General features: G+C 39.9%; 1 non-coding gene across 1 annotated transcript; it reads right to left on the bottom strand.

Annotated features, from left to right (window-relative positions):
• Positions 1-50,483: 50,483 nt before the first annotated feature.
• Positions 50,484-50,590, bottom strand: LOC127089700 (small nucleolar RNA R71). The gene has a single exon (XR_007791258.1). It is a non-coding gene; the product is annotated as a small nucleolar RNA R71 (small nucleolar RNA).
• Positions 50,591-72,089: the final 21,499 nt, after the last annotated feature.

Here is a 72,089-nt window from a genome sequence, read left to right as displayed (position 1 = left end):
GTCGTTCATTAGACGATATCTGAAGACTTGGATGTCGTACCGAGTCAGAGTGTGTTATATGCTGCTGGGGATAAGGGATCAGAATGGATCATACGCTAGACCGCATCTGAATACCAGAGTGAGTTGTTCATTGGGCGGATGACTTTGCTGAGGATGAAAAATCAGAATGGATCGTATGCTAGATCGTTTCTGAGTTGCAGAACGAAACCTCCATTAAGCGGGTGATTTCACTGGGGATAGAAGATCAGACCTAATCGTATGCCAGATCGTGTCTGAGTTGAAGACCCAAATGGGTCTTATGCTAGACCGTATTGGAGTCGCAGGATGAGTCGTCCGTTAGGCTGTGTCTGATGATGAAAGGAGGGTAGTCGTACGCTAGACTACACTTCAGAAATATACCGTACACCAGGTAGCATCTGAGCAGATGAAGGTCTAACTGGGTCGTACATTAAACCGTATCTGAGCAGAATGAGCCGTCCATTAGGCTGAATCTGCTTATAAAAGGGGTAGTCGTACACTAGACTACAATTCAGAAATGTACCTGTCACTAGGTAGCATCTGAGCAGATGAAGGTCTAACTGGGTCGTACATTAAACCGTATCTGAGCAGAATGCCGTCCATTAGGCGGAATCTGATTATAACAGAGGGTAGTCATATGCTAGACTACACTTCAGAGCTGTACCATACACCAGGTAGCATCTGAGCAGATGAAGGTCTAACTGGGTCGTACATTAAACCGTATCTGAGCGGTTGAAGGTCTAACTTGGTCGTACATTAGACTGTATTTGAGCAGCATCTGGTCTAACTTGGTCGTACATTAGACTGTATTTGAGCAGCATCTGGTCTAACTTGGTCGTACATTAGACTGTATCTGAGCCGCATCTGGTCTAACCTGGTCGTACATTAGACTGTATCTGAGCGGTTGAAGGTCTAACTTGGTCGTACATTAGACTGTATTTGAGCAGCATCTGGTCTAACTTGGTCGTACATTAGACTGTATCTGAGCGGTTGAAGGTCTAACTTGGTCGTACATTAGACTGTATTTGAGCAGCATCTGGTCTAACTTGGTCATACATTAGACTGTCACTGAATAGAATCTGACTTGAAGGTCTAACTTGGTCGTACATTAGACTGTCACTGAGCAGAATCCGAGGACTTGACGGTCGAACTTGGTCGTACATTAGACTGTCACTGAGCAGAATCTGGTCTAACTTGATCGTACATTAGACTGTATCTGGGCAGAATCTGAGGGCTTGACGGTCTAACTTGGTCGTACATTAGACTGTCACTGAGCAGAATCTGGTCTAACTTGATCGTACATTAGACTGTCACTGGGCAGAATCCGAGGACTTGACGGTCTAACTTGGTCGTACATTAGACTGTATTTGATGACTGGAAGGTCTAACTTGGTCGTACATTAGACTGTATTTGCAGAATCTGACTTGAAGGTCTAACTTGGTCGTACATTAGACTGTATTTGAGTGGCCTCTGAGGACTTGAAGGTCTAACTTGGTCGTACATTAGACAGTATTTGAGTGGCCTCCGAGGACTTGAAGGTCTAACTTGGTCGTACATTAGACTGTATTTGAGTGGTTGAAGGTCAGAATGGATCGTACGCTAGATCGTATCTGAGTTGTTGAAGGTCAGAATGGATCGTACGCTAGATCGTATCTGAGTTGTTGAAGGTCAGAATGGATCGTATGCTAGATCGTATCTGAGTTGAAGGAGTCATATGTTGAGATGAATCAGGATGAACCGTACGCTAGGCTATATCTGATAGTATTTGTGTATGCCGTATTTGCAATGAATATTTGGGATGGGCTCGGAATATACCGTACGCTAGGCAGTATCTGAGGGGTATAGTTGAATCTTGAATGTAATTGATAAAGATGTCCGTCTGAATGGACCTTTGTTTTGACTGCGTCAGGAGGATAATTGACCTGTTAAATAAAGTTAGCTTCATGCCATGTCATGATGCATGAGATGCAAATGTTGTGTGCATGCGTGTGCTGTGAAATGATGTAATGAGTGAATTATGCGTCTGGAATAAATGAGAGCATTGTATACATGTATATGTTATGAAATGATGTAATGTATATGATGCGGAATGAAAATTGTATGTAGGTATGTGATGTGAAATGATGTAATGAATGATGCGGAATGAAAATTGTATGTAGGTATGTGATGTGAAATGACGTAATGAATGCACTATGTGTCTGAAACGTTCTTCCCGGGGACTCCACTGGGGAAATAAATCTCAGTCTTCTGGTCGGAGATATTGGTATCGGTGATCTGTTCTTAGCTGGGGGTGGAAGAGATGACCAATTTGTCTAGTAATGCCAATTGCTTTTGGGGGAATAACTGGCTTTGCTGGGGAATCGAATTAGCAACGGATTCATTGGAAAGCGTGGTTAGACCTTCTCCTTGGTCCCGAAGTCTTGTAGTAATTGCTATTTCTATTTTAAGCATGCATCTTTGTAAACATTGATCATATTCAAATGCATAAATCAATTCAAATTAAATCAATGGACATTTACGCAACCAAAACAGAGGAAGTAAAACAAAAGCATCTTTTTGGAAATAAAATTGGATTGATTTTTGAAAGAGGGCCTATAAACAGGCAATTTGTGTACAAGGAGACAGAAATCCTAGTAAGAGGAAATTGTCAAGAAAACAAAGAGAAAGCTATGCAGAAAAAGTCCTATTGATTTTAATTCCACTACTGTCATCATGTCTTCAAGCATCTCATCTCCTGCTGTCGGATAGAGGTGATTGGCTTGTTCAGTCCCTTGAACTTGGTTGACGCTAACAGCGAACGGGATGTAGTCATACGCTTTAATCCCTAACTTTTGCCTGGACCGCCTTTTCAGGTTTTCAGTCCACCGGGATACCCTTAGTTTTGCCTAGGTACGTCGACCTAGCGGGTCCTTTTTTTATGCGTAGTATTTTTTTTAACTATGTCCGCGTTCACAGGATGTGGGAACTCTTCGCCATCCATTGTAGCAAGCATCATGGCTCCACCAGAGAATACCTTCTTAACTACAAATGGCCCTTCGTATGTGGGAGTCCATTTGCCTTCTGGGATCCCCTTGTGGTATAATGATACGCTTGATCACCAAGTCGCCAAGTTGGTACACCGGTCTCTTGACCTTTTTGTTAACTGCCTGGGTCATGTGCTTCTGATATATCTGCCCATGACAAACAGCCGCAAGTCTCTTCTCATCAATCAAATTTATTTGATCGAGTCGAGTTTGAATCCATTCATCCTCGTCTAAACCTGCATCTTTCATAATTCTTAGAGAGGGAATCTGAACTTCCACTGGTAGATCGGCCTCCATTAAAGAGAAGGGAGTTGCCCCTGTCAAAGTGCGTATTGAGGTGCGATAACCATGGAGAGCAAACAGTAACATCTCATGCCAGTTTTTGTATGTTACTATTATCTTTTGTATGATCTTCTTGATATTGTTAGCAGTCTCCACGGCACCGTTCGTCTTTGGCCGGTACGGAGAAGAGTTATGGTGCTTTATTTTGAACTGCGTGTAGAGTTCAGTTTAGTACCATCATCAGTGATAACTCTCTCAGGAGACAGCAGGTTTCTCAACTAGATATTTGATAGAATCCATCTTAGAAGTCAATAAAGCGGTATGATTCAACATATACCGTCTTAGTCGGCGAGCAGCCTAGGCCAAAGCACAGCAAGCTTTCTCGAGCTGTGAGTATCTTGTTTCACAGTCGGTACCTTTTGCTAAGGCAGTGTATGACATGCTCTTTTCGACCAGACTCGTCATGTTGCCCCAGCACACCCTATTGAATTTTCTAACACGGTCAAATACATGATTAGAGGTCTTCCTTCAACTGGTAGTATCAGAATTGGAGATTCTTGGAGATATTTCTTGATTTTGTCATTCATCATTCCATACCATCTCTTGATTTTTCTTTTTTTAGTAATTTGAAGATGGGTTTGCAAGTAGCAGTCAAGTGTGGGATGAATCGGGCAATGTAATTCGAGTGTCTCAAGAAACCTCTGACTTCTTTCTGGTCTATTTCAGTACTCAGATCTATCGTTTCAATTGATTCCTCATGCGGCTGTATGGTCTTTTCTTCTTGTAGTACCAGTCTGGCAAGTTCTCCAGAGACTTCACAATCTTCCTCGCTTCCATCCTCGGCTTGGTAGATCGGATTTTCAAAGTCATAATGAACAGTAGCAGAACTATTATCAACAGGATCCAGAGTGGATATGGATCGGAAAACTGTTACGTGCGTGTGTGCAAGAAAACATAGCTTGTTTTGAAAAAAATGACAGGAAAGATAAAGAGCGCAATATTTGAATGCAAAAAGTCCATTGATTTATTGAATATGAATATGCTTATGAAATGACAAAACCCTTGAAAAATTAGCTATTATGCCCCGGGTATAGACACAATGCTTTGAAACACAAAAATAGCAATAACCATTACTCCTGACTAAAGGAAATCGGGATAGTGTCTTCAGCCTTCCAATTATTGGGTCCGTCACCAATTGTTGGGAAAATCCAGCTATCCAAGTCATAATCGTTATCAGTATCTTCCACAGCATTGACAGTCTCGTCATGATTAGGCAGAGGGGCAGTGATGCCATTAGGAGTCTCCGGAGGATCAAAGATAGTCGCCTGTATCTTCCCACTTCGAATGCCACTTTCAACATGTTCACCTGTTAATATAAGTTCAGTGAAACCTGTAAGACCCCAATTTTGGACCCTAAGATCCCTCATGGCCCATATCATATCATATCATGGCCTCAAGGATCATTGCATGCCTTTGCTTTCCTCTTAGTGGATAGATTGCCTTGTAGGTTTGTTTCTTGATCACCAAGCATACTTTGCATTTGTATATTCTTGCTTTTCATATGTTTATCTTCCAAAAAGTACAAAAATATTGTCTGTTTAACCTTGTTGATTGCAGATGAAGCAATTAGGTCAAAGTCAGTCATTGATCAGTCAAAGCAATGGATGATGGCCATTCTTGCAGAATTTGGGCACCATGATCAACAATCAAAGGTTCATACAACTTGAGACATCATTTGAAGTCAAGTTCTCAAGGAATTAGGGTTTGGAATTCATCAGAAATGCTCCAGTCATCCAAAACCCTAGAAAAGTCAACAGACAGTCAAACTTGGTCAACTGTTGATTTAATCAGTGATTTGATGGATAGAATTGATTTGAAGGAGTTCATTCATGCTTGTATAAGCCTCATCTATCATGTTCAACCTCATCATGGAAGAAAATCAAGTCAAATCAGAAATTTTCCAGAAATAGCAAGTGGACCTGTAATTTCAACTGCCAAAAATGGAAACTTCTTGATCTTAAACTTACATCATGATACAAGCTTCAAATGAATTTTTGCCCAACATGAAAGTTGAAGATCTTGTCTTCCCATTTTCAAAAAGTCCAAGAACATCAAAATCCCATGTGTGGTTGTCAAGATATGATCAAATCATTTTCATCAATTTTTGAACTTCAACAAGCCATATCTCTCAAACCATAAGGCCAAATTTGGTGGGGTTTTTTCCTACACACCACATTTTTCATCCTCTTTCCAAAAATATAAATTTCATGACCTAAAACCTTACCATTCAAAATGGCATTTTTGGACCTTTTGCATTTAAATTCAAAGTTTGACCAAACTTTGACTTTTTGAGTTTTTGACTTTTTCTTGATTTGGTCAATTGGGAAATGCTTTAAACCATATTTGAAACTTGCCTCAAGCCATAAACCACCATCATTTCACCCTTATGCCATCATTTTTGGACAAAATGCAAAATTGACAAAATTGGCAAGAAGCTTCACATAAGTAAAACCAGTACAGCATTTTCTGTACAACCAAAAACAGCATTTGGTTGGTCCATGACAGCCTGGTTAGAGCCCATTTGTGCAGACAAACACCTCCCATTTTCCACTTTGTGCATAGTTAGCAATTTTGGCAAATGGAGCTCATTAAACTAATCCAGCTTATCATTCCTTAAACCAATTTAAAACAGACAATATAAAGTGCATTTTTCTGACATTTGTGGAACCCTAGGCAGCAGCCACAACCAGAAAACCTCACTCTCTCATTTTTGCTCTTTGGCCAAAACCACATTTCTGCTCACAAAACTCAAAACCTCCAAGGAACCTTTGGTTGATTCATCACTTGGACAATATACTGAGTTCATTTCCACCATCAAACACCAGCTGTACAACCTCCTTCTCCCTCTGTTTTTTCCAAGCACCCTTTAATGGCAAGATGAGATTTGAAGAGCTCCAAGTATTCTCGAGCTAGAAAAGCTTCAGCATCCTTCACTACAAAGCATAAGCATCACCTGTTTGCACCTTATTCTATCAATACACAACTGTTGCTACGATTTCTTCCAAACCAAGTAAGTTATCGACCTCCCTCATATGCCCTGCTATGTTATGTTTCTGAAAGGTCTTGGTATGCTAGTTTCAATGCAATTTGTTTTGAATGAAATGGTTGTGACATGAGGGAGAAATCTGAGTTTTCATTTTTGCATACAAATCTATTTTCCATCGATTTACTCATTTGTTGTAGGTTCAGTAACAACCATGGTTGGAATTTTGTTATTTAAGGTCTGCTAATGCTATTGTTATGCTTAATTTGCTGTTCTGGGCATGTCCATTTTTTTCCAAGTTCATAGTGATGATGAATATTCTGTTGTGATAAACCCTTATACTATTTTCCAGAACTCCAATTCATGTTGGGTGGGTTGCTATTTGTTACATGTTGTTTGAAAATCACTATGCCAGGCCATGATTATTTGTTAATACTGGTTGATGTTTGGCTCATGATGTTGCTTACTGCTGTTCTAACCCTAAAACCTGCCAAGAAATTTCATGAGTATGATGTATGCTGTTGTTCATGATTGGTTTTTGAATGCAACATGAATGCCATGCTGCTTGCTTGATGCTATTTTTTTTTTTTTTTTTTGAATGAGTTCATAATGATGGAAATTGCTATTGACTGCTTGCTAAATCCATGCTGATGTATGTTTGTGCTAAGTCATTTTGATGTTAGTTGATGTCAGTATTGCATGAGCATTGAGGCCGGTTAGGTTCATTTTGTTCATGGTTGATAAATGTTGCTGAATGATTTTGCCATACCATATCTATGCTGTTGTCTGTTTTGTTTGGTTGCTAATGAACACATCATACCATGCTGCTAAAGTCCTGCTGCAGTTTTGATAAATATTGAATGATGCTTAACCATGCTGTTAATATCTTGCTGTCATCGCAACCTTGAACATGCTCAGAAATCCATATTGATTCATATTCTGTTTGTGTTAGTATGCCAGCTGAATACTGTTACCTTACTTTTGAAATGTTGGTCGAATGATGATGATTGATGAACATTTATTTGCCCTGCTGTTGTTTGTGTGGGAAGCATGAGAATACATGATACATGTTGTTGCTGCACATGCCCTGCAGCTGTTGAAACCTTAACCATTTCCCAATGCCATATTGTTTGTGTGGTTTGGTCGAGTCGTTTTGTTTTGATGATTGATGAACATGATGCTATACCAGGCTGTTATGATAAACCCTCATGTTTTTCCAGAACTCCAATTCATGTGGTATGCTGTTATGATGAGTACATGACAATGATGAATATTAGAAAAATCCATATGTCTGTGTTGTATGATATTGTTTGCTTGCCATTAACCATACTGCAAATGGATGATTGAACACGATAGACATGCAACCATGCTGAACCATGCTGATAAACCCTGTTACTTTCTCCCAGAAATCCATCTCATGTATGTTGTTTTGCTGTTTGCTTGATGACTATGTATGATGAAGAATGATGAATGAATGTTGCTGTGTGTTTAAACCTTAAGTTGCCTAGAAAATCTCATGAGTATATTTATGCTGTTGTTGTTTGGTGATGCATGAGGGTGGTGTTCATGATTTGTGTTTATTTGATTGATAATGCTATGATGTTGTATGTTGGTCGAGTATTTGTTTGGATGTTTGAAAATACCATGAGCCATACAGTAGAACCATGCTGCTACAACCAACTATGCTCATAACTTTTCCTGCTTGTGTATGCCTTGTTGTTCATGTCATGATTCACCTGGTTACCACCTTAATGCTGCATGAACATTGGCTGTTGTTTGTTTTGTTGGATAACATGATAATGATGAATGCTGTTATGCTATGCTACATTGCTATTGTTTTGCTTGGTTTGATGATTACATGACAATGATAAACACCCTGCTGCTATTGCTGAACCTTGCAACTGTCCAGAAATTCATGTGATTTAGTGTTTGTAGTGTTGCATAATTGTTGTGATTATATGCTGCTATTCATTTATCGCTTTTGATCAAATGCCAATGCCCTGCTGCTGCCAAACCCTAAGGGTTTCTAAAACCAGAAGGCTGAATTTCGATTGGTTGTTGTTGTTGTTTTGCCTTGCCTGTGTACTGTTACATTGGAAGCTAGCCAATTAGAACATTTCGCTTGGCCCTTCAAAACTCTGCCGTTTTGTTAAGTGATGCGTGTATTTACACCTATGCCATGCGCTGACTTTAGTTTGACCCATTAATTCATGTCTTTTGTTCATGTTGCTTCAATTATTCATCAATCTTCACAAATTAATTTCTCATTCATTTTTATTCCAAAAATCTTGAAATTTTTTCCTCATATTCATGAATGTGTCCTTCATTTTATGGTGAATTTTAATTAATTTTTCATTGGCTGGATTTTAATTGATAAATATTTTCTTGACATGTATGCCAAAATAATACCTTGTGCCATTCTCTTTGTGAAATTGTCATATTGCATCCATTGCCTTTGAAATTTTTGTGGTAAAACTAGACACATTGATCTTCATTTCCATATAAAGTTTGTGGATTTCTCATTTGTGGTTTGATAGATATGAATTTTTGAATTAGGGTGTGACAATTTGTGTCACACCAATGATATGCAAATGTATGATTTTTGTTCACATGCTTCCCCTTATCCAAATCACTTGAAATTTTGCATGAATGATCCCTTGTATGTCTAATTGATGTATGAATTTTCTTGGAATTAATCTTGCTGTTTTCCATTTGATTGAGAATTTTCTTCCATACTTGGTCATTTGTTGACTTTTTGTGCTATGCCTTGCCAAATCCTTTGTGAAATTCTCAAATCTTATCACATGACTTTGAAATTTCATATGTGATAACTAGACACCTTGAGCTTTGCAATGGTGTTAATTTCATTCATTTCTCTTCTGTTTTCAAATTGATATGATTTTTTGAAGTTGACCTATGCTTGTTGACTTTCACCATGCTTACTTGAATTTGGTTTGACTTCATGAATTTCATTGACTGCCTTCCTCTCATCCAAATGCCATGAAATTTTGCATGTATACCATGTTAGATGTTAGGATTGAGTGTGATTTATTTCATGATTTTTGAGATTGTTTGAATTGACTTTTGAATGAAGTCTTTGCTGTTGACTTTTGTATGCTTCTCTTGCCATGCTTTGCATCCTTTTGCATATGAAATGACATTGATGCATGATTTTACTATGAATCCAATTGTGTTTGCTTCTTACATGATTGATTTTGACTTTGATTGAATATTGCTTGCTGCCTTGGCCTTCTTTCTTTCATCTTTGACCCTAGGCTAGTCCTAGTGGTCTTGTAAGCTTACAATTGAGCTGTTTGTTTTCAGGTTGAGCACCAATGCCCCAAAGACCTTTCAATTTTGATTGAGTTGGTTTGTTTATCATGTGCTAACAACTTGTTTTGTAGGTGACTCATATGCTTGAGTCTTTGTGCCTTGCACAATTGATCCCTCTGTGGTTGACTTTTGTTTATCCATTTGCCTTTGATTTTGACTGTTGACTTGTTTACTAATAAGTTTGACTTTTTCAGGTACTTTAGTTGCCTAAGTTCTTTGAACTTGCTTGCTTTGCTTTTTAGCATTTGCTTTGAGGTATAATTACTTCTTCTTCATGTAGTCTGGAGACCCGGTCTGTTATTTGACCGGGCAAACTGTCTGAAGTCCTCCTTAAGAGGCAATGCCTGTGTTTGTTTATATTTGTCCCAAGCAGGAAAAGTCCTTCAAGTAAGGCAATTGGTGGAAGGTAGGGATAAGCAATCTATCCCCCACTATTCAGTGTGTCCTCTCTTTGCTCCCAGTATCTGGTTGAAGCATTGAGATAAATACCCAAGATCTAATCGAGTCAATAATGTGGAGAGAGTTCCTACTTTCTGAACTCCCACACTTTCTTTGATGCTCTCTCTGATTTGAGATAGAAGCAATGAGGCACACCCCTCATCTCCTATTCATCTGCTTCACCTTAGCCTCTCAATGGCAAGGTTAAGAGCGATCTTCACCCATTACAGTGGACTTTTAAAGTCAAACCCTCTTGTGTGAGCCCCCATTGTTTGGCTATAGAGTGTGTTGTTTGCTATTCATTGATTGATTGATTGTCATATGCACTTGCTTGCCTGTATGCTATGCATTTATTATCATCATCATTTGCCATTAATGCATGATCATCTCATTTATCTTTGTGATGCTATCATTGTTGTTTGCCCATTGAGGACAATTGTAAGTCCATCTCTTTTGGCCATTGCTCCTATGACATGGAAGAATAGAGTGTAAGACCTCATTGGTCACTCATATCTTCTGTTTATCTGTGTGTATGTGAGGATACAGTTATAAGTCCCTGTAAGTTGGCATCTGTTGTCCTGTGATCATAATGTGATCTGTTTGATTTGTATGTGAGGTTGCAGTTATAAGTCCCTGTAAGTTGGCATCTGCTTTCCTGTGATCATAGTTTGTTCATCTGTTTGCATGAGAGGTTGCAATTATAAGTCCCTGTAAGTTGGCATTTGCATACCTGTGATCATATTGTTGCTTTTGTTCTTGTATGTGAGGATCCATTGTAAGTCCCTGTAATGTGGCATTGGATTTCCTGTGAGCATATCTGTGGAGTTAGCCTAAGTCCAGATAGATTGGCAGTTGACTTCCATATCCATTTCTTGTTTTTTCTTTGCCTGTGGAGATTAGTGTAAGACCATTGAGTGGCATCTGATATCCCATTTTGTTTTAGGAGATTGGTATAAGACCAGTGATTGGCATCCGATATCCGTCTTTCTCTTTGTTTGTTATTATTAACTGCTATTCCAAAGGACACACTTGAATCATCTCCCATATGATTTCAAGAAGCGAACCTTCTAAGAAGTTTTACTATCCATCCTCATCCATTCATCATCCATTATGTCCTAAACTTTTTCACACTTTATCTTTCAAACTTGACATAAGTGTTGTGCAAACATCTTCATGTTTTTCTAACTAAAAACCTGGACTCAAGTCCTTGACCTTTTTCAAACTTCATTTCATAATACTTATTTGAATTGATCTTAATCATACTTTGACTCCATTTTCACAATCATAATCAGTAACTCCACTCATTCACTTGTTTTGGCTTTGTCCATTAATGTTTTCATACATGAGCTATAGGTTTGATTTATCTTAGTGGTTGATGTTAATCTCACCTTCTGTCTTTAGTGATTGAATTGTAAGTCTTCCTCGCCTATTATAGGGTTAACCCCTCCCTAGCCAGTTGAAGCTGTTCTCACATGGTGGACGTTGTTGTTTGTATAAGGTTGAGTTTTCTCCCGTGGATAACGTAAGACCTAGGGTTTGTGTTTAAAATTGAACCTAACCCACTTTTGGAAATCTTTTAGCCGAACTACGGCGTTCTGATCCTTACCTTTGATGGAAGGTACGTAGGCAACGGGTTCATCCGTTCGAACCCAATAATCCAATAAAAACTTGTATATTTTTTTCTCATCATCCCAATCATGTTTGCACAATCTTTATGTCATAACAAATAACAATATTTTACAACAAGTGTGAAAAGGGCTCCCTAGGAGTACCTAGGACGTAGTGGGTGCCTAACACCTTCCCATTGCGTAATTTACCCCTTACCCAGAATCTCTGATCTTTTTATTAGTTTTCTACGTGTAAAACTTCTTAGGCTTTTGTTCGCTTTTTAGCCAGTCCTTTGGATAAATAAAAGTGCGGTGGCGACTCGAAAATTTTCAACGTATCTCATAGCTTATGATTTAATCGATAGATCATATAGCGACGAATACACCGCTACAGAAAAGTGGCGACTCTGCTGGGGAGATCTCACCAGAATCTCTGGTTGTATTGCCTACTTTTCACCCTTGTTGTGATATATGTTATTATTCTTTATCTGACATATTTTTGTACAATTTGGGATGACTGTATTGATTGTAATGTGTGAATTGCTTGATATACATTTGCTGTGTGCTTTGGTGATCTGTGAGATGAGTTCTATACCCGAACTCGAGTGCTCTCTAGGATAGGAGAATGGCATAGTCTTGTTGACTGGTGTGGAGTAGTCCTTAGCCAGTTGACTTGCGAGCCCATTCACTTGGTGGAGGTCATGTTGAACTAATAATGTCACACAAGTTATTTGTGGTTAGGCATTATTCTTTCAATCATGTTCCGCAGAAGCCAAGGACCTTAGTTTACCAAACCCATCTTGGCCTATTTTTAGGACCGTAGTGCGGAGGTCGTTCAGATGTCAGTTCTGATACGATTGTTACGCGATACTACACTCATAAGAGTTTCTCTTGAGAATATTCTTGGAATACGAGTATTCGTTCCTCCGAAAATATTCGAAAGATGGAACGATGATTATGGGAACCTCTGATAGAACATGTCTGGCAGGTTTAAACCCTAGTACACTCCCTTTGGGTGGTTCTTAACCGAGACTCCATGCTCGTGACTCTCAACAAACCCGTGATTCGTGGTTGAGTCGTTCAAACATTGTTAATATCAATGGATCCCGGATCAGGTGTAAAACCTAAAATCCATCAAAGCGGCTGGTTGATATTAGGAATGTTTGAACCGGTTCATGTACCGTTAATATCAATGGAACTTGGGTGTCGATAAGGTGAAAACCTAAATCCACCAAAATGGATGATTGATATTAGGGATACATAGAGCTTTCCCACGACCTTTGTTTGGTGTGCTTTGCTTGATCCTTGAGTGTGTTTGTTGCATTCATGCATTCACGCATTCATCCGCATTCATGTCATCAAAAGAGAAATTTTCAAGGAACTTAAAGGGTTATTTGCAAAATTTTCAGACATGGAAAGACCGAAAAGGCATACAAAGAAGTACAGCTTTAAGCAGCCTGATGTAAAAGAGTTAAGGAATCTGACATCATATGTATTAGATCCCTTGGGTTTCAAAGCTCGATATGGGAAGCTTCTGCCGTTGCTGACTACTCAAGTGGATGAGGGATTGATGAGCACTCTTGCTCAGTTCTATGATCCGCTCTATCATTGCTTCTTATTTCCGGACTTCCAGTTGTTGCCGACTTTGGAAGAATACTCTCACCTTATTGGGATTCCGATTCTGGATCAAGTGCCGTTCAGTGGCTTAGAGAGTATTCTATCTGCCCGAGAGATTTCCAGCTTGTTGCACATAGATGAAGATCTGATTAGAGCTAATCTGACTACCAAAGGCGGAATTCAGGGTTTTCCTTCCGAGTTCCTCATTGCCCAAGCTACCTTTTATGGGAAGGCCAGGAGTGAGGATGCCTTTGAGGCTCTATTCGTATTGCTTATCTATGGATTGGTGCTGTTTCCCAACTTCGACAAGTTCGTCGACATGAATGCCATTAGGATCTTTTCAGTCCTTAATCCAGTTCCGACCTTGTTGGGTGATGCATATGTCTCCATGCATCTGAGGAATATGAAGAATGGAGGAGTCATTGTCTGCTGTTTACCCCTGCTGTACAAGTGGTTTATTTCGCACTTGCCGCAGACAGTTGCTTTCAAGGAGAACAAGGGATGTCTACGGTGGTCTCAGAGACTCATGTCTCTCACCAATGATGATATCACCTGGTATGATCGCGTGTATGATACCGTCCAGATCATAATTCTTGTGGTGAATTCCCCAATGTGCCTCTTCTTGGTACATGTGGTGGGATTACCTACAACCCTACGCTTGCACGTCGTCAGCTTGGGTTCCCCCTAAAGGATAAACCCCATAACATTCTGTTAGAAGGTGTATTCTTTCAGGAGGGTAAAGATCCCCAAGGCCTGAAAGCCAGATTTGTCCGCGCTTGGCGCAATATTCGCATAAAGAGTAGGAATGAATTGGGTCCAAAGAACTGCATTGCTTTGGAGCCCTATACCTCTTGGGTCAGACAGAGGGCTGCTACCTACCTGATGCCATATGATCATCCGAGACCTACACTGTTGGATGTGGCTGGGCCTTCAACCCTCCCTACCCAACGTGTAGAGGAGTTGAGAGAAGAAGACCTTTCGCGTGCCTGGATCCGCGAGAGAGAGGAATTGCTGCAGCAGCTCAAGGAGAAGGATGATATGATTGAATTTCTCGAGCACCGAGTGATCGACGATCCGAACGACACTTGGACTTCTCTGCTTCCTCAGTCTTCCAAATTCTGGAAAAGGAAGTATGATCAACTTGCAAAGGAGAAAGCTGATATGGAGGCCGCCTATGAGAGAGAGATCAAGAAGTTGTGCACTTCTCGTCTTCCAGCATCCCGAGCTAATAGGGATCCATAGGATGTCATTTACCTTTTCTCTTTGTAATATTTAAAAGAATGCTGTACTTCTTTGTCTTAATATTTTGAATGAAATATTTTCCATGAGCAATCAAAATGTTTAAATATTCAAAATATTGCAAATGTACCCTAAGGGTTCCTTGAAAATCAAAGCATTTGCACAAAGCATTTCATGCATCATTCCTGCATAAACAGGTACCCATTTTTCTGGTCTTCTGGTTCTAACCCTCTGCTCTTCATTTATTTTGAAGACAAGCTGACTCACCGGTATTATACGAGGGTCAACTCTGCAAGGATTATGGAGCAATTGGAACAAGAGAACCAGACTTTGAGGGATGAAGTCGCCAGACTTGGCGCTCTGATGGAGCAGCTTCTTGCTGCCCAGAATCAGCCTGCTCCTCAACAACCAGCAACTCCCGTTCAGCGGACGGTTATATCAGAGATAACTACTTCGTCGGTGCCTGTTAGTGCCCATCAGCCAAATGCCATGCCTCCCGGTTTTCCTTGGGGGATGCCTCCTGGCTTTATGCCCGATCTGCCAGCTCCAACGTTTGCTCAAATGCCGGCATCTAGCCCGGTCCCTATTCCCGTTCCTCCTGTCGTGCATACCATGCCGAGGGTAGACGACACCATTTATCACTCTGAAGCGTCTGAAGGCTCAGATGTTCACGAGAAAATGGATGCAATGAACGATCAATTCCTCGAGCTGAGAAAGGAATTGAAAACTCTCCGAGGCAAAGATCTCTTCGGCAAGTCAGCAGCCGAACTTTGTCTAGTTCCCGGTGTTAAAATACCTGTTAAATTCAAGGTCCCAGACTTTGAAAAATATAAAGGGAACACTTGTCCTTTGGCACACTTAGTCATGTATGCCAGAAAGATGTCCACGCAGACCGACAACGATCAACTCTTGATCCACTACTTCCAAGACAGTTTGTCTGGTGCTGCTCTCCGTTGGTACATGAGCCTAGACAGCGTCAACATCCGCTCTTTCAACGATCTTGGCGAAGCTTTCGTCAAGCAATACAAATACAACGTTGACATGGCGCCTGACAGAGATCAACTCAGGTCTATGTCGCAAAAGGACAAAGAATCGTTCAAGGAGTACGCCCAGAGATGGCGTGAGCTGGCAGCTCAAATCACTCCACCATTAGAAGAGAAAGAGATGACCAAGATCTTTTTGAAGACTCTTGGGTCATTTTATTATGAGAGAATGGTGGCCAGCGCTCCCTCTGATTTCACCGAGATGGTGAACATGGGGATGCGTCTTGAAGAAGGTGTCCGAGAAGGACGGTTAACAAAAGATGATGGTTCTTCCTCTAAACGGTATGGAGCGTTTAAGAGGAAAGAAGGTGAAGCGCATGCTGTGCAGTCTCAGCCCAAGCATCGAAGACCCTCTGTTCAGAGGAAGCCTGCACATCGTGCCGGACATCAGCACCAGGTGGCTAGTGTGGCGCCTGTATTCAAGGATAATGCTCAACAGTATCAGCATCAGCAGCAATATCCACAACCGCAATATCAACAGCAACAGCAACGTCCACAGCAACAGGCTTACCAGCCTCGTGGAAGTACAACCAACCAAGCAAACATGAACCATGATAGGAAGAAGGTCAGCTTCGACCCTATTCCGATGACATATACAGAGCTTTATCCCTCCTTGTTGGAGCGGAAATTGGTTTCTCCCAGGGATCCTCCTGCTATTCCTGCCAATCCGCAATGGTGGTACAAACCAGACCAGCATTGTGTCTACCATTCCGGTGCTCCGGGCCACAATGTGGAGAACTGTTTCCCGCTGAAGAATAAGGTTCAGGACCTTATGAGAAGCGGAATTCTGAGTTTTGAAGACTCCAACCCTAATGTCACCAGGAACCCATTGCCTTCGCATGGGAAGTCTGTGAACATGATTCAGGAGGACCTTGGGAAATACAAGGTTAAGTACGTCAGTCATATCCGGCAGTCATTGGTTGGATTACATAGAATGCTGTGTCAGCACAGTTATTTGGAGCATAACCACGACCAGTGTCGCGTTTGTTCTGTCAACCGTTTGGGTTGTGAGCAGGTTCGCCGAGAACTTCAAATGCTGTTGAACGAAGGTACCATTGAGATTCTCCAGAATCGCAATGTTGATATTGTTGAGCCCGAAGTGAGTGTCATCTCCCCGGTGTTCAAATTACCTGAGCCAGTTGTTATTCGCTATAATAGCAACAAGCCTAAAAGCTTCGCCTTCTCTGATTATCAAACCAGCCGGTCCTGTGCCGTATTCATCCGACAACGCCGTACCTTTCCGGTACAATCCTGTTGTTGTCCAGGATGGGGTTGAAGTACCTCTGCCATCTACTTCCGTAACCACTATCGCTGATGTTAGTGGGTTGACCCGAAGCGGTCGTGTGTTTTCTGCACCTGCCAAAGCTCCTGCTGTTTCTTCTGAATCTGTTGAGCGCCCTGTAGGGAATGCTGTGAATGTTCAGAACCCGGCACTTGCTGTTGCCCAGCCGTCCTCCTCCGTACAAAAGACTCCCATTTCTTCAGGTGGCCCAAGCGGCATTGTTGATGAAGAATCTGATGAGATGCTGAGGCTCATCAGAAAGAGTGAGTACAATATTGTAGACCAGCTTCTACACACGCCCTCCAAGATTTCCATTCTTTCTTTGCTGCTGAGTTCAGAGCCTCATCGGGAGTCTCTTCAGAAAGTCTTGGACCTGGCGTATGTCGATCACGACGTCACCCTGGAACAATTTGATAGCATTGTTGCAAACATTACCGCTTGCAACACCTTGAGCTTTTGTGACGCTGATCTCCCTGAGGAGGGAAGAGACCACAACATGGCCTTACATATCTCTATGAATTGCAAATCTGATGCAATGTCCAATGTACTGGTGGACACTGGATCGTCCCTTAATGTATTGCCAAAATCCACACTCTCTCGTCTGTCATATCAAGGTCCTCCTATGAGGCAGAGTGGGGTTGTTGTTAAAGCTTTTGATGGGTCGCGCAAGACCGTGATTGGGGAAGTTGATCTCCCGATCAAGATTGGACCAAGTGATTTCCAGATCACTTTTCAAGTAATGGATATTCACCCATCATACAGCTGTCTCTTGGGCAGACCATGGATTCACGAGGCTGGCGCCGTGACATCCACCCTACACCAAAAGTTGAAGTTTGTGAAAAACAAGAAATTGGTTGTAGTAGGGGGAGAAAAGGCTCTCCTGGTCAGTAATTTGTCTTCTTTCTCGTACATTGATGCAGAGGATGAAGTTGGAACTCAGTTCCAAGCTTTATCTATTGATAAACCAATCGAGAAGAAGTCTCCTTCATTCACTTCCTACCGTGATGCTAAGCTGGCCATTGAATGTGGTGCAGTCGCTGGATTAGGGAAAGTGCTTGAACTTGAAGATAATCGATCCCGGGCTGGCATTGGCTATGGTTCTGGGGCATGCAATGAGCAAGGTCTGTTCACCAGTGGAGGATTCATCCATGCTGATCAACCTGCAGAAGAGGAAGCTGCTGCTATCATTGAAGAAGAAGATGCAGAAGATCTGAACAATTTTGTTATTCCTGGTGGTGTCTGCCACAATTGGGTCGCTGTGGATGTTCCTACAGTTATCCATAGATCAGAGTAATTGTTCATTTTGTTTAAAACCCTTCTCCCATGCCAAAAGGAGAAGTGATGACATTGTTGGCAAAGCATATATACAATGATATTTTCATTCAATTTTTGCATTGTCAAAACATTTGTTTTTCTTTGTTTTCACTTTTTGCTTTTCTTTATGAAATCAGTGATCACAAAAAACCATAAAAACAAAATAAAAGCTGTAAAAGCAACATTTTTCATCTGCATAATGATTTGCTTGTTTAAATTCTGAATTTTTCTTAACCAAAATCATTATGCAGGTTGATCCTAAAACCCATTGAACATAATGATCCAACGCCATCTCCCAATTTTGAATTCCCTGTATTTGAGGCAGAGGAAGATGACGTTGAAGAGATTCCTGATGAGATCACCCGTCTCCTTGAGCACGAAGAGAAGATCATTCAGCCGCATCTCGAAGACTTGGAAACAGTCAACTTGGGATCTGAAGATTGTGAGCGCCTGGTGAAGATTGGGGCACTTCTTGAAGGGTCTGTTAAGGAAGATTTGATCAGCTTGCTACGAGAATATTCAGATATCTTTGCTTGGTCCTATGAAGACATGCCGGGTTTAGATACAGATATTGTGCAACATTTCCTGCCTTTGAAGCCTGAGTGCGTGCCTGTGAAGCAGAAGCTCAGAAGAACTCATCCAGATATGGCAGTGAAGATCAAAGAGGAAGTTCAGAAGCAAATTGATGCGGGGTTTCTGGTGACTTCGACATATCCTCTATGGGTGGCCAATATTGTGCCTGTTCCTAAGAAGGACGGAAAAGTCCGTATGTGCGTTGATTACAGAGATTTGAATAAAGCTAGCCCAAAAGATGATTTTCCTCTACCACACATTGACATGTTGGTAGACAATACAGCTAAATTCAAAGTCTTTTCCTTTATGGACGGATTTTCCGGATATAATCAAATCAAGATGGCACCAGAGGATATGGAGAAGACAACATTCATCACACCTTGGGGAACATTCTGTTATCGAGTGATGCCCTTCGGTTTGAAGAACGCCGGAGCCACGTATCAACGAGCTATGACTACCTTGTTTCATGATATGATGCACAAGGAGATAGAAGTCTATGTTGATGATATGATTGCTAAGTCCCGAACGGAAGTTGAGCATATTGAGCATTTGTTGAAGCTTTTTCAGCGTTTGAGGAAATTCCAACTTCGTCTGAATCCGAACAAATGTACTTTTGGAGTCCGTTCCGGCAAGTTGTTGGGTTTTGTGGTAAGTGAAAGAGGTATTGAGGTTGATCCTGCAAAGGTCAAAGCAATACAAGAGATGCCCGCACCCAAAACTGAGAAGCAAGTCCGAGGTTTTCTTGGCCGCTTGAACTACATTTCCAGATTTATATCCCACATGACTGCCACATGTGCGCCGATATTCAAGCTCCTCCGGAAAGATCAGTCTCATGATTGGACCGAGGATTGCCAGAAAGCTTTCGACAGTATCAAAGATTATCTGTCTGAACCTCCGATTTTGTCTCCGCCTGTGGAAGGAAGACCTCTGATTATGTACTTGACAGTTCTTGAAGACTCGATGGGTTGTGTACTCGGTCAACAAGATGAATCAGGGAAGAAGGAGTTTGCTATCTACTACCTCAGTAAGAAGTTTACTGATTGTGAGTCTCGGTACTCTATGCTTGAGAAGACGTGCTGTGCTTTAGCTTGGGCAGCTAAGCGTTTGCGCCAGTACATGATAAATCATACAACTTGGTTGATATCCAGAATGGATCCAATTAAGTATATCTTCGAGAAGCCTGCTTTAACTGGGAGGATTGCCCGTTGGCAGATGTTGTTGTCTGAGTATGATATTGAGTATCGAGCTCAGAAAGCTATCAAAGGTAGTATCTTGGCTGACCATCTAGCGCACCAGCCATTGAAGATCATCAGTCTGTTCAGTATGACTTCCCTGACGAGGAAATTCTGTATTTGAAGATGAAAGATTGCGATGAGCCTACACTTGATGAAGGTCCAGAACCTGGTTCCAGATGGACGATGGTGTTTGATGGCGCTGTTAATCAATATGGAAATGGAATTGGGGCAGTAATTGTTAATCCCCAGGGATCGCACATTCCATTTACAGCAAGGCTAACTTTCAAATGCACGAATAATATGGCGGAGTATGAAGCCTGTATTATGGGACTTGAAGAATGCATTGACTTAAGAATCAAGTATCTTGATGTCTATGGTGATTCAGCTTTGGTTGTCAATCAGATCAAAGGTGAATGGGAGACGAATCAACCAGGTCTCATCCCATACAGAGATTATGCAAGGAGAATTTCAACTTTCTTCACAGAAGTTGAATTTTATCATATTCCTCGAGAGGATAATCGGATGGCAGATGCCCTTGCAACGCTTGCTTCCATGATTGTTGTCAGATGGTGGAATGATGTTCCCAATATTACTGTGATGCGCTTGGACAGACCCGCTCACATATTTGCAATTGAAGAAGTGAAAGATGACAAGCCTTGGTATTTTGATATCAAGAATTTCCTCCAGAACCAGGTCTACCCGCCTGGGGCATCTGTGAAAGATAGGAAAACTTTGAGAAGGTTGTCAGGCAGTTTCTACCTCAGTGGTGAAGTGCTGTACAAGAGAAATTTTGATATGGTTTTGCTCAGATGCGTGGATAGACACGAAGCAAACCTATTGATGACTGAGGTCCATGAGGGTTCATTTGGTACTCATTCCAATGGACATGCCATGGCTAAGAAATGTTGAGAGCAGGCTACTATTGGCTGACAATGGAGTCTGACTGTTGCAAGTATGTGAAGAAATGTCACAAGTGTCAAATTTATGCGGATAAGATTCATATTCCTCCGACACTCCTGAATGTGATTTCATCACCATGGCCTTTCTCTATGTGGGGAATCGACATGATCGGTATGATTGAGCCGAAAGCGTCCAATGGACATCGGTTTATTCTCGTAGCAATTGATTACTTCACCAAATGGGTTGAAGCCGCTTCGTACGCGAATGTAACCAGACAGGTGGTTGTGAAGTTTATCAAGAACCAGTTGATTTGCCGTTATGGTGTGCCAGAGAGGATCATTACTGATAATGGATCCAATCTGAATAACAAGATGATGGATGAGTTGTGCGCTGAATTCAAGATTGCACACCATAATTCCTCTCCTTACAGACCTAAGATGAATGGGGCTGTTGAAGCTGCTAACAAGAATATCAAGAGAATTATCCAGAAGATGACTGTCACGTACAAAGATTGGCATGAGATGCTGCCATTTGCTTTGCATGGATATCGTACGTCTGTACGCACTTCAACAGGGGCAACCCCTTTCTCTCTTGTTTATGGCATGGAAGCCGTTCTCCCAGTAGAGGTGGAGATCCCATCAATGCGAGTCTTGATGGAAGCCAAGTTGACTGATGCTGAATGGATTCAGAGTCGTTATGACCAGTTGAATTTGATTGAAGAGAAAGATTAACTGCCATGTGCCATGGTCAGTTGTATCAGCAAAGAATGAAGAAAGCATTCGACAAGAAGGTCAAGCCTCGTGTGTTCCGAGAAGGTGACCTTGTGCTCAAGAAAGTTTTGTCTTTCGCGCCCGATTCCAGGGGCAAGTGGACTCCAAACTACGAGGGTCCATATGTTGTTAAGAGAGCCTTTTCAGGCGGAGCTTTGATGCTTACAACAATGGATGGGGAGGATTTCACTCGTCCTGTGAATTCAGATGCAGTTAAGAGATACTTTGCCTAAAAAAAAAAAAAAAAAAAATATAAAAAAAAAAAAAAAAAAGAAAAAAGAAAAAAACAGAATAGCTCGCTAAGTTGAAAACCCGAAAGGGCGGCTTAGGCAAAAATGAGCGTCTCGGTGGAGAACCCGCAAGGGTAATCCAGGCAAAAATTAGAGACTTGAAAAAAGATATATTTGCATCCCGCTAGATTGAGTACCTCACTCTGGGGCAATCTAGGCAAAAATTAGGGATTTGGCAAGTAACTGCATCCTGACAAGACTTTCTGGTTCATCAGTCGTCATTTCGTCAGAAGATTCTCGATTCGTCGTCAACTGAAGCTTCGGATACATCGAGATTCAAATTGGTAGAGAAAGGATCATTATGTTCAATGTAGCCCTCTTCCAATATATATCACTGATTTCAAATTTGTACAGATCTATGGAGTCTTGCCATTTGCAGACTACCATTCTATCAAATCAATTTGAGCTTTTTATCCAATTATTTGCACTCTTATTTGTTTCAATTCAACAAATGTTTTGCATGTTTTAAATTGATAAAATGTCATTGTTTTAAACAAATCAATTTTTTCAAAATTTTTGTTTTAACAAAGTGAACATTCACAAGATTGAAAGGATACTCAAGAATATCTCAGTGCTCTCCCGAGGGTGGCATGATTCCCAACAGGTAAGACATTCGTTCATATTCCTGGTTTGGTGGTATCTTCTTTCTTCAGATCTTTGTTGGGGTTGTTCCTCAGACAGAGTTGTTGTTGGGGTTGCTCCCCAGTACAGTTGCAAGTGATTTGTTGTTGAAGACTTCGCTCTCTCCAGCAGCAGTTTTTCCCTAGCATGGGTATTTTCTTGTTGAAGTTTCGGCGGTTGATGGTTTGTCACCTTGGTGCCCCGTTACTTTCTCCAGTGGGTCGTATGCCCCAGACTTTATTTGTCTCCTCAGCACAGTCATGAGTATAACTGATTGATTGATACTCCCCTCGGAGTCGCGAGTAGAACTGTTATTAATATCCTCACCAGGGTTGCAAGTGGAGTTGTTACCGCTTTTCCCCATGCAGTGTGCCAGCAGGATCTGTCTGTTTCCTCAGCATGATCGTTTTCTTTTTGAAGACTCGGTAAGTCAGTGGTTTGATACCCGATACTTTACCCTTTCCCCGGCGAAGTCGTCTGTGGAATTATTGCTATCTCTCCATCAGAGTTATTCTCTCCAGCAGAGCAGGATTTATTTTCCTACTCAGTGGTTGATTGGGTTGACATCCCAGTATATATTTCAACCATCTTTTCCTCAGCATAGTCTGCAAAATGCTTGTTGTGGCAGTTTCGTCCGTCGAATACTCCTTCAATCTCCCGATATGGTCGGATGATGGCGCTAGCCTCCAGTGAACGGATTTATTTCCTGACTGTTTGTGATCCCCAGTAGAGTGGCTTATGTTGCAGAATCTACTTGTTGTGATCAGTTTGCTGCGTATTCTCCCCAAGTGGAGTGGTTTGTTGCAGAATGTATTTGTTTGATCTGTCCTCCCTCAGTGGTTCATCCCCAGGAGAGTAGCCGACAGTTTTCCCCAATAGAGTTGCTTATGCAGCTAGTTTCTATTTGGATGATTTCATTCTCCCTCAGTGGGTTATTCCCCAGCGGAGTTATATGGATTTGCTTCTACAGCAGTTCGTGCTTGTGCAATGCACCCCTTTGTTTCTCAGTTGACACTGGGATCCCCTGCAGATATACTTTGGGATTTCTCTTGTTCCTCTACAGATTCGTCTTGGTGGCTGTTATGCCCGTTGTGACTTTCTGTACCCTGATCAGGTTGTATCTCTGATTCTCTGCTTCTTCAGCAGTACTTGCAGATCCTTGCTTTACAGCATGTAGATCTCCGCAGATTGGCTCTCCAGTTGGTTTTTCCCCTGGAAGTATAATACCGGACGTTTGGTCCCTGGACCTGTTTGTGTTAGAATTGTCTGTTTTGTCAGCATTCATCAAACATAAATCACGCATATTCATGCATATTCATAAACATTCAGATATTCATGTTGCATTTTTTTGCCATATATCTTTTGTTTGTCGTGTCTCCTGCTATGGTGATATAGATCTCTTTATAGATCTCCCCAAAGCAGATGTCGGGTGTTTAATATCTCTCCATATAGAGTCAACCCCATAAGCAGAAAAAGTGTGTCTTTCCTTCTGCAGTTCCCCACTGAGATATATCCTCGTGGATGACGGTTTCTTCCGTTTCCTCCCAACACATATATTGGGATGGATTTTCCTATTTGAGTTATATCCTCATTAGGACGTGTCTTGATTCAGTCTGTCTTTTCGGATCATTCCCGAATTGGCTATTTGTCAAATATCTTGTACTTCCCAGTGGGTTGTTCCCCAGCGGAATGTGCTTTGGGCCTCTACCCTCATAACCGGTAGTTGTAAGTCCTATCTTTTCCTGGCTTTCTTAACAGAATTTGTGGTTATACACCTTTTATTCTCCAGCCAGAGTTTTTGGCTTTCTACCCGTACCCGGTAGTTGTAAATCCTATTTTCCTGCTCTTCAGCAGTTTGTGGTTTGTTATAAACCCTATTTTGGTTTCCCGTGCGGATTTGTGATTTGTTCTATCCCCACGCGGAGTTTTTGGTCTTCTACCCCGTATTCGGTAGATGTAAACCCTAATTTTGTGGTTATCTTCATCTATATTTGATGATGATTTTCCTTTGCTTGTATAAGTTGCTCAGATCAGCACTTATATCCTCAGCAAGTCTTTTGTGGATAATTGCCGTATGCTAGCAATTTTATCCCCAGTGGGTCTTTTCACCGTATGCTAGTGATTTGTTCCCGGATCATTGTTTGTTTATCAGTGTATCCCCAGCTAGTCTTCTTTGGATAATTGCCGGATGCTTGCAATTTATCCTCAGCAGTTCGCCTTTCATTTACCCTTTTGTTGGTAATGTCTGTTGCTTCTTTGATTGGTTATCATTATATACCTAATTTGGTATCTCGATGCCTTTCTGTTCGGTTGATTTATCCTTTATTAACCCAGTAACCGGTTGTGGATAATCTTCCATGCGAGTATATTATTCACGGTCTGCCGGTAATGAATAGTATATCTCCTGCACTCTTCAGTCGAAACCTTTTGTGTTTCCCCAGTCGAATAAGATTCGTTTTTCCCTTTGTGGAGTCGAATATTTTCTTGTTGTTGGATAATTGCCGGATGCTTGCAATTTATCCTTTGAGTTGTCTTTCGTTTACCCGTATGCTTGGTATCGATTGTCTCTCTTTTTGGTTAGTCACCTATTATATACCCAGTAACCGGTATCTCTGGTGTCTTTTCCTTTCGAGTGTATTATTCACGGTCTGCCGGTAATGAATAATATATCTCATGCGCTCTTTAGTTGGAATCCTTTGTTGATTTTCCCCAACTGAGCAAGATTCGTATTCTTTGTAGAATCGAATAGCCATCCTTTAACCAGTTTGTGTTTTGGATGATGAGTGTTTTGGAAGTGAAATCCAATTCACGTTTTCGGTAGATCACCTATTATATACCCAGTAACCGGTATCTCTGGTGTTTCTTACCATGCGAGTTTATTATCTACGTTCTGACGGTAATAGATATATATCTCATGCGAGTATCTTATCCACGGTCTGCCGGTAATGGATATTATATCTCATGCACTCTTTGGGTTTGTGTCCCCAGTTGAGTAAGATTCGTTTTCCCGTTGTGGATTCGAATGCCCATCCTGTAAGTCGTTTTGCTTTTTCAAGCCCTCCTTTCGGATGATGAGTGTTTTGGAAGTGAAAACCAATTCACGTCTTCGGATTTTATCCTATAAACAACCCAGTAACCGGTTCAGGATAATTTTCCTTTCGAGTATATTATTCACGGTCTGCCGGTAATGAATAATATGTCTCATCTGAGTATTCTATCCACGTTCTGACGGTAATGGATATTATATCTCGTGCGCTCTTGAGTCAATCTTTTGATTGTTTTCCCCTCAGAGTAAGATTCATTTTCCTTGTGGAATTGAATGTCCATCCTATAAACAAGTTTGCTTTTCTCGCTCTCTTCAGGATGATGAGTGTTTTGGAAGTGAAATCCAATTCACGCTTTGGTCGGTCACCTATTATATACCCAGTAACCGGTATCCTCGGTGTTCCCTCCTTTCTGCTCCCTATTATGACCTCGGTCCCCCTGTGGAGTCAGATTTTCCTGAGTTTGTTACCCGTATGCCTGGTAACATCTCATTTCTTTGTTGCTTCCCCAGTGGAGTTTTTCTTTTGCTTCTCCAGGAGTCAGCTTGTGTCTTTCCAATGGATTTATTTTCCATTTAGAATTCTTTTCCCAGTGTGAGTCTTTCACTCCCCAGTGAGTTCTCCTGTCTGTTTTCTGTTCTTCTAATCAGAGTCGTGTTTTGATCACGTTGTGTCAATTTTGTTTTTTCCCCAGTTTGGAGTCGTGTATGGTTCACACATTTCCTTTTCTTTTATTATCCCCATAGAGTCTTGTTGGAGTCTCTGTTCCTGGTGAGTGTACTACTCCGATGGATCGTCTTTTCTTCTGTGCGAATCATATTCCCCACAGAATTTGTGTCTTTTGCATGCATACATCTGCATCATGAGGTCTCTTAGGGACCAAAATTTGTCTCATTACTGTTATTTAAGTCCATTCTACCGCGTCGAGATGAAGATTTCTAAACTTCACTTCTCCGGCTAGAATGACCTTAAATAGGGGCATCTGTAAGACCCCAATTTTGGACCCTAAGATCCCTCATGGCCCATATCATATCATATCATGGCCTCAAGGATCATTGCATGCCTTTGCTTTCCTCTTAGTGGATAGATTGCCTTGTAGGTTTGTTTCTTGATCACCAAGCATACTTTGCATTTGTATATTCTTGCTTTTCATATGTTTATCTTCCAAAAAGTACAAAAATATTGTCAGTTTAACCTTGTTGATTGCAGATGAAGCAATTAGGTCAAAGTCAGTCATTGATCAGTCAAAGCAATGGATGATGGCCATTCTTGCAGAATTTGGGCACCATGATCAACAATCAAAGGTTCATACAACTTGAGACATCATTTGAAGTCAAGTTCTCAAGGAATTAGGGTTTGGAATTCATCAGAAATGCTCCAGTCATCCAAAACCCTAGAAAAGTCAACAGACAGTCAAACTTGGTCAACTGTTGATTTAATCAGTGATTTGATGGATAGAATTGATTTGAAGGAGTTCATTCATGCTTGTATAAGCCTCATCTATCATGTTCAACCTCATCATGGAAGAAAATCAAGTCAAATCAGAAATTTTCCAGAAATAGAAAGTGGACCTGTAATTTCAACTGCCAAAAATGGAAACTTCTTGATCTTAAACTTACATCATGATACAAGCTTCAAATGAATTTTTGCCCAACATGAAAGTTGAAGATCTTGTCTTCCCATTTTCAAAAAGTCCAAGAACATCAAAATCCCATGTGTGGTTGTCAAGATATGATCAAATCATTTTCATCATTTTTGAACTTCAACAAGCCATATCTCTCAAACCATAAGGCCAAATTTGGTGGGGTTTTTTCCTACACACCACATTTTTCATCCTCTTTCCAAAAATATAAATTTCATGACCTAAAACCTTACCATTCAAAATGGCATTTTTGGACCTTTTGCATTTAAATTCAAAGTTTGACCAAACTTTGACTTTTTGAGTTTTTGACTTTTTCTTGATTTGGTCAATTGGGAAATGCTTTAAACCATATTTGAAACTTGCCTCAAGCCATAAACCACCATCATTCACCCTTATGCCATCATTTTTGGACAAAATGCAAAATTGACAAAATTGGCAAGAAGCTTCACATAAGTAAAACCAGTACAGCATTTTCTGTACAACCAAAAACAGCATTTGGTTGGTCCATGACAGCCTGTTAGAGCCCATTTGTGCAGACAAACACTCCATTTTCCACTTTGTGCATAGTTAGCAATTTGCAAATGGAGCTCATTAAACTAATCCAGCTTATCATTCCTTAAACCAATTTAAAACAGACAATATAAAGTGCATTTTTCTGACATTGTGGAACCCTAGGCAGCAGCCACAACCAGAAAACCTCACTCTCTCATTTTTGCTCTTTGGCCAAAACCACATTTCTGCTCACAAAACTCAAAACCTCCAAGGAACCTTTGGTTGATTCATCACTTGGACAATATACTGAGTTCATTTCCACCATCAAACACCAGCTGTACAACCTCCTTCTCCCTCTGTTTTTTCCAAGCACCCTTTAATGGCAAGATGAGATTTGAAGAGCTCCAAGTATTCTCGAGCTAGAAAAGCTTCAGCATCCTTCACTACAAAGCATAAGCATCACCTGTTTGCACCTTATTCTATCAATACACAACTGTTGCTACGATTTCTTCCAAACCAAGTAAGTTATCGACCTCCCTCATATGCCCTGCTATGTTATGTTTCTGAAAGGTCTTGGTATGCTAGTTTCAATGCAATTTGTTTTGAATGAAATGGTTGTGACATGAGGGAGAAATCTGAGTTTTCATTTTTGCATACAAATCTATTTTCCATCGATTTACTCATTTGTTGTAGGTTCAGTAACAACCATGGTTGGAATTTGTTATTTAAGGTCTGCTAATGCTATTGTTATGCTTAATTTGCTGTTCTGGGCATGTCCATTTTTTTCCAAGTTCATAGTGATGATGAATATTCTGTTGTGATAAACCCTTATACTATTTTCCAGAACTCCAATTCATGTTGGGTGGGTTGCTATTTGTTACATGTTGTTTGAAAATCACTATGCCAGGCCATGATTATTTGTTAATACTGGTTGATGTTTGGCTCATGATGTTGCTTACTGCTGTTCTAACCCTAAAACCTGCCAAGAAATTTCATGAGTATGATGTATGCTGTTGTTCATGATTGGTTTTTGAATGCAACATGAATGCCATGCTGCTTGCTTGATGCTTATTTTTTTTTTTTTTTTTGAATGAGTTCATAATGATGGAAATTGCTATTGACTGCTTGCTAAATCCATGCTGATGTATGTTTGTGCTAAGTCATTTTGATGTTAGTTGATGTCAGTATTGCATGAGCATTGAGGCCGGTTAGGTTCATTTTGTTCATGGTTGATAAATGTTGCTGAATGATTTTGCCATACCATATCTATGCTGTTGTCTGTTTTGTTTGGTTGCTAATGAACACATCATACCATGCTGCTAAAGTCCTGCTGCAGTTTTGATAAATATTGAATGATGCTTAACCATGCTGTTAATATCTTGCTGTCATCGCAACCTTGAACATGCTCAGAAATCCATATTGATTCATATTCTGTTTGTGTTAGTATGCCAGCTGAATACTGTTACCTTACTTTTGAAATGTTGGTCGAATGATGATGATTGATGAACATTTATTTGCCCTGCTGTTGTTTGTGTGGGAAGCATGAGAATACATGATACATGTTGTTGCTGCACATGCCCTGCAGCTGTTGAAACCTTAACCATTTCCCAATGCCATATTGTTTGTGTGGTTTGGTCGAGTCGTTTTGTTTTGATGATTGATGAACATGATGCTATACCAGGCTGTTATGATAAACCCTCATGTTTTTCCAGAACTCCAATTCATGTGGTATGCTGTTATGATGAGTACATGACAATGATGAATATTAGAAAAATCCATATGTCTGTGTTGTATGATATTGTTTGCTTGCCATTAACCATACTGCAAATGGATGATTGAACACGATAGACATGCAACCATGCTGAACCATGCTGATAAACCCTGTTACTTTCTCCCAGAAATCCATCTCATGTATGTTGTTTTGCTGTTTGCTTGATGACTATGTATGATGAAGAATGATGAATGAATGTTGCTGTGTGTTTAAACCTTAAGTTGCCTAGAAAATCTCATGAGTATATTTATGCTGTTGTTGTTTGGTGATGCATGAGGGTGGTGTTCATGATTTGTGTTTATTTGATTGATAATGCTATGATGTTGTATGTTGGTCGAGTATTTGTTTGGATGTTTGAAAATACCATGAGCCATACAGTAGAACCATGCTGCTACAACCAACTATGCTCATAACTTTTCCTGCTTGTGTATGCCTTGTTGTTCATGTCATGATTCACCTGGTTACCACCTTAATGCTGCATGAACATTGGCTGTTGTTTGTTTTGTTGGATAACATGATAATGATGAATGCTGTTATGCTATGCTACATTGCTATTGTTTTGCTTGGTTTGATGATTACATGACAATGATAAACACCCTGCTGCTATTGCTGAACCTTGCAACTGTCCAGAAATTCATGTGATTTAGTGTTTGTAGTGTTGCATAATTGTTGTGATTATATGCTGCTATTCATTTATCGCTTTTGATCAAATGCCAATGCCCTGCTGCTGCCAACCCTAAGGGTTTCTAAAACCAGAAGGCTGAATTTCGATTGGTTGTTGTTGTTGTTTTGCCTTGCCTGTGTACTGTTACATTGGAAGCTAGCCAATTAGAACATTTCGCTTGGCCCTTCAAAACTCTGCCGTTTTGTTAAGTGATGCGTGTATTTACACCTATGCCATGCGCTGACTTTAGTTTGACCCATTAATTCATGTCTTTTGTTCATGTTGCTTCAATTATTCATCAATCTTCACAAATTAATTTCTCATTCATTTTTATTCCAAAATCTTGAAATTTTTTCCTCATATTCATGAATGTGTCCTTCATTTTATGGTGAATTTTAATTAATTTTTCATTGGCTGGATTTTAATTGATAAATATTTTCTTGACATGTATGCCAAAATAATACCTTGTGCCATTCTCTTTGTGAAATTGTCATATTGCATCCATTGCCTTTGAAATTTTTGTGGTAAAACTAGACACATTGATCTTCATTTCCATATAAAGTTTGTGGATTTCTCATTTGTGGTTTGATAGATATGAATTTTTGAATTAGGGTGTGACAATTTGTGTCACACCAATGATATGCAAATGTATGATTTTTGTTCACATGCTTCCCCTTATCCAAATCACTTGAAATTTTGCATGAATGATCCCTTGTATGTCTAATTGATGTATGAATTTTCTTGGAATTAATCTTGCTGTTTTCCATTTGATTGAGAATTTTCTTCCATACTTGGTCATTTGTTGACTTTTTGTGCTATGCCTTGCCAAATCCTTTGTGAAATTCTCAAATCTTATCACATGACTTTGAAATTTCATATGTGATAACTAGACACCTTGAGCTTTGCAATGGTGTTAATTTCATTCATTTCTCTTCTGTTTTCAAATTGATATGATTTTTTGAAGTTGACCTATGCTTGTTGACTTTCACCATGCTTACTTGAATTTGGTTTGACTTCATGAATTTCATTGACTGCCTTCCTCTCATCCAAATGCCATGAAATTTTGCATGTATACCATGTTAGATGTTAGGATTGAGTGTGATTTATTTCATGATTTTTGAGATTGTTTGAATTGACTTTTGAATGAAGTCTTTGCTGTTGACTTTTGTATGCTTCTCTTGCCATGCTTTGCATCCTTTTGCATATGAAATGACATTGATGCATGATTTTACTATGAATCCAATTGTGTTTGCTTCTTACATGATTGATTTTGACTTTGATTGAATATTGCTTGCTGCCTTGGCCTTCTTTCTTTCATCTTTGACCCTAGGCTAGTCCTAGTGGTCTTGTAAGCTTACAATTGAGCTGTTTGTTTTCAGGTTGAGCACCAATGCCCCAAAGACCTTTCAATTTTGATTGAGTTGGTTTGTTTATCATGTGCTAACAACTTGTTTTGTAGGTGACTCATATGCTTGAGTCTTTGTGCCTTGCACAATTGATCCCTCTGTGGTTGACTTTTTGTTTATCCATTTGCCTTTGATTTTGACTGTTGACTTGTTTACTAATAAGTTTGACTTTTTCAGGTACTTTAGTTGCCTAAGTTCTTTGAACTTGCTTGCTTTGCTTTTTAGCATTTGCTTTGAGGTATAATTACTTCTTCTTCATGTAGTCTGGAGACCCGGTCTGTTATTTGACCGGGCAAACTGTCTGAAGTCCTCCTTAAGAGGCAATGCCTGTGTTTGTTTATATTTGTCCCAAGCAGGAAAAGTCCTTCAAGTAAGGCAATTGGTGGAAGGTAGGGATAAGCAATCTATCCCCCACTATTCAGTGTGTCCTCTCTTTGCTCCCAGTATCTGGTTGAAGCATTGAGATAAATACCCAAGATCTAATCGAGTCAATAATGTGGAGAGAGTTCCTACTTTCTGAACTCCCACACTTTCTTTGATGCTCTCTCTGATTTGAGATAGAAGCAATGAGGCACACCCCTCATCTCCTATTCATCTGCTTCACCTTAGCCTCTCAATGGCAAGGTTAAGAGCGATCTTCACCCATTACAGTGGACTTTTAAAGTCAAACCCTCTTGTGTGAGCCCCCCATTGTTTGGCTATAGAGTGTGTTGTTTGCTATTCATTGATTGATTGATTGTCATATGCACTTGCTTGCCTGTATGCTATGCATTTATTATCATCATCATTTGCCATTAATGCATGATCATCTCATTTATCTTTGTGATGCTATCATTGTTGTTTGCCCATTGAGGACAATTGTAAGTCCATCTCTTTTGGCCATTGCTCCTATGACATGGAAGAATAGAGTGTAAGACCTCATTGGTCACTCATATCTTCTGTTTATCTGTGTGTATGTGAGGATACAGTTATAAGTCCCTGTAAGTTGGCATCTGTTGTCCTGTGATCATAATGTGATCTGTTTGATTTGTATGTGAGGTTGCAGTTATAAGTCCCTGTAAGTTGGCATCTGCTTTCCTGTGATCATAGTTTGTTCATCTGTTTGCATGAGAGGTTGCAATTATAAGTCCCTGTAAGTTGGCATTTGCATACCTGTGATCATATTGTTGCTTTTGTTCTTGTATGTGAGGATCCATTGTAAGTCCCTGTAATGTGGCATTGGATTTCCTGTGAGCATATCTGTGGAGTTAGCCTAAGTCCAGATAGATTGGCAGTTGACTTCCATATCCCATTTCTTGTTTTCTTTGCCTGTGGAGATTAGTGTAAGACCATTGAGTGGCATCTGATATCCCATTTTGTTTTAGGAGATTGGTATAAGACCAGTGATTGGCATCCGATATCCGTCTTTCTCTTTGTTTGTTATTATTAACTGCTATTCCAAAGGACACACTTGAATCATCTCCCATATGATTTCAAGAAGCGAACCTTCTAAGAAGTTTTACTATCCATCCTCATCCATTCATCATCCATTATGTCCTAAACTTTTTCACACTTTATCTTTCAAACTTGACATAAGTGTTGTGCAAACATCTTCATGTTTTTCTAACTAAAAACCTGGACTCAAGTCCTTGACCTTTTTTCAAACTTCATTTCATAATACTTATTTGAATTGATCTTAATCATACTTTGACTCCATTTTCACAATCATAATCAGTAACTCCACTCATTCACTTGTTTTGGCTTTGTCCATTAATGTTTTCATACATGAGCTATAGGTTTGATTTATCTTAGTGGTTGATGTTAATCTCACCTTCTGTCTTTAGTGATTGAATTGTAAGTCTTCCTCGCCTATTATAGGGTTAACCCCTCCCTAGCCAGTTGAAGCTGTTCTCACATGGTGGACGTTGTTGTCTGTATAAGGTTGAGTTTTCTCCCGTGGATAACGTAAGACCTAGGGTTTGTGTTTAAAATTGAACCTAACCCACTTTTGGAAATCTTTTAGCCGAACTACGGCGTTCTGATCCTTACCTTTGATGGAAGGTACGTAGGCAACGGGTTCATCCGTTCGAACCCAATAATCCAATAAAAACTTGTATATTTTTTTCTCATCATCCCAATCATGTTTGCACAATCTTTATGTCATAACAAATAACAATATTTTACAACAAGTGTGAAAAGGGCTCCCTAGGAGTACCTAGGACGTAGTGGGTGCCTAACACCTTCCCATTGCGTAATTTACCCCTTACCCAGAATCTCTGATCTTTTTATTAGTTTTCTACGTGTAAAACTTCTTAGGCTTTTGTTCGCTTTTTAGCCAGTCCTTTGGATAAATAAAAGTGCGGTGGCGACTCGAAAATTTTCAACGTATCTCATAGCTTATGATTTAATCGATAGATCATATAGCGACGAATACACCGCTACAAAACCCAATGAGGAACTCCTCAATAGATGGCTGTAGAATGGGCCAGTCAGTGTGCTCATGAACATGTCCACTAATTCTCGATCAGTCATAGGGAGTTTGACTCTGCCAGCCAAATCTCTCCACTTTTGAGCATATTCTTTGAAACTTTCTTTAGATCCCATAGTCATATTCTGCAACTGTAGCCGAGTAGGCGCTAGTTCAGAATTATACTGGTACTGTTTATAGAAAGCAGTTGCTAAATCAGTCCATGTGTGGATGTCAGAGCTCTCGAGCTGATAATACCACTCCAATTGTGTGCCAGACAGACTCTCTTGGAAGAAATGGATCCAGAGCTTCTTATTAGTGGTATACGGCTGAATCTTTCTCACGTAAGCTCTCAGATGCATCTGAGGACAAGATGCCCCATCATACTGAGTGAAAGCGGGGACCTTGAATTTGCGAGGAATGATCACATCGGAGACTAGACCCAAACTTTCAAAATCCAGACCGGGCGCCTTCTGACCTTCCATAGCTAGCATGCGTTCTTCCAGCAACTTGTACTTGCCATCTTTTGGAGAGTATTGTTCATTCTCGTAATCTTCATCGTCATCCTCAGGGTTGAAAGGATCAGCATTCTCATCTTCTGAATCTGTCTCTGTTTCCTCTTCTTGATCCTTCGAAATTCTGATTTTGATTCCCGCAGCCTGTCCTTTAAGCCTTCTTCCCGGGTTAATGTAACTCACAGCTTTCTTGTCTTTCTTTTTCTCGAGCAAGAGAGCTTTCAGTTCCTCCTGCCCCCTGGATAAGTTCAAGATCATCTCCTGGAGTTGAGCATTCTGAGCATGGAGATCCTTGACAGTTTGTTCGAGGTCCATTTTTCTGTTTGGAGGAAAACCGTGAGAACACTGATCCCTTTAGAGTACCTGTTATGCTATGTTATGCTATGCAATGCATGAAATGTTTTCAAGGCCTTTTGGAATTTAACTTTGCATAAACTACCGGAAAGGGAAACTTTTTTTTTTTGTTTTTTTTTGTTTTTTTTTTCATACAAAACAGAGCAAAGTTAAATCCCTAAGTCCTTGAAATGGTTAGTACAATGTTGTGATGTTATGATGTTATGATGTTAAGATGTTATGATGTTATGAGGTTAAATAAATAACAAGCACAAGCAAGTCACACAACCATCATTCCTAGGTTTTAAGGCTTGCATGAGTTCCATAGGTAAGTACCCTCCCCACTGAAGTTTGGTTGGTTCAACCTGTCCTAGAATAGTAACCGGGTTCTAGAAGGATCTCAAATCATTGACCTTCCTTTAAGTCCACTTCAGTGCAACACCAAGTGGTTGACCGAAGCTTCCCTAAAGTCCAATCTCAAAGAGTGTAGTATCGAGTCTCAACCAACCCCAGTCGGAACCGAAGTCAGTTATCTCACTACTTTCTAATGGCTAGGATGAGTCAATTAGGGTTCTAAAGGTCTGGTTAATGCTTTGATGACACCACGCGAATGCCAAATTTTTCCTCAAGTAAACATGAGGAACATCAGGACATCCAAAGTGTCACATTAACCGTAGCCATCATTTTAACCATTCCAGTATACGCCGGATAGTCGTGATGATCTATTGCTACTTACCTAAGGTACACTAGATCCGGGTGTAGGATCTTTCACTCAAGCATAAAATACCCTTAAAAGAAGGAACAGTTTAAAACATAAATGATTTTTAAGGTGACCTCTCTTTGTCGTCCCCAGCAGAGTCGCCAGTTATGTCATACGGTGAACTGACTTGGGGTATTTTGCTTTTTATCGCAATGTCGCGGATAGCAAGAGTCGCCACCGACTTTTCTTTTATCCAATAAGGAAGGGTGGAAAAGAACAGGAAAGACCTCAATAGATTTTGGGTTCGGGAGGTACATTATACAAAGGGAAGGTATTAGCACCCTTTGTATCCATGGTTATCCATGGGCTCTTAATTACTGGATCACTTATGTTATTTTTCTTGTCTGAAAAAAGTGCTTGTGAACGGCTTAGAAAATGTTTTGAAAAGAGAGTTTAACTTTGTAATGATTCTCGTATGAATGTATACAAAGTGGTTATCTCGTTTAGTTTTGAAAGTTGTTTGAAAAAAATATAACTCGGTAATGATTCTAGTATGAATGTATACCAAGTGGTGATTTTCCAAAAGAGGTTTTGAAAGGTGTGAGGTGTTGAAAATATTTTAGGTTATGATCCAGTAATTGAGAGTTATACCTTCCTAAGGTCGTTATGAACGTTTCCTATCCTTATGAGGGTAAAACTGTCCTTACTATTGAGAAGTAAGTAATTTTACCCTTTGGATGTTTAAGGGTCATCGTAGGGTCATCGATAGGTCATTGAAGGCAACAGTTGTAAGGATACCTTAGCATTCGAAGGGACGATCATCATTTAACCGTAGGCTACACCGAAGGGTCATCGTGGGACGAAATCATATATTCGAAGGCAACATCCGAGGGACTATGATTTATTTTATGATGATTTAATCGAAGGGTCTTTGCTAAGGGTATCCCCACATTCGCGGGACATGACCGTAATACCGTAATATCGTAAGGCAAAAGAGAGGTCCAAGATCACATATTTAAAGGCCATATTGTAAAGTTAATTAGGTGATTATGATGAATCTCCACATTAAAATCAATACATTAAAAATAATACATTAAAATTAATTATTAAAATTAATTATTAAAATTAACACACTAAAATTAATTAAGCAATTTAGGGTGGATCTTCATAAGGGTATCCCACAAATAAAGTGGAAGACCTAACGGCGGTCTTTTTTCTGGGACATATGAACCTTTGCAAAATTCAACAAACGGGTTAGCATACCAAATCAGGGTGCAATCGAGGATTACACCGCAAGAGAAGACACATCAGCATGAATGTCAGGCAAAACAGTGCATAATTAATATAGAATAGATCAGGTTACGCATAGGACATAACAAATATCAACGGCTGTCCCGTTCGCCGCTGCCTCGCCTAGCGAGGTCCTAGCGAATGCTCGCTACATGCTCGCTTAGCGATGTGCTAGCGAGCGGCTGCGGGTTTTGAGTTTCAGAACAGTACAATCTCAGCATGCGGCAAGTCTTATGGTATTCAATTACAGAAATAATATGGTCAAACATTCAGGATAGGCTGGCATACTTAAATTCACATGCAAAACCTCAAATATGTTTATGAATTCAATTATGATATCACATGCAAGTTAAGAACATAAAGCGATATCGCATGCAAATTAAGAAAATGAAGCGATAATAGTAATGCAAACCTGTTTGCAATCGAATTGCAACCTTGAGTTGGCGAGCCGGATTGAGTTGGACGGAGGTAGCTTTGCGGCCGCCGGCTTTTCCTTCAGGGTTTTCCGTCTATGAGCGCTAGGGTTTGCTTGCTAGGGTTCTCCTTTCGTCCCCTTTTTTTCGTTCCCTTTTTCATTACTGAAGTGCTGGTATTTATAATGCTCTTTTTCATGACCTAATGGGCTCAGAATGAAGCCCGAAATTTTTTGTTGTCTGTCAGCTTCGCTAGGCGAGCTGGTAGCGAACGTTTGCTTCGCTAGGCGAGCGTGTAGCGAACGTTCGCTAGGCGAGCGTGTAGCGAACGTAACGTTCGCTAGGCGAGCGTGTAGCTAACAGGCCAGTTTGGGCCATTTTCTGGATTGGGCCATTCGTGAGCTGGGCCTTCGTTCCTTTGAGATCAGTGTCATAAAAATGAGTCGGAGTGCCCTGAAAAATGTCTTGAAATATTAATGGGCAAATTTTGGGGTATGCCAGTGTGGATCAAAGTCTCTACAGAAGCATGATAGGGAGTCTGCTATATCTTACAACAAGCAGACCTGGCATTGCTTTTGCTGTAGGTGTTTGTGCTAGATATCAAGTTGAACCAAAGGTGAGCCATATAAACCAAGTGAAAAGAATTCTGAAATATGTCAATGGCACTTGTGACTATGGGATGTTATACACTCATGGATCTGAATCTATGATATCTGAATATTGTGATGCTGATTGGGCTGGAAGTGCTGATGATAGGAAAAGCACATCAGAAGGATGCTTTTTCTTAGGGAACAATTTAATATCATGGTTTAGTAAGAAGTCAAATTGTGTCTCTCTGTCTACTGCTCAAGCTGAATACATAGCAGCTGGAAGTAGTTGTTCCCAACTGGTATGGATGAAACAAATGTTGTCTGAATACAATGTCTCACAAGATGTCATGACATTGTACTGTGACAACTTGAGTGCCATAAAAATCTCAAAGAATCCTATTCAGCATAGCCGGACAAAACATATTGATATCCGTCACCATTTTATTAGAGAACTCGTGGAGGATAAGATTGTAACCTTAGAACATGTTGCTACTGAGATGCAGTTAGCTGATATCTTTACAAAGGCCTTGGATGCAAATCAGTTTGAAGTCCTGAGAGGAAAATTAGGGCTTTGCATTTTTGAAGACTTGTAGCAATTAATATGGAGTGGGAAAAGTAAGCAAATCAGTGTCTATGTGGCTAAAATAAAGCGCCCCCATTATGGTAAATCATCACCTAGTTTTGGAAATACCATCTATTATGTCTTCACACGCTACCCCCAAAACCTCACTACCTAATCCAACTCTTCCATCTTCCCGCTCCTTCCTCACACACCTCTGCTAGGGCAACTGCATTTTTTCCATAAAAACTCCAAAATGTCACAACATCAAAATACTTTTGCTTCAAAAACTACTAAGTCTACCCAAAAGGTTAGTGCTCCTTCCATGGACATTCCCGATGATGAGATTCTGGATGTGGCTCCTATATCAATTATTCCTTGTGAGGCCCTTGATTTGAACCATCCCATGGATGCCTCAGCTTCTACATGCCCTAATTAAGGTAACATCTCTAGTATCCCTTCTGGCTCAACTCCTGCCACTAACTCTAAGGAAGATATACACCACACTGATCGTGTAATGAGAAATCTAGTCACTAGAATCCTTAATGAAGGACATTTTGTGAAGGGAGTCTCTACTCCCCTGTCAAAAATGTACCCCTCTCCTGAGGTTGAACAACATAGTGAGAAGAATGACGATTCCTCCAGTTCTGAGAAGGACATGGCTGCTGAAGGGTCGTGCTCTCTAGGGAAAACTGTGTCTGAAAAAGGAAAATTTGTGGCATCTAAAACTGCCAATGCTTCCCACTCTGAGAAGCATGATGATGCAAACGATGTGATTGACCTAGAGGATGTTAGGTATGATGATCAAGAGGATAGCTTACTTCATCATTTAAAGCCAAGTGTGGCTAAACGCATGAAGACTCGAAAAGGAAGATATGTGGCTGAACTTATGTCAGCTAGAAAAGCGAAGAAGACTGCTGGTATTGGGCCTTCTAAATCTTGGAGCAAGGTTGAAGTGAAGAAGAGGAAGGTTAGAGAAGATTCTGAGTCTGAAGAGGATGTTGAGGAAGATGTCCCTGACATCTATCCTGTGAAGAAAACCATTATGAGGAAGTCTCTTGTAAAAGTTGTTGTTGTGCATTTGAATAACATCTCTTTCCATCTTGAAGATGGAGCTGCCAAGTGGAAATTTGTGATTCAAAGAAGGGTGGTTGTGGAAAGGGAGTTAGGAAAGGATGTTGCTGAAGTCAAGGAGGTCATGAACCTGATAAAGGATGTTGGGTTGTTGAAGACTGTGGATGGGTTCTCTCAGTGCTATGAGGGTTTAGTTAAGGAATTCATTGTCAACATTCCTGAGGATATTGCTGATAAGAACGGCAAGGAATTTTGCAAGGTGTTTGTGAGAGGTAAGTGCATCACATTCTCTCCCACTATTATTAACAATTTTCTGGGAAGTAAAGTTGAGGGTGCAGGTGAATTGGAAGCTACAGGCAGGTGAAAGGATGGCCTATTAAAAAGCATCTTCCTGCTGGTAGGTTGACTGTCAAGTATGCTATATTGCATAAAATAGGAGCCGCAAATTGGGTCCCTACCAACCATATTTCCACCATTTCTAATACCCTTGGAAGGTTTACTTTTGCTGTTGGGACCAAAATGAATTTTGACTGTGGTACATTTATGTTTGAACAAATCATCAAGCATGCATCTACTAATGCAATTAAGCTTCCTATTTCCTTTCCCTCTATGATTTGTGGGATTATCCTGAAACAACACCCTGGTATTCTGTGTTCTAATGACTTACCAAGTAGAAGAAAACCTGCTCTGTCTGTGCATTATAAACTGTTTGAAGGCAGTCATGTCGAAGATATTGTCATGACATCTTCCATGAAAAAGCCAGCCTCAAAAGTTGGAACAATTACTGAGCTTAAGGAGACTTGTAAAGAGCTGAGCGAAGGGATAAGGGTAGCAACAACTAGGAGAAAATCGTTGGAAGCCTTAATTGCAAGCTTGGAGCAAGCTGATGGTGAAAATATTGAACATGCTAAGGAAGTTGAAGCCCACACCTCTAGTGAGAGGTCTGCAAACAATGATGAGACAAGTGGCAATTCTGTTGTTGGTGTCGATGAAGCTGCAAGCTCAAGCTCTACTGATTAGCTCCTTTGACCTTGGTCCCTATTGACTTGCTGGTTTTTATTGATGTGATGGATTTTCTTGATTTTGGCAATTCTGTTTTGTTGTTTTGTTGGTTTGTATCTCAGCTTGCTTACAGCTAATTATGTACTTGGTTTTGTAACCCTTTAACTTTTGACATTTTGCTTAATGACTAAATAGACATTTATTTTGTCTTTTTGGTCTCTTTTGGATAAAAAGGGGGAGAAGTAGCTATAGCTAGATGATGTTTGACTGATACAAAGAAGGAGAACTGTCTAGTGAGTAATTGTGTGGCATAGGGGGAGAACTCTTTGAGTTCTGTATGTGTGAAGCAGGTTGATGCTTGGTGTGGACTAGCTGAAGGGGGAGGTGGTGAGTTCTGAGCACAAGCGCATGTGTGTTTACTAGTTGCTATTTTTGCTAGTAGTGTGTGTATGTTTACTTCTGCTGCTGAACGGATACTTTAATTGATTTCTTATGAACGTATGATCTGATGTATGTTTTATCCAAAATTTGCCAAAGGGGAACTTTGTTGGTTATATGTGTTGGCATCAATTTTGGTAAAACTAAGTGTTATCACAAGATGTCACGCGTGTTGTCTTGACATGTGATATCAGCTTCCTGCAAGTTGGTTAAATATGGTTGTGCAGGATTTAGTCAAGATGTCAGACCCGATGTTAAGACATGTGCATACAGAACATTCAATCTGAATGTTATGTGTTTTGTTGTTGCGCTTTTCATGCAAATCTTTGTGTGCTTATGTGGAGATTGCATGCGCTATTCAAGGAGTAATTCTATTTCGAACCAGAATGTTCTATTTTACAAAAAGGAATGATTAGGTGTTGTTTCTTAGGAGATACGCAATTAAAATAGAATTAGGGTTTAATGCTGCCCAACCCCATTCAAAAAGCTTCTATTTAAAGGCCATGTAAAACATGTTTTAGACACAAGAAATAGCCTTAATTTTGTCTTTGGCGTCACCTTTAGTCTTAGAGAGCTTAGGAGCCATGTAAACTTTTGAAATAAAGTGTGCACTCCAAGTGTTTGATAAAATGTTTGAATGAAAAGTGAATGATTGTGAGAGATTAATGAATACCCACACACTCAAATAAGATACGCAAACAAAGAAACACACAAAGAAGTGAAGATAAGACACAAGAAAGTGAGAATTCATAGTTTATATGAGTTGGGGTGAAATGGGGTTTATGAAGGGAAAATGAGAGAAATTGATGAATAATGAAATGATTTGATGAGAATAAGCGTTTTAATGATATAAGATGAACGAACCACACAAGATTTAATGTAAATTGAATGAGTTTCAAGGTTCAATATGAAGTTAAGAGATTTGAGGATTTAGGTGCATGTATGAGAGTGAAGGAAATGAAAAAAAAAAGACCAATGAAATATTATAGGTCGACCTCTGAACGCATGTACCAACCTATCAAGGTTATGTGTCGGCACATACTGAAGCGCATACCAAAGAACTCAAAAATTATTTTATGAGGTGACCTATCAATTACATGTGTCGACACATGCTGAAATATTTTTGACAAATTCAAAATTTTGATTTTATGTGCCGACCTATACGAATTTCGTGTCGATACATAATGTATAAAACTTGAAAACTTTGACACTTGTATATATGGAATGACTTTTGAGGACTCAATTTGACTTATGCATGTGTAAGACCCTAATTTTGACCCTAAGATCCCTCATGGCATTATAACATTGCATTTGCATAGCCTCAAGGATCATAAGCATCTTGGTTCCCTTTGCCTTTGGGTGGGACCTCTTGTGAGTGGTTTGAGATCACCAAGCATGCTTGAATTGTATATCATTGCTTTTCTCATTCTTATTAACTCAAAAGCACAAAAATATGTCATTAACATCTCTTGTTTATAACTTAAGCAGTCACAAGGTCTAAGGCTTCTAGGAGACCCTATGTGCATTGATATGGTCAAGAGAAGATGAAAGCAAGCATGGTAATGGTTCCCAAAGCTCTCATCCATCAAATATGCCTCCCAAGCATCTCAAATCATCATTTTGATCAAATCAAGTCAAGGGGTTTGAGGCTTGTTTCCCAAGGAAACCCTAATTCATCTGCTCATCAACTGTGCCTTGTTCATGAAGCAACCTCAGCCCATGATCAAATACAATCGAGGGAAGTTATTTAATTCATCATTTCATGCATATTTGAACTTATTTGAGTGCCTCCATTCATCCATTCATCAATATATGAGGTGTGGACTTGAGAAGTTGATCAGTCAATTCATCTAACTATTTTGAAATGCACTGAGACCTAACGTTTTATGTGTTGGTCAAATGGAGATGACCCCAAGAGAAAACATGTTCTTAAGAACAATATGAACAACTTTAATGTTCATCCAAATTTGATTTGAAGCTTGGAAGGTCATCATCCATTCCAAGACATTATAGGTCATTTTGACTGAAACCCTAATTTTGGGTCAACTTCCCAAGAACATAACTCATTCATTTTTCATGATTTTGAGGTGATACTTAATGCATTGGAAATATTGTTGTGTCTACTTCAAATGTTATGTTGAGAAAAATTGCAAAATCTCAAAAGAAATACATGTGATAATGCAAAACATTATAGGTCACTTTGGACCAAATGCATTGAAATGTGAAAAAGTCCAACTTCAAATGCCCATAACTTCTTCATCAAAAATCCAAATGATGCAAAATTTGAGTCCATATTTATTTTCTTGAAAATATATACATCTTTAATGTTGAAGATTTTATCATTTGGAGTTTTGATCAACATAGAATTTGTTCCTTATGCAACAAGCTTTCTAACCATTACTCATAAGGTTGCATTTGGAGTTTGGAAGCATCATTTTCGAAGACATGAAGAATTAGGTGCATTTTTGAAAACTTGATTCAATTGCCATGCATGAGCTGATTACATCTAAATTACACGTCCATTTCATTCATTTATGATCTCAGCTTGCCAAATCAAGTGGAATTGGGCCCTCCATGCGCCTGTACAGGCCCATGCATGGAGGCCCTTTCCATTCATGCAAATTTGAAGTCACACATTCAGCATTGCTTACAGCTCTCTCCATCTATAAATACCTTGCCATAGCTTCACAATTCTTCAACCTAATGGCGCCTAAATCCCTGCTGAATTGAATCCCCACCCATACCAAAGGAACAAATATCATTTTTCTCTAAAAATTTCAGATCTAGAATTCAGTTTCCTTGACTATTTTCTTAAGATCTCAAGTACCTAGACCTCTTCACCTTGATCCATTAAAGCTTTTGTTTGCAAAAGGAATCACAGATCGTGACTCAATTCTTCACAATCCAAAGGTTTTGCTACTCTGCATTTTGCTTCGAATCTCCTCATACATTGCTCCATTTGCCTTGATTTTGTGTTGTCTGAAGTCCTCTACATAGAGGCATCATCATTGTGTTCTTAATTGTTGAAATCAAGCAAGTTCAGTTGAACACCACCAAAGTTCCATCTCTGATTTCTCTCTTAATAGGGATCTAGAGTGGAATTGAGTGGCATAGGAGTGATGTACATCACTTCACCTTTCCAACGGTACCTAGATCGTGCGTTTTGATGCACATTTGAATCCCTGCAATTTTTTGGCCTTCGCCGGAGCTAGCCGGAGAAGACGGTGGCGCTGGCCACCGTCTGGTCTCCAGATTGGATCTGAGCCGTCCATCTCAGTTTCCAGATCTAATCTCCTCCACACATTGTTATGACTTTTCTTTAATATCCATGTGGTTGCATTGACCTTGGAACACGTTGGGCGCGCGCTTGTAGATGCTTGGATCTGCCAGCTCAATTAATAAGCTCAGATCCAAGGGCTCACGCTTTTCCATTTTTTTAATTCTGATTTTAATTTCTATTTTATTTTTTAATTCCATTTCATTTTCTAAAATCCATATCTCTTTCATTATTGGTCCAAAAATTATGGGACCAATTGCATTATTTCTCTTTTAATTTCCAGTTTCTAAAAATGATTTTTAATATTTTTTATTTTATCATTTGCTATTTTTTAATAATTTTCTCTTTTCTGGTTATTTTTAATTCATTTTAAATAGTTTTTGATATTCAAAAAATACAAAAATATTTTCTCAACCTCTTTTAATGATGATAGATCTATGAAAAATATTCTCCTCAATTTATTAATTGATTTGAGATTTATTTGAGATTTTAATTCAATTAGGTTATTTTTTATGCATTTTTAATTGATTTAAAATAGTTTCTGACTTTTAAAAATGCTGAAATTTGTTGTCAAACTTTGTTTGACCTTGTTGAACTTGGGATAATTCACTTGGACTTTTTAAAGTTGATTTGAAGTGAGCTTGAAGTTTGACCTTTCTTTAATATTTTAAATCAAGTTTTATTTTAAATATTAAAAATGCAAAAATATTTTGTTTATTTCTTGACTTCCAATCTTCATTTTGCTTCTGTTTTCTATTGTTTGACCTTGATCTTCCCTATCTTTGGTCAACATTTGTTGATTGGTACATTCCATTTCATTTAATGCACTTTAATTCTTCATTTCTAATTCTTCTTCTTCTTCTTCTTTTCTTTTCTTTTTTTGATCAATGAGTTAAAGGTTGATGGTTAGCATTGATTAGGGAGATTTAATCTTCCTTGATTCAAATCTAATTCATCTTGATCAAATGATCAAGTGAATGGCTTTGCATTAAGGATAGATTGCTTTCTAAATCATGCAAAGGACTTAAACCAATACAAGATCATTTCTCATCTTCTTTTTGGCATGGCAAATTGTTGGAGTTTGATTCACTAATCAAGAGCTCTAACTTGTGTTGTTGCTTACATTATTATTGACCAGCCTCAGATAGTTGTGACTTCTACATATGTCCAATTAAGATTGCTTAACATAGCGCTAAATTTGCCTTATGGCACACTAACTACTAACACTAACCATTAACCATTAACATTTACTTCTTGCTCTTTACATTTATGCAATTCACTATTCTTGTACATATTATTCATTTGCTTTTGCTCTTTGCTCACTTGAGCACATGTTTATGCTAATGCAATTTGCCTTTTGCTCACTTGAGCACATAATTGTGTATATACTATTGTGCTTGTGTTTTGTTTTGATTGTTGTAGACCAAATGCAAAGAAATGGACAAATGGACTTAGTTTCTAGGACATTCCCTATGCAAAAATTGGAGTAAAAAGACCCTAATGTTGAAAATGGACTAGAAGGACCAAACCTCTAAACTCACTCTTGTCCATTCTTGATTTACTTCATGGAAATTTTGATGTGTGTGCTTTTGTGCTAGGGAATTCTATGAGAGCTCAAATTAAAGAACCATTGCCATGCTCATCCAAAGTGAAAGATACAAGATACATTGAGGATCTCCTAAGGAGCTTGTTTTGATTGTGTTGATTGCCTGAGATTACTATTATTATGCTTGCATATTCCAAAGGATGGGAGCTACTTGGATCATCAATATGATCTCAAGAGAGGAACTCCATTTGTGGTCTTGTTTCTTATCCCTTATCTCTTGTATGACTAGGACCTTAGCCATTCTTCTTCTTCCCTCCACTCTAACCCAAGCCAAAACTTTTGTGCCAACATTTAACACTTCTTTTCAAACATTAGAAACCTAAGCCTTAGGATTTTGATTTTCAAACTTTCTTTTCATAATACTTATTTTGAATTGAATTCTAAATCAACTTTGACCATATTTTGTACATACTTTTGATTGGTAAATATAACCCATTCAAATACTTTTTGTGGTTTCAATGGCCACTCTCTTAATCAAAAACTTTTTCATAACCTTTAGCTATTAGGTTTGAGTTATCCTTGAGGTAGATGTAATACTCACCTATATCCTTAGTGATGGACAATGAATCTTCCATGCTTATTATAGGGCTAACCCCTCACTAGCATGTTGAAGCTATCCTCACATGGTGGATTTGTGGTTTTAGGTTGAGTTTTCTCCCTTGGATAACAAAAGACCTTAAGGCTTTTGGACCAATCAATTCACCAACTCATTTTGAGATTTTTATCCCGAACTACGAGGTTTTGATCCTAATCTTTTTAAGATGGTACGTAGGCAATGGGTTTATCCATCCAAACACAAAATGTAAATAACTTGTATATTCTCTTCTCACCTCTTCAATCATGTTTGCACAAACAAATTTTCACAAAATACCAACCTTACAACAAATGTGAAAAGGGCTCCCCAGGAGTACCTAGGATGTTTTGGGTGCTTAAAACCTTCCCATTGCATAACCAACCCCCTTACCCCGATCTCTGACATTTTTACTAGTTTTTGATTCGATACAACTTTTAGGTTTTTGTTCGCTTTCTAACCATTCCTTTGGATAAATAGAAGTGCGGTGGCGACTCGACTTGTATGGTTTACCTTAGATTTAGTCAATATCTCTAATGGTAACGAATACCCCGCTACAGAAAGGTGGCGACTCTGTTGGCGACATTTGCCTAGTGGGTTTTGCCTACTTTTCATATTTTTTGTATTGTATTGTATATTGTTTTGTGACATATTTTTGTGCAATTTGGGATTACTGTATTATATGTAATGATTGAATTGCTTGAATATTAATTCTTTGTGTGCTTGGTGATCTTTGTGAGATGAGTTCTATACCCGAACTCGAGTGCACTTAGGATAGGAGAATGGCATAGTCTTGTTGACTAGTGTGGAGTTATTCCTTAGCAAGTTGACTTGCAAGTCCATTCACTTGGTGGAGGTCATGTTGGGATCAATAATGTCACACAAGTAGTTGTGGTTAGACATTACTCTTTCCAATATAGACCTTAGAAGCCAAGGACCTTAGTTTACCAAGCCCATCTTGGCCTATTCTTAGGATGTAGTGCAAAAGTCATTCAAGTGTAAGATTTGATACGATTGTTACGCGATACTACACTCATAAGAGTCTCTCTTGAGAATATTTTTGGAATACGAGTAGTCGTTTATCCGATAATATCCGAAATATGGGATGATGACTATGGGAACCTCTTGTAGAACATGTTTGGCAGGTTTAAACCCTAGTACACTCCCTTTGGGTGGTTCTTAACCGAGACTTCATGCTCGTGACTTGCAATAAACCCTTGATTCATGGTTGATCCATTCATGTGTCCTTAATATCAATGGAACTTGGGTGTTGATAAGGTGTAAACCATAATCCACCAAAATGGATGATTGATATTAAGGATGACATGATCCATCCCATGACCTTTGTTTGGTGTGCTTTGCTTGATCCTTGAGTGTGATTGTTGCATTCATGCACCCATTTGCATCCATATCATCAATAGTAAGCAAATTTTCAAGGAACTTAAGAGGTCTATTTGCAAATTTTCAGACATGGAAAGACAAAGAAGGAATACAAAGAAGTACAGTTTTAGACAACCCGACTTGAAAGAGCTAAGGAATTTGACATCCTATGTATTAGATCCCTTGGGTTTCAAGACTCGTTTTGGGAAGCTTCTGTCTATTCTGACTACATGATAACATGAAATAATATCACATTTTTGGACTCGATTTAATTAAATTATATTATTATTTGATTCGATTTATTTTATATTATTCGATATTACTTGGTATTTTTCTTCTATTTATTTCAGGTAACATTATTTGAAGCATATGTGAAAAAGAAAGAAAAGGGGGTGCAAAAATAGGATTCTCTAGGAAAAGCATTCCACTAAAGCCCAGCCCACAACTACAAGGAGAAGCGCTGTGACGCTGTGACGACCGCCACACTCACGTGACGAGCGTCACGCCCCTCTACTTAGTGTTACGAGCGTAACACATGGTGTGACGGACGTCACACCCCCCACTCCTATTTTTTGGCTTTGACGCGTAACAGAAGCACGTTCTCTCCTATTTTTCCTCTGACTCGTTGACACTTAGAAAACCTACTGAAGAGACTTTGGAAGAAACGGTTACTTTATGGATGAATATAAATAGACCTTAAGGGATCCAATTGAGGGTTCCTCTCCTTTTCGCCGTGCAAGTTTTTACAGCAATACATTTTCCAGCATTCCATTTTTTCTCAGCATTTTTTATTTCCTTAGCATTTTATTTTCTTTTCTTTGTTAGCTTAATTTTTTAGGCATTCAATTAATTTTCTCACAATAGTTTCTACACCGGAAACTATTGTGTAACGTTTACTGGATCTAACCTTACGTTAGATCATAGTATTTTACTTCTTTGTTTTTATTTTACTGTCTGATCGAAGATTGTGAAGAACAAATCCAACCGGTTTGTGGTGGAGTGTTCAAGCATTGAAGCTAGGGAACAACCAAGATTTCTATTAATTTTACAGGTTCATTAATTTATTGTTTTAATTTATATATGCTCTGTACTGCTGTTTATCTATACTGTTTGTCTGATATGGCTGTATTTAAGCATAATTATTGTTTAGGCTTGTTTAGCATGTCCGGCTAAATAAATTTAGATATCGGTATGTAAAGTAAGCGGAATAAAGGAATCAAAACTGAGTTGGTTTAAATTTATTTCAAAATATAGTCACTCTTTTTCTGGTCTCAATTTACAGAGTTAACACCAAAGTTTTTGTACGAGAGTAAAAGACATAAAGAAGTTAAAATCAATAGAATGACGGTTTGAGCTTTTAACTGGACAGTGTAAATTGGACATTAACTTTAAATCAGGGCGAGAGCAATTTTTAAAGTTAATTAAACTCTAATCATTTTGAAAAATTATTTTTAAAGTTAAATGTGAGGACGAGAGTTAAGCATTTAAGTTTAATCATATAATCTAAGTCAACAGAGCGAGAGTTTGAGACGAGGGTGTTTAAACGGTTAGTATTTTCTTAAAAAGAGTTTCTATAGATTCCATTGCTTTCAAAAAGTGATTTTAGATTTAACTAAATAGTGAGAGCGTACGTTAATATAAAGTCATAGTCTGATTCAACAGAGCGAGAGTTTGAGAAAAGACTTTTAATCAATAGTGTCTACTGAAAAGACTTATTTTAAAACTAAGAAACCAATGAAGATTTGATTCCCTAATTATGACGAACTACATACCGATATCCGTGTTATTTGATATTTAATCTAGATCCAATTTTAGTTTTACTTTCCCCCCTAATCATCAAAGTATCATCCGCCTTAGCTTTACGAAGTAACCTTAGAAAAACGGTATATCGATTCATTAAGTCCCTGTGGGATCGATATCTTTTAAAACTACGCGATTAGACTGTGCACTTGCAGTTAATACCCCAATAGACTCATAAAGTCGCGATCAAGTTTTTGGCGCCGTTGCCGGGGACTTTTATTCAGTCGATATCGTAACTCTTCTGTTACGCTGTAGAGACTAAGGCATTTTTTATTTTTCCTTGTCTTTCGTTGATTTGTATGCCACACACTCGCTCACAAGGCGAACCGTACTACTTACGAATCAACGACGTTGAACGATATCTCCGAGTCTTACGACGAATTCGGGAGTATCGTGCTGCAAACAATCTTCCTCCAATCGAAATTCCTGATCTCAAAAATCTCCTTCCTTCGCCGATACCCGAGATGGCAGAACCAGCTCGTGCTCTTCGAGATTACGCCGCTCCATCGCAAGATGAGCCGCATTCGAGTATTGCTCCACCCGCAATCGAAGCAAACAACTTCGAACTTAAACCTTCGTTGTTGCAGGCAGTGCAACAGAACCAATTTTCTGGAAATCCTACCGAGGATCCAAACCTTCATTTATCCGTATTTGTCCAATACGCTGATATTGTTAAAGCTAATGGTGTCACTTCAGAGGCAATTCGACTTCGTCTCTTTCCTTTCTCGTTAAGGGATAAAGCTAGAAGATGGCTTCAGTCTCTTCCTTCCAACTTAGTCACCACATGGAATGAGTTGAAGAAAGTCTTTCTTGCCCGATATTTTCCTCCAAGCAAAACAGCTATGTTGAGAGCCCAGATAAATGGATTTAAACAGAAAGATAACGAGTCTCATTTCGAAGCTTGGGAAATATACAAAGACATGATGAGACTTTGTCCACACCATGGTTTAGAGGACTGGTTAGTAATTCATACCTTCTATAATGGTCTCTTGTACAACACAAGGTTAACAATAGACGCCGCCGCCGGTGGTGCGCTTATGGATAAACCTTACGCTGACGCTTATCAACTTATTGAGAGCATGGCCCAAAACCATTATCAGTGGGGAAGCGACCGAACAATGGTAGAAAAACCTCAAACAAAAGGGGGCATGTACGAGATAAGTAGCCTTGATCATGTTAATGCAAAAGTGGATGCTCTTGCCCAGAAAATCGAAAGTTTAAATGTATCACCTCCAGCCACCGTGGTTGTCGTAACTCAAAATTGCGAAGTCTGTGGAATCCAAGGTCACACTCCTACAGATTGTCAACTCCTAACAGGAATCCAAGCAGAGTAAGTGAACTATGCTCAAGGAAATCCCTACTCGCATACCTATAACTCAAATTGGAAGAACCATCCTAATTTTTCATATAAAGGTAATAATGCTTTATACACACCAGGTCAAGCTCTCAGTCAAACCCTAGCTATACCTCCTGGATATCAAAAGCCGACCCCATCTACACCTAACAATAACGTTCCTAGGAAATCCAACTTGGAAATCATGATGGAGAACTTCATAGCTTCTCAACAGCAAACCAATAAAGAGTTCTTAAACCAGAATGTACACACTAACGAACAGATTAAACAACTAGCAAGTAAAGTAGATGCCCTGGCTACCCATAACAAAATGCTGGAAACACAAATCTCGCAAGTAGCTCAACAACAAGCGCCTACTGCTGCCCCAACTGGTACATTTCCTGGACAGCCCCAACCTAACCCGAAAAGCCACGCTCATGCAATTATATTAAGAAGTGGAACAGAGGTATAAAGTAAACCTAAGGAAAAGGAAGAGTGTAATAAGGAAACCGTAGAAAAGAAAGAACCTTATGTACCTCCGCCACCTTACAAACCACCTATCCCTTATCCTCAAAGGCTTATTAAAACCAAAGACGTGGGCCAATTTAAAAAATTTGTTGACCTACTGAAACAATTAAACGTCACCATTCCTTTTACAGAAGCTATTACACAGATGCCCTCATATGTTAAGTTCTTAAAAGAAATTCTTTCTAATAAAAGGAAACTTGAAGATAGCGAAACCGTTACACTCACTGCTGAGTGCAGCGTAATAATCCAAAATATGCCTCCTAAACTTAAAGACCCTGGTAGTTTCTCTATACCCTGTCACATAGGAAAATTTGTCATAGACAAAGCTCTATGCGATTTAGGAGCCGGTATCAGTGTTATGCCCTTGTCCATATGCAAGAGACTTGAAATGGGAGAATTAAGACCAACTAAAATGTCTGTGCAATTAGCAGATCGTTCCGTTAGATATCCCGTAGGAATTCTTGAAAACGTTCCCGTGTGCATAGGTCAATTCTACATCCCAACCGATTTTATAATTATGAACATAAGAGAAGATGAAGTTACCCCCATTATATTGGGAAGACCATTCTTAGCAACCGCCGGTGACACATGTTAATTCATGGATATCATCGATGAATGCATAAAAGAAACAGAATTAGAAAATGACAAATTGTCTGACTATCGTGTAGAAGACAGACTAAACCAATGTTTAGCAATAACATCGGATCCTACGCAATGCCTCAAGAAACCAACCCTCGACCTGAAAACACTTCCCAAAAATCTGAGATATGAATTCCTAGACTTAGAACTTGACGACCAGTGATAGTCAATGCAGACCTAGGAAAACTCGAAACCGAAAAACTCCTACATATCTTAAGAAAATCTCCAACCACACTAGGATACAACATCACCAATCTTAAAGGGATGAGTCCTTCTATTTTTATGCATCGCATCATGCTAGAAGAAGACTGTAAAACTTCTAGGGAACATCAGAGGAGACTAAACCCGATCCTGAGTGAGGTAGTGAAGAAGGAAGTAATGAAGTTATTAGAGGCAGGTATCATATATCCTATATCTGATAGCAAATGGGTTAGCCCTGTACACGTAGTACCAAAGAAAGGGGGTATAACCGTGATCGAAAATGAAAAAGGAGAAACTATAACCAAACGAATCGAATCGGGATGGAGAATGTGCATTGACTATAGGAAGCTAAACAAAGCAACCCGAAAAGATCATTTTCCTTTACCATTCATAGACCAGATGTTAGAACGATTAGCCAAGCATTCTCATTTCTGCTATCTAGACGGTTACTCAGGCTTCTTTCAAATACCAATTCATCCTGATGACCAAGAAAAGACAACGTTCACATGTCCTTTTGGTACCTTCGCTTATCGACGAATGCCGTTTGGCTTGTGCAATGCTCCTGCAACCTTCCAAAGGTGCATGATGGCAATATTCGCCGATTTTCTCGAAAACATCATGGAAGTCTTTATGGATGACTTTTTCGTATGCGGACAAAGTTTCGAAGAATGTCTTGAAAACCTAGAAAGAGTTCTAGAATGATGTGTAAAAGTAAACTTAGTACTTAATTGGGAAAAATGTCACTTTATGGTACAAGAAGGAATTGTTTTAGGACACATCATATCAAATAGAGGAATTGAAGTAGACAAAGCCAAAATAGAAGTAATCGAAAACCTTCAACCTCCGAAAACTGTGAGAGAAGTACGAAGCTTCTTAGGACATGCCGGTTTTTACCGACGATTCATTAAAGATTTCTCTAAAATAACTAAACCTTTAACCGGATTATTAATGAAAGACGCTGAATTCACCTTCAACAATAAATGTTTAGAAGCATTTCAAACACTTAAACAAGCATTGATCTTCGCGCCCATAATGCAGACTCCGGATTGGAATGAACCATTCGAAATAATGTGTGACGCAAGTGACTACGCCGTAGGCGCTGTTTTAGGACAACGAAAGGATAAAAAACTTCACGTCATATATTATGCAAGTAGAACCCTAGATGAAGCGCAAATGAATTACGCCACGACCGAGAAAGAACTTTTAGCAGTAGTATTTGCACTAGATAAATTTTGTTCCTACTTGGTCGGAGCTAAAATAATCGTTTACACTGATCACGCTGCCATTAAGTACCTCTTAACAAAAAAGGACGCTAAACCTAGACTCCTAAGGTGGATCTTGTTGCTACAAGAATTTGATTTGGAAATCAAAGATAAAAAAGGAACTGAAAACGTAGTAGCAGATCACCTTTCTAGACTTGAAAACCTGGAACCGGAAAGAACATCGATCAATGATGATTTCTCGTACGATAAACTTATAGCTAATTTGGAAGAAAATAGAGCTGATGAACAGGTAGAGACCACCTTGGCTATATGCGTTACACCATGGTACGCTGATTTTGTCAATTATTTAGCCGCCGGAGTAGTTCCACTTGATTTATCCTACCAACAAAAGAAACGATTCTTCCATGACATAAAACATTATTACTGGGACGACCCTTTACTTTTCAAAAGAGACCCCGATGGTATTTTCCGTCGCTGTATACCTGAAGAAGAGATAGAAAGTATAATCCAACATTGTCATTCCGCTCCTTATGGTGGACACGCAAGTACATCCAAGACCTGCTCTAAAATCCTACAAGCCGGTCTTTATTGGCCAAACATATGGAAGGATGTGCATGCCGTTGTCAAGAAATGCGATAGGTGTCAACGCACAGGAAACATATCTAGACGTGACGAGATGCCACAAAAGGGCATTTTGGAAGTGGAAATTTTCGACGTGCGGGGAATAGATTTCATGGGACCTTTTCCACCTTCTTTCGGTAACAAGTACATACTCGTAGCGGTTGACTACGTATCAAAATGGATTGAAGCTATAGCTTTTCCAACAAACGACACACGAGTAGTAATTAGACTCTTTAAATATATAATCTTTCCAAGATTTGGTGTCCCAAGAATAGTCGTCAGTGATGGTGGATCGCATTTCATATCTAGGATACTCGAAAAATTATTGTTTAAGTATGGTGTAAAACATCGAGTAGCAACATCTTACCATCCTCAAACTAGTGGACAAGTGGAAGTGTCTATCAGAGAAATTAAACAGATATTGGAAAAAACTGTCGCTACATCGAGGAAAGACTGGTCATCAAAATTACCCGAAGCTTTATGGGCATATCGAACTGCTTACAAAACTCCCATAGGAACAACCCCATTTAAGCTTATTTATGGTAAATCTTGCCACCTCCCGATAGAGTTAGAACATAAGGCCTATTGGACTATTAAAAATTTAAATTTAAACTATAAGGCCGCCGGTGAAAAGCGAATTCTTGATATAAACGAATTAGAGGAACAGAGACAAGACGCATACGAAAATGCCAGAATCTACAAGGAAAGAACGAAAAAATGGCATGATAAACGTATATCAAGAAAAACTTTCAAACAAGGCGATGTAGTCCTTTTGTTCAACTCTAGACTTAAGTTATTCCCAAGAAAAGTACGCTCTAGGTGGTCAGGCCCTTTCCAAGTCACTAATGTCTTTCCTAGTGGGGCTGTGGAAATTAAGGGAAAATCTATTGAAGCATTTATCGTAAATGGGCAGCGTCTGAAACATTATCACTATGATGAAAATAATGAATACTCGCAAGTCCTGCACTTAGACGTATTGTCTCCTAAATTTATAGATTAACATTTAATAGTTTTATGTCGAGCTTGCGACATTAAACAAAGCGCTTCGTGGGAGACAACCCACAAATTTTTTACTATTTTTTCTTTGATTATTCTTTTGATTTTATTCAGTATTCATTCTTCATTTATTTTATTTTATAAAACTTTTCTTCTTTCGGCATCTGGCCAAATCCTGACTAAATTCTTGTTTTTCTTTTCTTTAGTTAACACTAACCTGATGGGACATATTGATCGTATGGGTATCAAATTCCGAGGGAGAGCTCAGAGACAAAAATTTGAAGAACTAGCGGAGAGAGAGATGCACCCAAGTTTTTATGCTGGTGATTGGGCAATGATTGTCCTTGGACTAAGAGAGAGTGTCCTATATCTGTTGAGTCAAATAGGGTGGGAAACCACTCCTATTCGAAGACAATTTATTACTTACCGGAGGCTAACTCTAGAATTCCTTAGCTCCCTGATGTATTTACCAAACCATGGAAAAGGAATAAACTGAGGTTTCATTCAGTTCAGGATGTTCAACATGGAGTATCAGTATAACATTCAAGAATTTACTAACCTTTTAGGGTTCCCTACTTCTTTTGACACATTCACCATGAGCCAAGAAGACCTTTTTGAATATAGAGAGCTTGAGCATTTTTGGGGAAGTTTGACGGGAAATGACGACCCTGAGGAACATGAGTTTCTTTCTGGAAACATACATAACCCAACTTTTCGTTATTTCCACAAGATCCTAGCACACACTCTCTTTGGGAAAAGATCCAACATTACCATAGTATCACGTGATGAACTCTTCATAATATTTTGTGCTTCCTAGAACCGTCCAGTGAATGGTGCCACTTATATGTTGGCGAGTTTTGACTGCCTTATTCAAGATGACCGTGCACCGATCCTAATAGGAGGATTGATAACTATGATTGCTAATGCTATTGGATTGCGCCAACCCATGCTTGATTTGAACCCTTTCTGCGGCATTGAGCCTATGAATATACCTTTCCTCTTCAACACTATGTTTATAGGAAACCTTGGACCTGAAGAGTTTGAACTAATAATTAACAACCAAGTTCTTTACCTATTCACCATGCCTAGTCCGATGACTAGTGTCCATAACCGAAATAATTGGCTCTACAACCTGAATGGAATACCTTCTCCTGTTAGATCTGTTGAATCCATCCAAGATTATGAGATTTGTGACGACCAGATTCCTTATGTTGAGTCTGATCCACAGACACCAACTGGTTACCATGATGCTGCCTCTCCACCTCATCTTATCCCGTCCGCAGAATCGGCAATACCTGATCTTAGACATCATATGCCCGGAACTGATTATAACACCGCCATTCAAGCTTTGATGTCAGAACAAGATGCCATTAGAGAAGAGTTAACTAATATGGGACATGAATTGACGGAATACATGAGTAGGATGACAAATCAATTTCACGAGTTGCTACACCGTGTCAATTCCTTTGCTCCTCCGGCCAGAGATCCTACAAGTGGCTAGAAGAATTGTAGTTATTTAGTTTTAGTTTTAGGCAATTTATAGTTTCGTTTGACATTATTTTTATCTTAGTATTTACTTTTCGCATGTTTCAAATATTACATTATGTTTATTTTATTGAAGCTATTGGCATTATTGGTTAAATTTTATTTTATTTTGATTTATGCAATATCTACAATTACCAGTAATGATATTCACTGTATGCTACTTACATGGCCTATTAGAATATATATATATACACTATGGTGTGTAGTAGAATAGCATACATGGCAATTCAAAAATATAACAATAGCATATATAATAAACAAAACAAAAAAAATAATAAAAACAATTTATGAAGCACCCACGTAAGCAGTCACGAGCGCCAGTGACCGTTGCAAGATCGCCGGTGTGACGAGTGTCACACAAGCCATCACGGTCGCCATGCAACCCATGACGCCCGTAGCACACCTTGCCACGAGCGTGACAGCTTCAGAACAGGTGAACGTTGGTGACCTTTGGGGACATGACCGTTGCTCCCCATCTTTTCACTTCTCCATTCATCCCACCTCTTTACTCCATTCGACTCACATTCATCCACATTTATTTTTCTCTCACCCACTCCTCTTCCCAATTCCAAAACTTTTCCTATAAATACCTACAATACCTTTCTTCCTACACCACATCATTCCAACAAACCATTCTATAGATATACATTTTCATCCCCTTTCCTTCTTTCAACCTACCTATCAATATGGCGGAGAACCAACAATTCGGAAATATTACCTTCCGATCTGAAGATGATAACTATCAACGGGAGCAGTTCGTTCGGTTCCAACAACGAGGTGTCGTATCTACCAGGTATCCTGATTTAAATTGCTTACAAGAATTAGGATTACTTCAAGGTATGCAATGGATGCTTCGGCTTTCTGATTTAACCTTTCTTTGCACACAAAATCACCCTACTTACCCATCACTCACCTTAGAGTTTTTAAGTTCTTATTCATACACCACTCCAACCGGTGAAGACGAGTACTTAACCGGTACCGCAAATTTCCGCATGTTCAACACCGAGTACTCACTATCCCAGGACCAGTTGAGTGTCATGCTACACTTTCTTGTTGGAGACCAAGTCCACCCAAGAATCCCTCTGAACTCACAGTGGCACATAAACGCCTTCGACCTCTTTAGAAAAATATCCGGTGTGGAAACCAATAACTGGGATGTACTACTTACTTCGCACATACACAACCCCACTATCCGGTATTTTATCCGTATTCTGCAAAACACCATTTTTGGAAGACCCAACAACAGTAAAGTCAACGTGAAGGAATTATTCTTCCTCCACTGCATCTTTTCAATCGACACAAAGGTAAATGCCGCCTCTTTCTTATTTCACCATATCCGTACCCTATGTGCTTGAGGCCGTCAACCTTTTGTGATTGGAGGATTAATAACCACCATCGCACTCGGCTTAAATCTAGGGGACCGACTTCAGAATTTACAATCTCTGCCACCCCTATTTATGGATATAAGCTATTGTCGCTCCAGCCGCTTAATCAAAAATAGGGTAGGCGGAAGGTATCATCTTATGGTGAATAACAAAGAAGTCCCAAGCGTTGTTTTGCCCAACATTGCCCTCACAGATGTCACCAACCCCGACCGATTCATCTACGATCTGAATGCTCTCGAACCTACCGAACCTACCGAGCCTACACAAGCAAACCCGCCCCCGGACGAGTTTGAGGAAATGGAGCAAGGTGATCAAGGTCCTGAACAACAGTCAACCCCGCTTAATCCTTCTGATAATGTGGCTGGTCCATCCTCCCGACGTCGTCGAAGAAGAAGGCCTGCAACAAATGATGACATCATGGATGCTATTGAACATCAAGCCCAACGGCTTGATGCCATGCAGACGCAGAATAACGAAGTGATGCAACCGATGCGCCAGATGCAACAACAACAACAAGCGAGGAATGCAATAACCGACCAGCGGTTCACTGACTTACTCAACAGGTTTGATGACTTGGAAGTACGTCAATGATCACCGGGTCCGAGAACAAGAGGACGCAGGCTGAATTGAGCATATTTATTTATTTTTCCTTTCTTTTCGCTTTTCTTTAAAACATTGGGGACAATGTTTCATTTAAGTATAGGGGCGAAAACTTTGTTTCAGTTATGATTATCTCTCTTTCAACATTCCTCTTTCAAGTATGTTATTTCCCTTTCATTGTTATTTCCCTTTCATTCATATTCATTAATATATATATATATATATATATATATATATATATATATATATATAATATATATTTATTTTAAGTCGAGTCCCTAGTGTGAAAATTTCTATTATCTATTCCCCTCAATTTTCTCGAGCCATAACAAAATTTAACACACTCGATAAGTATAAAGGTTGCTTATTTTATCAAACTTGAGTAAAATTAAGACAAAAATTATTACCGCCCCAACGCTCTAAAAACCTCAACATGTTAAATCAGGCTAAGTACCTATTATACCAATTCCTTGAACTTTTAGTTTTATAGTAACCCCGAGTAGTTTATACGAGAAGTCGGCACCATCTTAATAGCAAACTACGTGGAGAGCCGATGAATATAAGTGAATGATTCCCAAAACAACATATTAAAAATCAGGAAATGCACTAATTAAGTTAGGTGATCCTTACCCGATCATTTAATCCAAAGGTTGCGGACCCTACAAAAACATTGTATGAACGACCCATTGTGAGTTGGTTCAGCGGTTTCTGGTGCTGAACTTGGTAGGGCGGACTACGATCCGATCCCCCGCAATTTGCAATGGACTAAATAACGAAGTTATCCAACTTATGTACCATAACTTCTAGCTAAAAGGGGATCAGAATCGCTAACCGGTTACTCCACTATGTGCGCGAAAAGATAAAGGGCTTAATGTGATTTCGCTAGAATGAAAACGGGTGAAATAAGAGTAAAAGAACTAGGCTAACTATAATAGCGTGACTCGAACTGGTTTGCATAAGGTGGGGTTATCTGATGTTGTAACGGTAGTTGTTGATGTTAAGATTAAGCTCAGGTTATTCCTAAACGAGATTTACTTGCAACCTAGTACGAATTGATGTGTGTTTAGAAATTTCATCTAGCTAATATTTTAAAATGACTTCTATATTGTATCTTGCTTGAGGACAAGCAAAAGTTTAAGTATGGGGGAGTTTGATAACATGAAATAATATCACATTTTTGGACTCGATTTAATTAAATTATATTATTATTTGATTCGATTTATTTTATATTATTCGATATTACTTGGTATTTTCCTTCTATTTATTTCAGGTAACATTATTTGAAGCATATGTGAAAAAGAAAGAAAAGGGGGTGCAAAAAGAGGATTCTCTAGGAAAAGCATTCCACTAAAGCTCAGCCCACAACTACAAGGAGAAGCGCTGTGACGCTGTGACGACCGCCACACTCACGTGACGAGCGTCACGCCCCTCTACTTAGTGTTACGAGCGTAACACATGGTGTGACGGACGTCACACCCCCCACTCCTATTTTTTTGGCTTTGACGCGTAACAGAAGCACGTTCTCTCCTATTTTTCCTCTGACTCGTTGACACGTTAGAAAACCTACTGAAGAGACTTTGGAAGAAACAGTTACTTTATGGATGAATATAAATAGACCTTAAGAGATCCAATTGAGGGTTCCTCTCCTTTTCGCCGTGCAAGTTTTTACAGCAATACATTTTCCAGCATTCCATTTTTTCTCAGCATTTTTTATTTCCTTAGCATTTTATTTTATTTTCTTTGTTAGCTTAATTTTTTAGGCATTCAATTAATTTTCTCACAATAGTTTCTACACCGGAAACTATTGTGTAACTTTTACTGGATCTAACCTTACGTTAGATCATAGTATTTTACTTCTTTGTTTTTATTTTACTGTCTGATCGAAGATTGTGAAGAACAAATCCAACAGGTTTGTGGTGGAGTGTTCAAGCATCGAAGCTAGGGACCAACCAAGATTTCTATTAATTTTACAGGTTCATTAATTTATTGTTTTAATTTATATATGCTATGTACTGCTGTTTATCTATACTGTTTGTCTGATATGGCTGTATTTAAGCATAATTATTGTTTAGGCTTGTTTAGCATGTCCGGCTAAATAAATTTAGATATCGGTATGTAAAGTAAGCGGAATAAAGGAATCAAAACTGAGTTGGTTTAAATTTATTTCAAAATATAGTCACTCTTTTTCTGGTCTCAATTTACAGAGTTAACACCAAAGTTTTTGTACGAGAGTAAAAGACATAAAGAAGTTAAAATCAATAGAACGACGGTTTGAGCTTTTAACTGGACAGTGTAAATTGGACATTAACTTTAAATCAGGGCGAGAGCAATTTTTAAAGTTAATTAAATTCTAATCATTTTCAAAAATTATTTTTAAAAGTTAAATGTGAGGACGAGAGTTAAGCATTTAAGTTTAATCATATAATCTAAGTCAATAGAGCGAGAGTTTGAGACGAGGGTGTTTAAACGGTTAGTATTTTCTTAAAAAGAGTTTCTATAGATTCCATTGCTTTCAAAAAGTGATTTTATATTTAACTAAATAGTGAGAGCGTACGTTAATATAAAGTCATAGTCTGATTCAACAGAGCGAGAGTTTGAGAAAAGACTTTTAATCAATAGTGTCTACTGAAAAGACTAATTTTAAAACTAAGAAACCAATGAAGATTTGATTCCCTAATTATGACGAACTACATACCGATATCCGTGTTATTTGATATTTAATCTAGATCCAATTTTAGTTTTACTTTTCCCCCTAATCATCAAAGTATCATCCGCCTTAGCTTTACGAAGTAACCTTAGAAAAACGGTATATCGATTCATTAAGTCCCTGTGGGATCGATATCTTTTAAAACTACGCGATTAGACTGTGCACTTGCAGTTAATACCCCAATAGACTCATAAAGTCGCGATCACTACTCAAGTGGACGAAGGATTGGTGAGTGTATTGGTGCAGTTTTATGATCCCTTGTACCGTTGCTTCACATTTCCGGATTTCCAGCTTTTGCCCACGTTTGAGGAGTATGCCTATCTTGTGGGTATACCTATTATAGACCAGTTGTCGTTCAGTGGCTTAGAGAGTGTTCCTACTTCTCAAGAGATAGCTGCTATGTTGCATATAGATGAATCTCTGGTTGGTGCTCATATGACTACCAAAGGTTGAATTCAATGTCTCCCTTCTGAGTTCCTCATTCCTCAAGCTACTATGTATGGGAAGACCATGAGTGAGGACGCCTTTGAAGCCATATTCGTACTTCTCATCTATGGGCTAGTGTTATTCCCCAACATCGACAAGTTCGTGGATGTGAACGCTATTAGGATTTTCTCTACTCTTAATCCCGTTCCGACTCTGTTGGGTGACACTTACTTTTCTTTGCACATGAGGAATGCAAAGGGTGGTGGTACCATTGTGTGATGTTTGCCTCTGTTGTACAAGTGGTTTATTTCTCACTTGCCGCAGACGGTTGTCGCAACCTACCTGCGAAAAAAACAACCAGTGAAAAAGGAAAGACAGAAGAGTCGCCATCGTGCGTTATTTATCCCAAAGGAGGGAAAGGAAACGCTAGAAGTAAACCTGGAAAAAGGAAAGGAAAAGACAAGGTCTCGCAACCAAATCTTGGGTTCGGGAGTCGATTATGCGAAGGGAAGGTATTAGCACCCCCACGCATCCGTAGTACTCTACGGGATCCACTCTTGTAGTTCTTGTCTAAAGGGTGTGGGTTTATCTAATGTACTATTTACTAAAAAAAAGGGTCAAAAGGAAATTACTCGCACGGATGTCGCATCCACTGCATACGTATCCCATTTGAATATGAGAATCAGAGTCTTCGTAGCTCGGCTGCCTAAGGGTTAGGGGGGAGTGTGTGCTCGCTAAGACGTCACGTCTTATGCCTACGTATCTCTTCTGGAATGAGAATCAGAGCAAGCCGTAGTTCGGCTAACTACGGGTTAAGGTTTGTGTTTTGGGGTGAACGATGTTACTACGTAATCTATCGGATGCTCGACCTTTGGAGACTTACTCGCCTGTAGTAGAAGGAGATAACGTGTTCTTAGAAGAAGAAAAATCAATGAGTTGTTGGTGTTTAGGAACGCTCATGCAAAAGGGGTAATGAGGATAAGACCTCATAGCTCTTAATCCTACATAGCGTGAGCTCATGACAAGGTGTGGGGGTTCAGAAAGGTGGAACCCTCTCCACTGACTGACCGGACAAAAGATCTGGGGCTTTTGTTCTGAAGCATCGACACGTAGTGTGATCTTAAAGAACGACGCACTGAATAACGGGGGATTGACTATTGATCCCTTCTATCCGTCAATTGCCTCTTCACGGAGGTCTTTAGGCAAAAAGTAGTAAAATGCGGGAAAGATAAAGGGGGTTAAGAGATCTACCACACGGATAAAGATCCGAAGCAACAGCGAATAAAGAGATAAGAAACCCAGAGATCTCTCAAGCTAGCACCATCAAAGAAAGCGAGTCAGTACAGGTAATCGGAATAAACCTCCAGGTGGTATCCCACAAATAAAGTGGAACACCAGGCAAGTCATCTCTGCAAGAGTCATATGAGCCCTCACAAAACAAAACTCAACAAACAGGTTAGAGAAACAAGATAGGGTAATCAAGAGTTGCCCCCAAATCAAAATGTAACCACCTGAATCATGCCATTAAAATTCACAAAAAGCTCACAAAAAGCAACCAAGTGTAGGAGGCCTAAACCTCTTGTCAAACACATGCATCAAAAGGGTATCAAATTCACCCATAATACCTCATACATTCAGAGCATTCAAATTAAAAGCATAAAGTAATGGGAATAAGGCAAACTTGACTGGAGAGATCGAATGAAATTGAATTGCCCGGTTGGGTTTGCAAAGCGATCTGAGGGTTTATATGAGATGGAATTGGTTCTTTGCAGATGAGTTCCCTTCAGTCTCTGGAGGTTGCTCTGAACTCTGTTAGCTCTTCTCTCACTATCTTTTTCCCAGCCAGGGTAATAGGAATAGAATGGAATTTTGTTTCACTGAAACTCTGAATTTATAACCTGATTTTTGTGGACCTGTGGGCTCAAATGAGAGAGGCCCAAGTCCAAAAATTTTCTGTTATATTTTGTTTATTTATTTATTTATTTTATTTTTTATTTTATTTTTTATTTATTTTTTAAACACGTGGGCTTCGCCTAGCGAGCATGACAGTTCAAGAAATTCCTCTGAGCGTAGGTGATTCTGGTGGCTTTTCTTGGGACTCGCTAGGCGACCCATTATGCTTGCCTAGCGAGCGTGACAGCTCATGAACAAACTTTTGCTCCTTCAAGATTAACGTTTTGACTGATGAATAGACCCCATTTGAACATGTTGGAAGTATCTCAAGCCATTCCCTTGTGTTGACTGATCACCCAGATAGGACCCACAAAGTGTCTTGGATGATATTCAAGCTTCTTGGATCTAATTCCGATTGACATGATGAAATGCAATGTATCTAATTCTGATTGATAATGATGAAATGCAATGTGAAATGTTAAATGACCTAAAAATGAATGCATGAATGAGGAGGGAAAATTTTGGGGTGTTACAATGGTCCCCTTCAAGGAGAACAAAGGATGTCTACGGTGGTCCATGAGACTTATGTCTCTCACCAATGATGATATCTTTTGGTACAATCGTGTGTATGATGGTGTGCAGATTATCGACTCTTATGGTGAATTCTCTAATGTGCCTCTTCTTGGTACATGTGGTGGGATTAACTACAACCCTATTTTGGCACGTCGTCAGCTTGGGTTTCCCCTAAAGGATAAACCCAATAACATTCTGTTAGAGGGTGTGTTCTTTCAGGAGGGTAAAGATCCCCAGGGCTTGAAGGGTAGGATGGTCCGCGCTTGGCGCAAGATCCATAGGAAAGGGAGGAAGGAGCTGGGTCCGAAGAACTGTATCGCTTTGGAGCCTTATACTTCTTGGGTTAGGAGGAGAGCTTCCGAATACCTCATGCCTTACGAGTATCCGAGACCTACAGCATTGGTTGTGGCTGGGCCTTCAACCCTCCCTGACCAAGGAGTAGAGGAGTCGAGAGACGAAGACCGTTCACGTGCTTGGATCCGTGAACGAGAGGAGTTGCTTCAGCAGATCAAGGAGAAGGATGCTTTGATAGAGTTCCTTGAGCATTAAGTTATTGATGATCCTGATGATGCATGGACTTCTCTACTTCCTCAGTCTTCCAAGTTTTGGAAAAGGAAGTACGACCGACTTGCCAAAGAGAAAGCAGATATGGAGGCAGCCTACGAGAGGGAGGTGAAGAGGCTTCGTGCATCTTATCTTCCTGTGTCCAGAGTTTTAGATGATTGTTTCTAGGGATCCATAGGATGTTCATTTTCCTTCTCTCTTGTTTTGTATTCGGTTACCAAGACTGTACTTCTTTGGTGTAAAAATATTTCCAGATATTATTGATGAGATATTTCCATATGTGATAAATGTTTAATATTTCCAATATTTTGCAAATAGAACTCTAAAAACAAATCATATGCACAAGCATTGCATGCATCATGTGCATAAGCAGGTTTTACTTCAGGCTTCTTATTCTATGGTCTAACTCTATGTTCTTCATTTATTTTGAAGACAAGCTGACTCACCGATACTACACCAGAGCCAACATTTCAAGACTGATGGATCATTTGGAACAAGAGAACCGCGAGCTTAAGGAGGAACTAGCCAAATTGACTGCCCTGATGGATTCATTCATGGCTGCCCAGAGCCAGTCTTCTCCGACACCTTCAACTCCTCCCCAGAGGACAGTCATCTCTGAGATTGTCTCTTCAACTGTGCCTACGGCCAGCGCACACTTTGCTCCAACAGCCATGCCAGCCGGATTCCCGTGGGGGATGCCTCCTAGTTTCATGCCTGAGGGTCCTGCCCCCACTGTTGCTTCTCTGCCGGCATCTAGCCCGGTCCTTGCTGTTCCTCCTCCTGTCGTGCATATTATGCCTAGAGTAGACGACACCATCTATCATTCTGAGCTGTCTGAGGGCCTAGATGTCTATGAAAAGATGGACGCTATGAACGATCAATTTCTTGAGCTCCGCAAGGAATTGAAAACTCTCCGAGGAAAGGATCTTTTCGGCAAGTCTGCTGCTGAACTCTGCTTGGTTCCTAATGTGAAGATCCCTGTGAAATTCAACGTCCCTGACTTTGAAAAATACAAGGGAAATACTTGCCCTCTCAGCCACCTGGTCATGTATGCGAGGAAAATGTCTACTCAAACCGACAACGACCAATTACTCATCCACTACTTTCAGGACAGTTTATCCCGTGCTGCCCTACGTTGGTACATGGGCTTGGACAGTGTGAACATTCGATCCTTCAACGACCTTGGCGAGGCCTTCGTCAAGAAATACAAATACAATATGGATATGGCTCCCGATAGGGATCAATTGAGGGCCATGTCCCAGAAGGACAAGGAAACATTCAAAGAGTACGCCCAGAGGTGGAGAAAGGTAGCAGCACAGATCGTGCCCCCGCTAGAAGAGAAAGAGATGACCAAGATCTTTTTGAAGACCTTGAGTTCTTTTTATTATGAGCGGATGATTGCCAGTGCTCCTTCTGACTTCACCGAGATGGTGAACATGGGGATGCGACTGGAAGAAGGAGTCAGGGAAGGGCGCCTAACCAAAGAAGAAGGCTCTTCTGCCAAATGGTATGGGGCGTTTGCAAAGAAGAAGGATGGTGAGGCACATGCTGTGACCTCCCATATGAAACCAAGAAGACCCTCTGTGAGGAGGAAGACCGGGCGTCCTGCCGGTAACCAGCAACAGGTGGCTCATATAGCACCTGTTTTCAGAGATAATCAGCAATATCAGCAACACAATAATAATCAGCAACAACCACATCCGCAATATCAACAACAGCAGCACCGTCCCCAACAGCAGGCTTATCAGCCTCGAAACAGTAATCAAACCAGCACGAGTTACGAGAGGAAAAGGGTCACCTTCGATCCTATTCCGATGACATATACAGAATTATATCCCTCTTTGATAAAGAGGAAGTTGATTACGCCACGCGATCCACCGGCTATACCTACTAACCCTCAATGGTGGTATAAGCCCGAATTACAATGTGTTTATCATTCCGGTGCTCCCGGCCATGATGTGGAAAATTGCTACCCTTTGAAGACCCAGGTTCAAGACCTTGTAAGATGTGGTATTCTGTGTTTCGAGGACGTAGGTCCTAATGTGAAGAAGAACCCATTGCCCGAGCATGGGAAATCTGTCAACATGGTCCAGGGTTGCCCTGGCAAGTACAAAGTCAAATACGTCAGTCATATTCGACAATCTCTGGTCGAGATGCATCGTTTGCTGTGTGATTATAGTCATTACGAGCACGACCACGATAGATGCCGAGTCTATTCTGTTAATCAAAGAGGTTGTCGCCAGGTGCGTAAATATGTTCGAGAAATGCTGGATGAGGGAGTCATTGAGATCCTTCAAAACAGAAATGTTGACGAAGATGCTGATGAAGTCAACATAATTTCTCTAGTATTCCGGATCCTCGAGCCTGTTATCATCAAGTATGATGGTAGCAAGCAGAAGGTTTCTCCTGCTTTGACCATTAAGCCAGTCGGCCCTGTACCGTATTCTTCTGAGAAGGCGGTCCCCTATCGCTACAATGTTGTAGCATTGGAGAATGGGAAAGAGGTTCCCCTACCCTCTTCATATATTGTTAATATTGTCGACGTCAGCGACCTGACCCGCAGCGGTCGTGTTTTCTTGGCTCCGCCAAAGCCGCAAGTTGATGCTCGAAGGAATGATACCGCTGATTATGCTGAACGCCCGATTGGGAATGCTGTGAACGCTCCGAATCCGGCACTTGTTGCTAAACCTACCTCTACGTTGAAAACTTCTGTCTCTGTTGGCCTGAGTGGTAATACGAAAGAAGACTGTGATGAGATATTGAGGCTCATCAAGAGAAGTGAGTACAACGTTGTAGATCAGCTTCTACAAACGCCATCCAAAATCTCTGTATTATCCTTGCTGATGAATTCAGAATCACACCGAGAAGCTCTGCAAAAGGTGTTGGATGTGGCGTATGTGGATCACGACGTCACGATTGAACAATTCGACAATATTGTTGCAAACATTACCGCTTGTAACAATTTAAGTTTTTGTGATGCTGGTCTCCCCGAGGGGGGAAGAGACCACAACTTGGCATTACACATATCTATGAGCTGCAAAGATGATGCCATGTCCAATGTGTTGGTGGACATTAGTTCATCATTGAATGTATTGCCAAAATCCACTCTTGCAAAGTTATCATATAAGGGGCCTCCCATGAGGCAGAGTGGGGTAGTTGTAAAGGCTTTCGATGGGTCTCGCAAAACTGTGATTGGAGAGGTTGATCTCCCAGTCAAAATCGGACCAAGTGATTTCCTGATTACCTTCCAGGTTATGGACATTCACCCATCGTATAGTTGTCTCTTAGGCAGACCATGGATTCACGAGGCCAGCGTCGTGACATCCACCCTACACCAGAAACTGAGGTTTGTGAAGAATAAGAAGTTGGTGGTGGTAGGGGGAGAAAAGGCTCTCCTGGTTAGCCATTTGTCTTCCTACTCTTATATAGATGTTGAGGATAAAGTTGGAACGCCGTTCCAAGCTTTATCTATTGCTGAACCTATTAAGAAGGGAACTTCTTCATTTGCTTCCTATAAAGATGCTAAGTTGACCATTGAGTATGGTGCAACTGCTGGATTGGGGCAAATGATTAAGTTGGAAGACAACAAATCCCGGGCTGGCATAGGCTATTCTTATGGTGTCTTCAACAAGCAAGGGTTGTTCAAGAGTGGTGGATTTATCCACACCGGTCAAGATGAAGAGGCTATTGCCATTCTGGAAGAGGATGAAGAGGATTTTAGCAACTTCATCATCCCTGGAGGGATCTGCAATAATTGGGTCGCTGTTGATATTCCACAGTTATCCATAATTCAAAGTAATGTTCATTGTGTTTGGAAACCCTTCTCCCATGCCAAAAGGAGAAGTGATGACATTGTTGGCGCATAAATATAATGATATTTTCATTTAATAAATTCAAGTGATCACATTGTTTTCGCTTTTGCATGAAATTGGTGATCACATAAAACCCTAAAAATAAGAATAAAATCAATCTTTTCATCTGCATAATGGTTTGCCTTGTTTGAATTCTAAAATCTTTTATATCCAAAATCATTATGCAGGTTGATCAAACTCATTGAACATAATGATCCAACACCATCTCCCAACTTTGAATTCCCTGTATTTGAGGCAGAAGATGATGATGTTGAAGAGATTCCTGATGAGATTACCCGTCTACTTGAGCATGAAGAAAAGGTCATTCAGCCGCATCTTGAGAATCTGGAAACAGTCAACTTGGGGTCTGAAGATTGTGTGCGAGAAGTGAAGATTGGGGCACTCCTGGAAGAATCTGTTAAGAAGGGGTTGATTGAATTGCTACGAGAATACGTCGACATCTTTGCCTGGTCTTATGAAGATATGCCTGGTCTAGATACAGATATCGTACAACATTTCCTGCCTTTGAAGCCTGAGTGCGCGCCTGTGAAGCAGAAGCTCAGAAGAACTCATCCTGATATGGTAGTGAAGATCAAAGAGGAAGTTCATAAGCAAATTGATGCGCGGTTTCTGGTGACTTCTACATATCCTCAATGGGTGGCCAATATTGTGCCCGTGCCTAAGAAAGATGGAAAAGTACGAATGTGTGTGGACTATAGAGACTTGAATAAAGCTAGTCCGAAAGATGATTTCCCTCTACCACATATTGATATGTTGGTAGATAATACAACTAAATTCAATGTATTCTCATTTATGGACGGATTTTCCGGATATAATCAGATTAAGATGGCACCCGAGGATATGGAGAAGACAACATTCATCACACCTTGATGAACATTCTGTTATCGAGTGATGCCCTTCGGTTTGAAGAACGCCGGAGCCACGTATCAATGAGCTATGACTTCCTTGTTTCATGATATGATGCACAAGGAGATCGAGGTATATGTTGATGATATGATTGCAAAGTCAAGAATGGAAGTTGAACATGTAGAACACCTGTTGAAGCTTTTTCAGCGTCTGAGGAAGTATAAGCTTCGTCTGAATCCCAACAAGTGTACATTTGGAGTCCGTTCCGGCAAGTTATTGGGCTTTATTGTCAGCGAAAGAGGTATTGAGGTTGATCCTGCAAAGGTCAAAGCAATACAAGAGATACCTGCGCCCAAAACTGAAAAGCAAGTCCGAGGTTTTCTTGGCCGCTTGAATTATATTTCCATATTCATATCCCACATGACTGCCACATGTGCGCCAATATTCAAGCTCCTCCAGAAAGATTAGTCTCATGATTGGACCGAGGGTTGCCAAAAGGCCTTTGATAGTATTAAAGAGTATCTGTCTGAGCCTCCGATTCTGTCTCCGCCTGTGGAAGGGAGACCGTTGATTATGTATCTAACAGTTCTTGAAGACTCAATGGGTTGTGTCCTCGGTCAGCAAGATGAATCGGGAAAGAAAGAGTATGCTATCTACTACCTGAGTAAGAAGTTCACTGATTGTGAGTCTCGATACTCAATGCTTGAGAAAACATATTGTGCTTTGGCTTGGGCTGCTAAGCGCTTACGCCAGTATATGTTGAATCATACAACTTGGTTGATATCCAAGATGGATCCAATCAAGTATATCTTCGAGAAGCCTTCTTTAACTGGGAGGATTTCCCGTTGGCAGATGTTGTTATCTGAGTATGATATTGAGTATCGAGCTCAGAAGGCAATTAAAGGTAGTATCTTGGCTGACCACTTGGCACATCAACCAATTAAGGATTATCAGTCAGTTCAGTATGACTTCCCAGATGAGGAGATTCTGTATTTGAAAATGAAAGATTGCGATGAGCCTACGCTCGACAAAGGGCCAGAGCCTGGTTCCAGATGGAGTATGGTGTTTGATGGCGCTGTGAATCAATATGGAAATGGTATTGGGGCAGTGATTATTACTCCTCAGAGCACACATTTTCCTTTTACAGCAAGGCTAACTTTCAAATGCACGAATAATATGGCTGAGTATGAGGCCTATATTATGGGATTGGAAGAATGTATTGATCTTAGGATCAAGCATCTCGATGTTTATGGTGATTCGGCCCTCGTTGTTAATCAGATTAAGGGTGAATGGGAGACGAATCAGCCTGGCCTCATCCCATATAGAGATTATCCGAGGAGGATTTCAACATTCTTTACTGAGGTTGACTTCCATCATATTCCTCGAGATGAGAATCAGATGGTAGATGCTCTTGCTACACTTGCTTCAATGATTGTGGTTAGACTTTGGAATGAAGTTCCCAATATCACTGTTATGCGCTTGGACAGACCAGCTCATGTATTTGCAGTAGAGGAGGTGCAAGATGATAAGCCATGGTATTATGATATCAAGTGCTTTCTTCAGAGCCAGACTTACCCGCCTGGGGCATCTGTGAAAGATAGGAAGACCTTAAGGAGATTGTCAGGCAGTTTCTACCTCAATGGCGATGTGCTTTATAAGAGGAATTTTGACATGGTTCTGCTCAGATGCGTGGATAGACACGAAGCAGGCCTGTTAATGACTGAGGTCCATGAGGGTTCATTTGGTACTCATTCCAATGGACATGCCATGGCTAGAAAGATGTTGAGAGCAGGCTACTATTGGCTGACAATGGAGTCTGATTGCTGCAAATATGTGAAGAAATGCCACAAGTGTCAGATTTATGCGGATAAGATTCATCTTCCCCTAACACTTCTGAATATGATTTCATCACCATGGCCTTTCTCCATGTGGGGAATTAACATGATTGGCATAATAGAGCCGAAAGCGTCCAACCGTCACAGATTTATTCTCATAGCAATTGATTACTTCACCAAGTGGGTTGAAGCGGCGTCATATGCAAATGTGACCAGGCAGGTGGTTGTGAAGTTTATCAAGAATCAACTCATATGCCGTTATGGTGTGCCAGATAAGATCATTACTGATAATGGATCTAACTTGAACAACAAGATGATGAAGGAGCTGTGTAGCGAGTTCAAGATTGCACATCATAATTCTTCTCCTTACAGACCCAAGATGAATGGGGCTATTGAAGCTGCTAATAAGAATATCAAGAAGATTATCCAGAAGATGGTTGTTACGTACAAGGATTGGCATGAGATGCTGCCATTCGCTTTGCATGGATATCGTACGTCTGTCCGCACTTCAACAGGGGCAATCCCTTTCTCTCTTGTTTATGGTATGGAGGTTGTGCTCCCAGTAGAGGTGGAGATCCCATCAATGAGAGTCTTGATGGAAGTCAAGTTGACTGATGCTGAATGGGTTCAGAGTCGTTATGACCAACTGAATTTGATTGAA

The sequence above is a fragment of the Lathyrus oleraceus genome, chromosome 5, assembly GCF_024323335.1.
Source record: "Lathyrus oleraceus cultivar Zhongwan6 chromosome 5, CAAS_Psat_ZW6_1.0, whole genome shotgun sequence".
In the NCBI taxonomy this organism is placed as follows: domain Eukaryota; kingdom Viridiplantae; phylum Streptophyta; class Magnoliopsida; order Fabales; family Fabaceae; genus Lathyrus; species Lathyrus oleraceus.
The sequence above is the reverse complement of the archived record's forward strand: the minus strand, read 5'-3'. Positions and strand labels throughout refer to the sequence as shown.